The sequence below is a fragment of the Odontomachus brunneus genome, unplaced genomic scaffold (genome assembly GCF_010583005.1).
Source record: "Odontomachus brunneus isolate Ranch 3 - 2012 unplaced genomic scaffold, Obru_v1 Obru_scaffold_148, whole genome shotgun sequence".
NCBI lineage: Eukaryota > Metazoa > Arthropoda > Insecta > Hymenoptera > Formicidae > Odontomachus > Odontomachus brunneus.
In genome coordinates this window covers 9,378-81,466 of record NW_022639598.1, presented here as the reverse complement: position 1 = coordinate 81,466, position 72,089 = coordinate 9,378, and the positions used below count along the sequence as shown (strand labels likewise).

The window sequence follows — 72,089 nt, the reverse complement described above, 5'->3', positions numbered from 1 at the left end:
GCGCGCGCTACTTCGATCTCCACCGCGGCCCGAGTGAATGAAACGGACCTCGGTGCTAGCGTATTTTAGCGCTGTCAATAGCATCTCGGGGCGAAGTCGCATGTGGCGCGATACGCGCGGGAATCCAGGCCTCGGTTATCGAGGCGCGATTTGCGCGACGCGAAAGTCTCGTATCCCGCGAGGAGAGAGCGCGCAAACAGTGATCAAAAGGCAGCCGGAAAAGCACCGGGTGTTGACCTATTTTTATTATCCTTAGCGCCATTCACCCAGCTCGGGTGTGCGCCGATGCTCTTCTGCCTTTGCTATTATTGTCTCGGCACGAGAGCGCTTCATTCACCGGAACTCACCCCTCTCTTATGCATGCGCGCTCTCCCGTGCACTCGTGTATTACCCAATTTTAACAAGAAATCTCGCCGTCGACAAAGGCGAGTTCATTCGCTTCTCGAAAGACGTCTAATCGCATCGGCCTACAGATGAAACATGTTATAGTTTACAATATAATAATTCTGATTCTGAAAATATATACTACATCTGTGAACGGTATTATAATAGTGACAAGTCCTGAGTCGAAATTGTGACTTCACACTTTAGACTTAAATATTATATACCGTTTAACACCTACTCTGATACTGTGAAACCTATAGTGTCCTATTTTATTCCATTTAACCTATTAACTTTTCCGAGAGGAACTTTTTAGAACGGGTGCGCACTTCTGCCATTTATACGTTTATTATTTTGTGCGTTTCCTGCAATTTGGGCCTGTATTAATCATTGTCACCTAAAACTTGTCTCACATGAGATACGCAGATGATTGTTCAGAGTTAACTTATCCAAGTTTTGCCGGTTGAATTATGATGTATGTGACGTTCACACTTATCTGCAATCGCAATTCAACTGAAAAAGGAGCTTTCACTTGACTCTGAATCAGATCTGAGCACTTCACTTGAGACGAGTTCCAAATAATGACTATTAATGCGAGTCTTTGCACTGAGAGAAAAATGTATGATATTTGGAACTATAATGGTATAGTAAAAAGATTATAGTTAGGAATATAATTTTTATAGTAAATGTTACCATAATATTTGTAATATTTACAATATAAGCGTAGTATAACTGACCCGTGTAAAATTTTTACCAAGAATTATAATTATTTGAAATAAAAAATATAGTAAGGTAGCAAATATTGAATGGTAAGAAGAATTAACTATTTTACATAGTCAATACAATTGGAATATTTGGCAAATATAGGTACATGTAACTATATTCCCAAAAGATGCTTTACCATATATATAGAGTAATAAGATGGTGACTATAAATCTGTGTTCATTCTACTATAACTTCATGTTTAGATGAACTATAAATATATGTTTGAGGCCAAAACAAATTATAAAATATAGTGAGATTATAGTTATTCCAACTATTTTTTTCTCTCAGTGTGAGAGGCGCTAAGTAGAATTTCAGTTTTCATGTATATTAAACATATACTGATCCTTTAGAATATATGAATAGATGTTACACGATTTACAGGAGGAAAAATACATGAACATTTATTTGTGAGATAATTTATTCACAGAAATAAACTTCATATCCCACAAATAAATTTTCTAGAATCTTCTTCACAGTGAAGAAAGTTCAGGTCGAGAGCAAGTCTAAGGTTTCGACTCTTCGAATTGACTCAATGAGAATCAATGTATACACATGGCGAACGGCGTTTATTACAGTTGACGTGCGAGGAGCGCGCGCGCGCGCGCCCCTTCCTCGAGATATCGCACGCGCGGAAATAGATGATTCATCACGCGTAATTAACAGGTGATCTGTGCACGAAGTAGGTATCTAATCGTAGCTACCGACGACTGCGGCGACTAGACGCTCGAGGGCAACGACCAATTCCAATCGATACCTCGCACATACGCGAAACAGATGCGCACATATCGTGCAACCCGACGCGAAGAATAGAAATCGCGAAGAGAGAATAGTCTCTCTCTTTCTCTCTCTTTCTCTCTCTTTCTTGTGAGTTATGTACTCACCGTATGAGAATACTGAATTCCGCCGGATGGAAGTCAAAATTACGATCTATCTCACCTAACGACGTAGCGTGCGAAGGATTTCCTCCTGTAACGCGATTGCGGCAGCTGCTCGCGCACGCGCGCGCGCACATTAATATTAGACATCAACCGCGGAATCAACTTTAACGTAAACGCTGCTTTAACGTCGGCACGATCGCGCAACTTCGTACGAACATAAATTCTGCTTTTTTATTAATGATCCTATGCCATTGGCAGTCGTTTCACGCGACCAAACCTGCAGCGTTTCTTCTTCTTCTTTCTCTCTTTCTCTCTCTCCCCCTCTCTCTCATTCTTTTCCTTTTATTCGACCTCTCTATTGCTCTTCCTTTATCTTCTCATTTTCAGTATGCGCAAGTGCGCATAATGCTAAGCTCGTTAGCATAAAATAGAATAGAATTAACTCGGTAGCAATTAGTGATGATGAAAACGTTATTTCGCTCTCAACCAACGATTACTCCGTTCTCTATTAGAACGATTATTAGCGTGTTATTCCGTGGAGAGACGCTAGTTCCGCTTCTCTCTCAAAAGCATCGAATTATATCTCATTAAAAAGTACAAGATTGCGTTGGAAATTTAATTGCTTTCATTCGACGTTTCCGATTTGCGAGTTTTCTAACTAGAAATTATAACAAGACTCACAATACAGCGCAAGCGCATAAATTTTACAAGAAATGCAGAGAGAGAGAGAGAGAGAGAGAGATGACATGTTGATCCAAAGTCGCGTCATCGAAATCCCGGATGCAGAGGGCGAACTAAACTCTCCCTGAGAAAAGCCCGGAGCGAAAGCGCTCGTAATCGATATTACGACTTGACGTACTACCGGATCGTTTTGACACGCGCGACGCACCGGCCGCTTCTCAACTCTTTCAACACGTGCCAACTGCTCTATCGACATTCGATAGTCGGCCGAATATCGACATCTCGGCCGAGAAATGAGAAACATCGTCGACACGCGAACAATGAATGGCTAACGTCCCCAAGCGACAGCGGCAGCACTCCGGTGTATGTCTCTGTATCTTGACTCACATGCCTTACCGGGATGTGTCTTTACGTCGCCGATAACGTTAAAATTACCGTCGATATCCGACGCCCTGAGCTCGAGCATGGAGGAGGAGACAGCGCGATTCGCCGTTTCGCCGCACGACGCGGTGGTAAAACGTGTCGCGACTGCAGCTCGCCGCGACGAGGAGCGTAATTGAAGGGCGACCCCGTTAGAGCGAAAGCAGCGAAGAATAAATCGGGCACCGAAGTGAATCGAGCGCGGAAAATCCTCCAGATCGATTATGCGCCGTTCATATCGCGACTGGCGCTCATTGCAGTGTTACACGGCAAACAATCGGCCGCTATTGCCCACGTATCGTATGTACAGCGTCGCGCCATTCGCAAAGCTGGTGTCAGGGAGGTAGTTAGAAAGCACTGTCTGGCGGTAACTATCGACTCGTTCGCAGTTTTGCTCTCATTGTCGGCGACTCGTTATCGTCCGCGGCGCTTCAATTATAGAACTTCGTGACGTGAATGCGCGGCAACTTCGGGAAAACGTAAAATGAACGGCGCTGAGCGCGCTCAGTCCATTCGTGCATTCGTTCCTACGCGTTCGCGCTTCTGCGGCCGCCTGTCTGTCGCGTCGCGTCGGGGGATTAAGCGTGCTTTTATTACCAAATGGAGCATCCTGTCTGGATGATAATTACGCGCTCGCACGTAGACGCGCGAATGTCAATGTCACCAAGCGGCCCCACGAAGAGACCGAGACCGATGAACTAGAACGCGCGCTCTCGCTGACACGACCGCCCGCGTTACCCGTCTGAAAATCTGGAGAATGCTGATTAATTATGGATTCATCTGGCGTGTAAGACTTATGTCGTAGGAGCTCCCTCGGCGTCTCTTGCGAATCCGTCGTATTGTTGCGCGCCTCTCCGGGCTCGCGATCGCACGCGATATTTGTGCGTCGGGTCAGAGACCTTATTCTGGACGCATGGCGAACGTCACGTATGGCCTTTTCATTCCAAGTTCTCTTGTACGAGCGTCACGCACGAGCGTCAAGAATATACTTCTGTGGGATCTAACTGGAATCCAGTTTAATCTTCCAAAATAATGATGGGTTCTAGTTAGAAATATGACGTTTCATAGTTCTCCTAATATTCTTTCTGGAGTCTTTATTTTACGTTAGAATCGAACCAAATACACGTTGACATTCAAAACCATTTCATTATTCAATAAATTCCATCAAGATATTGTATTCCATCATAAAAACAATATTTGATATAAAAATGGGATTCTCTGTTTGGTGGCGCATAAGTGTGTATTGACGTTCAGCTGAAAAAAGGCACGAGTGCCCATAATACTTCTGTTTTCATTGTAGGCAGAGAACTTAAATGGAGAGAATTTTATAGTTTAGTTAAAAATTTTATAGTTTAGTTAAAAATTGCTATAGAAGTTTGCATGTGTAGGTCGACATCCTGTAGCAGTGACTATCCTTTCATTTTATATGATGTATTTATGTTTCAACTGAAATTTAAATGTGCTATTAAAAAGTTTATGTTTTCAACGAAATTTACTATGTTCCTTATCAAGATAAACCTACTGAGATACCTTACTGGCAGTGTTTCCCTGCAACTAGAAACATAGTAAAATTGAGGAAAATTTACAGAAAAAAAAACTATAATATTCTCTCCGCGCGTGTTAGGGCAAGAATGAAATTCTCAGTTGTCATAGTGGATAACCAGTTTTGGGAGAAACTTAACCATTCTAATCGGGATCCATGCTGTACTTGGGAAAATCTCGCGAAACTTCTATTCACGAGGTGTAACGTTATCTCGACTGGAAAACCGGAAAAGCATGTTTAACGTTCGTTATGCGTCCGGAATGGGAACCACGAGTTTACGGCCTGCTCTCGTAAAACGCTCGATTCGATTACGGGGCTCCGTATATCATTATCGCGACGTGGGCTAAACTATAAAGAGCCAATACATTCGCGTTGCTTCGCGCCGGTTTTAATCGGCGGCCGGTGCGCGCGCCGCGGTGCACGCGCTATCAATCTACATTTCCGCCGCTATAAATGTCGCGGGGATCCTTCATTGTCCGCGCACGCGGGCGCGACGTTCGATTTTATTAATGTAGCTTCGTCTGCCGCGGGATTACTCGCCTCGAATGATGTGATTAATAGCGTGTCGCGGAGCCTGTGCGATGGACCGCGTTCGACGTTATAATTTAAAATTCGCGGATTTTACGAGTACGTAAAACGAAATTATTACACGTGATTGCCGGGACGATAGTTGAAATTGATGATTCCTGCGTATTGTGAAATGTCAGGAGACAGGAATAAATGTGTAAGTAGAGAAAGAGGGAGGGGGAGGAGAGAGAGAGACAGGTAGTTTGCATCATTATAACGGTATCGGTAATTGTCGGCATTGCCGTTGTATATTAATACAACGCATACTAAGTACTAAAACACACGCATATACGCACATACACATATGACAGATCAACACCGTGTTAATTTCTGTAGGAGAATGAGGCGCATGTACAATTAACGGCCAAACAAACCGCCGTTGCGAAGTGACACGCTCGCGGATTTGACTCCGCACAAATCCCCTGGCGCATCGGCGAACATATTTTCACGGACGTGCCGGTCACACATAATGACGCTATATATAAATGGACAATGAGGAAAACTTGGCGCGTACCGTCCTCCTCGTCCGCGTCGTGCGCGCGTCCGATATTTATTTCTAGTTTCTTGGCGCTTCGTGGTTACAGTTCGTCGTCGCTTGGGATCTATTCGCGTGTCGCGAATTCCAACACGGAACTTTAATGAAGCCTCAACGTGTCACGTGTCGGCGATACGTCGAATAAACACTCGGGGACAATCGTTTGCCGTTCTCGAAACATTCGCGCGCACCGAAGAAAATCTCCGGCTGTCTTTTTACTCCGGAACGTCTCGCCGAAATTGGTTTAAGGAACTTCCCCTCTGAACCAGCGTATCCAACATAAATAAGACACGTCGTGTAATATTTACGAGTACGTGTTGCACAGGTGGAAGCTGCACTGCCGGTACAGGATTGGAATTTCACCGGCGTGTTGTGCCGTGTCTCTATTTCCCGGTCGTCCGCTCGCTGCAGCTACGAAGACATGCGCGTTATCGCGGCGAAAATACTACCGTGGAAACGTTTCGACCTGGGAAAAGGTGAATCGTCGTTTTTCAAGGAGGTCGCGGAGCTCTCTGCTGCGTCTTGATAAAATATAAATGGGGCCACGGTCGAGAGGAGAAAAGAGAGAGACAGGGGGAGAGGGAGGAAGGGAAGGAGGGAGAGCTTAATACATGGTTATTTACGCGTGGAATTGCACCCTGCTTGCTCGTCGGTCGATGCTCGCATAGGCAGACGCGCCATTGCGACCGCTATTGCAATTTCCAAGCGAGACGACTTTAGCACGATTTACATTTATAATCGTATTTATATGTGGTAAGTGTGTATGTGCGATTATGCAGCTTAACTACAAATCCGCTTATTAGTACGTGCGATTTAATTAACATTTAATTAACGTTCTTGAACGACAATAACAATCACAATAACGGTGGAGATGGTTTGTTCGGACAGCCGCGAGTGATTAAGGAGTAATTAGAGAAATAGCGTCGCGTAAATTGCGACTTGAGTAAAAGAGAGAAAAGGATGATACGCGCGTCTGACTGACGGAAGGACTTGTGTGTAATTTCGACGCTTCCGTTCCAGCTGTTGGCTGATTCCGTGCGAAAGTACAAATTGTCCCTCGTTCCGTCGAACAACAGCGAAGTGCTCGACGCAAAATTCAATTGCCTCGCGTCGCCACTTATTCGTGATTCTGTAATGAGAGAAGGGAGACCTTGCGATGCTCCGCGAGTAATTGCGCCAGGAAAACCGAGACTACGTCCTGTGATATTCTTCCCGTTGATTTTTCTCGCGCACCGCGATTCAACGCCAGTTTTATGGGCGCTCGAGAAAATGGACGATGAAAACACACAGCGCGAGGGTAAATATTAGGAAAAGCACGCAAACAAAAGGATAAACATAAGTAATCAGGTATTCTTCAGAATGAAACACATTTAAAAAGCCGTAGACAAATCTTGCTGAATAGATTTGCCTCAGAATTAAATATAGATTAAAAAAGCAAATAAAGACTCACGCAAGAAATGTATATCACATCTTGCGTTGGCTCTTATTGGCGTTTTCGATCTATAATACACCAATTTTATTTTGTGATAAATGCCTGTAAACAATTGGATGCACTTTCTCGAGTCGAAATTTTAACCCTACTTTCAGTCTTAGCATTCCATTCAACAGTTATTTTGATACTCTGTAAACTACATCAATGTTTTTTGGTTCTATTTAATCTATCCAAAATTTTTATCCTACTTTCAGCCTTACTGTTCCATTTAATTATTTTATTTTGTTATTTTGATATTCTGAAACCTGTAATATAATCTAAAGAAAGCGAAAAGAGAAATTTCGGTTAACATCGTTAGAGTGAAGGTAGGAGTAAATTGTATCGTTAGAATTAAACCCACTCTGCTAACTAAACTCCTACTGAGTTGTAGAATTCAAGGTTTAATAGGGCCAAAATTTCAACTCGGGTTATGCATACAAATGACAGCCTAGGAAAATACTGTTTGTACGCTGCAAAGCTCAAGAAGAAACCAGCAAGAATAAGAGTGTTGTAAATATTTGAGCACTTACAGGTGCTTTCAAAATAATCCGTTATCTAAATCAGCGAAAACCTTATTATCTGCGAAAATCTTATTATCTGCGGACAATGTTGAAAATACGACCGATCCTGACGATACCGCGCTCTGCTTTGGAGTTTGCGACACGTAAGTTTCTTCGGGAGCGCAGCTGCTCGCTGATATATCAAGCGCGGCCGACGACGATCGGTTTTACGTGCTGGTGTTGCTTCGAGCAACGCGCGGTCCCCTAACTTCCCGCGAGATATGTGAATGTTCGTGTCTACATACGACAAGGCGTGAATTTACAACAACAGTCCCCGACCTTTTTTGACCTGGAATCCTCTCTCTTAGTGCGAAACTGTCGTTACGGAGCTGTTACGGCTTCACTGAGTAAATCCCCTTTACCGAAACACATGTACTTTCCGCGGTAACGACGACAAGATCAAACATTGTCGCAGGGAACGAGATTCCCAGCGCGATCCTCACGAGCTCGTGAATCATCAATTGGCGCATGACGTATTCAACGTGTAACGATTAGGAGTCGGGCAAACTTTTTCTTCTTAGTTTTATATTCTTATTTTCAAAAGAGAAAGAATTCTTCTTTTGAGTACACGACAATAAGCTTCCTTCTCTAATTTGTGCTGAGTATATTTGAAGGATTATTATCAAGAAAATATTCTTTGCTAAAGGTAACTATTACTTAAAAAAAGGAAAGAAACTAAACAATTGCTTTTCTTAGCAGTAGGATGATACATTGAGCAAAAAATATTTCAGTTGAAAATTTATTAAAATAAACTATATTTCACAAGAATAAACTTTATATTCCACAGATAAATTTCCAAGTATTTTTTCTCAGTTTATCTTTCTGTGTGCAGCTTCAATAAATGCAAAAAATCAGTTATTCATTAAAAAAGAAAGATTAACGACGTAGTGAAGCAATAAACAGTAATTGAGTAGCGTAATAAAATATAACACATGTTATTGTGGCAACTTCAAGAGTAACTGGAACAAAAAGAAACATGCGGTTTCTCCTTCGTTGCTTTTCCGTGCGGGGATTACGTAAATCGCATGCAAATCAGTTTCTTCGTACGTATGCATATCCTTCCGGTGCGTGTGCATTCCGAAATAAATATTTGATGCATGCTCGTGTGTTACACGAGCCTTTGTTCCTGTGAAGCGACGTGCAACGAAGCTTCGGCAAAGACGAGCGAACAGACGAAATGAGCACATCGTGCGTACGTTAAGCCATTTATACACGTATACATTATGACTCTGCTATGTATAATTCTTTAAGTACACGCGCTCTAGCAGTTCTAATTGCCGCGAAAAGTTTGCGTTGCAGCAACCGTGAGGTTGCAACTCTCTCCCTCTGCTCTCTTTGCGGCGCCACTGTATCGCCTAGCGGGATTTAGGATACTTTATGTATGTAAGATGAAAGGTACATCTTCGCGCGGCTCATATTGAACGTAAAAGTCAAGTAAAAACTGTTATTTACGGAATGTAAATAACAGCTTTGAGTGATAATTCAATCGTTGCGCGTATAACTTCCATTCGAGATCAAACATCGTCGCCATCGGAAAATAAGAATTGCGATGAGTGTGTAATTGAGAAAGGGAAAAATACATCGTAAAATAGTATCACGCGCTCGTCTGCTCGCCGTTTGCGTGCACGTGTAAATCGCCGTTTCGATCTGATTTCGAATGCCGACTATTTTCAAAAACAGAACTCAACGAAGAAAAGGAACGCACGCTCGTTTCAATGAAGATCGCAGTGACTACCGAGAGGTTACATCCGTCGAGATCCGTTGTTCACGAGACCTCGGAAACGAGCGTAATTTGCATTAAGTTTAAAGTTACATAGATGTTGGCGTGAAGCGGGTGTTGACGTGAAGCGGATGAAAGCGAATATGAAAGCCGCGTTAATCACGATAACTCCGAAAATAACGGAGATATCTACTATCTCTTTAAAAAGATGTGTTATCTTATTTTGTCTTTTTTCCCGCGATGTCGACTGGCTATCTCGATCTTGATGCGATTTGCTTGCTTTTCACTGGCCTTGCAAATGTATACGAATGTCTGACGCACCAACGGTTGTGCGCGTTTGTACAGCTCATGAAATTGAAGAAGTCCGCTATCGTTTCGCAAATAATTGTAATAATCATTCCTTCACTTAGATCCACATTAGCAATATTAATTTCGTCATTGTTACAACAAACGAGACGAAGAGAGAAATCTGAACAATTGGAAAGGAAGATGTTGCATGTTGCTTATCTAAGCGTGTACGCCATGCTTTAATCGATCACGACACTGGACTCTTCGAAATGGGCGTTAAAAGGGCATGCGGAAACGCGTGCCAAAGAGATCGCTTTTTATTCATGTCGCTACGTCAATTCATAATTGAATTGGAGCCACCTAAAGCCGCGGTATCGACGTCAGGAACGACGCTCGGTTCGGCTCGGCGTTTAGAGACCCTATAATAAGAGTCTGGCCATCAGAGGAATTCTGGCAAAATCCTTCGAGAGAGAAAGATATACATGTATGTATGTTTCCTAGAGAGATAGGAAATATATATCTTTCTCTCTCGAAGAATTTTGCCAGAATTCCTCTGATGGCCAGACTCTTATTATAGAGTCTCTACTCGGCGTTGCACCGAGTGTGCCATCTGCTGTCGCGTCGGCACACTAATGTTCTAAAGTGAGATGAACGACCACGTGGCCTGAACGGCGACGCTTGTTTGACCTGCCGGTTGGGAATAACGAGTCGCATTGACTATCGCGCTTAAGAATCATCGAAAAATAAAATTTCATTGACGAATTCAATGAAACTTTTCACGAGTTTACGCAAAGAGTATAAGCACTGATCGATTCACAAACTAGTTCTGCGACTTCAAAACACAACTGCGACTGCACTGTGGACAATCCCTTATCCCCATGACTATCAGCTTCAAAAGACCTGCGCGACTATCCCTGATTTCTGCGAGAAGCTCTTACTGAAATTAATGTTCTATCGTTGTAATTGTAATAATATAAATGTGTTGGGATAGAAACATAACATGTTATGTACAGGGTGCGACGCCAAAATCCGGACAAAATTCAATTTGAAATTCTCGCTGTTCTATATCACTGGTAGATGTCGCGTTCAAATAGCTTGACGCATGTACTAAACCATCACAACCTCGAAACAGTCGCAATGTTGAAACCAAGTGCGGAGTATAACCGAAGAGCCGCGATTATCGAAAGTGTTTGCGCTGGGCGCTCGGCGACAGAAATCATTCGGTTCTTTGGGTACCCGAGATCGACTGTGTGATATCATCGCAAAGTACAATGAGTCGGAGAAGTCCAACGAAGGTTTTGCAACATTATCCAGTGAGGGTGATGTCATGCCACCGCATTTCTTTAACAAAGGGGAAAATGTCACAAAAGAAGTTTATTTGCGTGTTCTGACAAATGTAGTGAAGCCGTGGATGGAAACTGTGTCGTCTGGAAAGCCGTATGTTTTCCAGCAGAACGGTGCGCCCGCCCACACAAGTCATTTGGTGCAAAATTGGTTGTCGGACAACGTCGACATGTTTTGGTCGAAAGAATTCTGGCCTCCCAACAGCCCAGATTTGAATCCTTTGGACTTCTATGTATGGAGCGTAGTTGAAAGGGTCACGAACAAGTCCAGATATCCAAACGTCGCATCATTGAGAGCCGCTATTGAAGCGACATTCACCGATATGGACCGTGACACATTAAAGCGCGCCTGCGCACACTTCAGACCGAGAATGGAGGCGGTCATTCAAGCAAGCGGGGGATATATTGAGTAAATGTGTTCTTTATGACCTTACAAACAATGTGGTTAAAAAAATTTTGTAAACCTTTTCGTTTTTGCAATAAAAAATATGTTTGGAAAAAATGTATAATTTGTCCGGATTTTGGCGCCGCACCCTGTATTATATTAAGATAGATATATTAAGATAGATATTGAGAATATGCCCTTCTCTCTCGTAGGATTTTGACAAAACTGTTGTGGTCAGATTCAAGGGTCTCTAGTACAGTACGAGACACTGCTTCTCCCCTCTCCTTCCCTCCCCCCAATGATATTGCGGCTATTGTTTTCTCTCACGCGTCGCATCGTAATCTACCCAGACAGCACAAATGTCCAAAATCGAGTCATAAAACATCTTTAGGACGTCTTTAAGACATTTTTAAGACAATACCTTATAAACTTGTCTTAAAGATGTCTTAAACATGTCTTAAAGATGTCTTAAAGATGTCTTAAAAACGTCTTATGACCCGATTTTGGACATTGTGCTGTCTGGATACCTTATCCCAGCGAAGCAAAGGGATAGCGCCGGCCTATTTAGCGCGCGGATCGATACAAACGTCAATAACCCCACTTGTAGACGTCGTAGCGACTTGACATGAAAACCGTTGAAAAGGGAAAATTACCGCGCTTCCGATGGACGTGATATCGTTCTGTGAAATAAGGATCAAACGGCGCAATTGTGTAAGTATGAAAGACACCGGTGGTTATGTTTACATTGAAATAGACATTAATTCATGTTGAAAACTAGTAGAAAAATTGGGTTTGGATTTGTAAAGCAAAGTGTCTGTTGCTTCCGCAGTTTACTGCTTCTGATGGATATTAAAGTGCAATTTGGAAGAAAAAGATAAAATAATAATAACGGGAATTTTATTTTTTTTCATTCAAATATACAGAGTAGAACTCGTTCACTGAATAGAAAAATTTTCTATCCATTTGCAAACAACTACGATAATTATTGGGATTTTGATTAAAGGAAATTGGTCAATCAACGTACGCGATATATGATAGGACGAATTCAAATTTTTCATAGTTATACAGATAACTAATCGGAAAACTTGTTTTGTATTCTAGATCTAGTGATGAAGTTCGGGAGGTGCAGTTTGAGCGAATGCGATGCGGAGGATTCTGTTCGAACAGGATCGGTTCGAAGGTAGGTTTATCTTATTCCATACTCTCATTGAAATCTTTACAATCGAAAACTGCGACATGGTTGTTCAAAGTAGAAATCGTTGAGTTTTACAATTATTGTAAAAATTTAACACGCTCCTAATATATATTTTTCTCGTTATGCTTTTATATCTAATCGAGACAGTGTTGCATTTTTTTGTTTCCAGAATTGTAGGAGAACACGGCCGATCCTGATTTCCAAGTTATTGGTGAGTTAAAAATAAAGATTTTAGATGATGGGCTATTGTGGTGATTTGAAGGTGTGAAAAATCAATGTGATTTACTTAGCTTGTATATTTTTGCATAAACACTGAGAGAAAAGGAAACAGTTAATTTTATTGCAAACTATAGTCATTTTCGACATCAACCATATATTTCCTGTTATTCTAGCGAAAAAATAGTAATATCCACTATTATTATTATATATAACACCTGTAAAATCTGTTATATCAATTTATTGCAAAAAATAACTTTTTTGACTATTATTATTTTATACTCTATGATTACAGTTACAAATAACCAAACACATTTCGCTCAGTGTAGGATTTTTCGTGTTCGTCCACTGAAATGCACTGCTAGAAACAATTGAGGATTCGTTTTTAATAAGTGTCTTTTATTTATCAGATATCTAAATTATTGAATATTTTTTTCTTAAAAATACCTTAATAAAAATATTCTTAATAAAAATATTCTCAATATTTTTATTAATTTATTTAATAAAATCCCCAATTATTTCGAGTGGTAGGTAAAGTATTCATCAGATTGGTGCACCGGAATTGTGCACTCAAATTGTGCAGTTAAATTATATACACAAATTATGCATTTAAATTGTGCACCAGACTTGCGCGACCACATGCGGAATTCGCGATTATTCATTTTGCTCACGGTAAATTTTACAGCGATCGCTAATTTCCTACATTTTTCACGAGTAATTTATTACTGCATTATCTCAGTCGAAATCAGAGTTAAAGTTCAAAGTTGAATCTCAAGTTATAATTATAACGAAACAAGAGTCTTGTTTTCTTTTTTGCGACAAAATATACACGTCCGCGAAACAAGATTTCTTCCTTCTCTTTCTCTCAATCTCGTAGAAAGCACTGCAATTTCCGTTTGCAATTTCGCCCGCGTGATTCGCGATTCGCGAGTGCGTTTCAGTAAAGTGAAGGGAACCGCGGCCGACACAGAACGACGACGACGAACGCTACTGGAGCTGGATGTTAAGGAATGGAACTAACCAAGTTCGACATCGCAGGATATCAACGCGAAATGGTGAGAGTTTAATCTCGATGCTCACAAAGCATCATGTTACGTAGTGCATGTTGTGTGTAGACAGATCGCATTGATTACCGGTGAGAAAAGTCACCGTAGGGCATATGGCAGAGTGCGACATTATTTCAAAAAGATTCAGGGATCAGCGCGGTAGCGCGCATTCGTCACATAAATATCACGGTGAAACATATTACACGACACATAGCTTCGTAAACGGCGATGTAAACGGCGACAATGACGATATTTCTATCGGCATAAATCTGTGAAAAAGTGTCATACGATAATGCACGGTGAAGTTCGTTATTATCACGCTTTACCGCGCCGCTGTTTACGAGACATCGTATGAATAATAATCATTTATTGCGCCCGCGCCGCGCTGGTACACACTTTTATTCACTCGGCTTGTACGGAGCATAAATAGCTCAGGGCATATTTGAAAGTCCTCGCGGGGAGAAAAGGACGGGTCGGAAAGAATTACCGTGAATTTCCCGAGAAATCGCGCCGATTACGTGAGATAAACGCACTCGCCATCGTGCAGTGGCACGGTGCAATTTGCGAATTCCGGGCGAAACGGATATTTTCGTTCGAGAAGACGCGCTGTGCGCGGCGCCCTGTCGGCTCGAAATAGGATAACGTAGTGGGATAAGCGCGCGCGGAGAAACGGCGAACGATAAACTGCTTTACGGTATCTCCGGTAATTCGCGCGAGCGCGTGCGCGCTCGTCGCTTTGTGCTTTAATCGAACGAGCGCGCGCCGAATTATCCCTTGTAATTCGCGAAGAATTTCACGAGCGTTATGAGAAAACGCAGCCGCCAAGTTACGGTCGGCCATTGGCATACTTTATGATATCGAATTCTCGCGTTTATTCGTTAGAATAAACGCGAGGAGGAAGGCGAGAGAGACGATGCACGATGTACATTTCTGCTCGTCCCTGTCGTGATTCTCAGACGCGCGTGCACCTCTCTGCACCCGGTCTCTGCCCTGAAGCTTGCCTCCTGTATTTTCCTTATTTTCTGTGAAAACGTTATCTTATTCGGACACTTCAAATGTCTATACCATCGAACAAACTTAGCCCCGCATTCCGATTGCCGCAAGTCGCGATTCCAATGGAATTCCGCGGCGATCTTTGTTTTCAGTGACGACCGCTCTCTCTCTTCGACTGCTTCTCTCTCTACTTTACGCGCAAACTTTTCTCCAGAATATTATATCGTAGATAAACACAGTTACGCTGTTATTTCGCGTGAAGATTCCCCGGTTGAGATTCCCCGGCACGCTAACCGCACCCTTTTGTCTCCGATCACGCCGAGGGTATATTTTCGTGCGCGCGGGAAGAAGAACGATGAAGACTCGGACGTTGAATTTCGATCTCTGATGAAAACGCGGGATCGGTATTCCTCTTCCTCCGCACCAGCAGGCTCTGTCTGCGCGCAATAAAGGATTCAGTCCGATTGATTGAAAATAGTCGCGCGTCCTTTCGAGGTAAGACGAATTTCCTTGAGATTTGAACTCGTAACTCGCAAAAGTGTCGCAGTTGCGCGCTGATTTATACCCGCAAAATATAATTTTAATAGAAGTGGAATTCTCTAAATCTTAAAGGATTTTACTCTTATATATGGACTCAAGAGGATTGCTTTTAAATCAAGAGAAAAATAATCTTAAACACAATTCTTAAAGGTAGAGGAATTTCATATTGAATGTACAGTACAAATCTATTTGTTCTTAATCTAAATTTTCTCTTATATATTACTTCAACTCAAAAATATTTCTTCGGATTTAATAAATTTTATGGCACCCACACGAAAGAAAGATCAGAAAACTTTGACCGGGGTGCTTGTGTGTATCTATAGGTGTCCACTTTTAATGTCATATGAGATGAAAAACATCAGACTCGATTCTTCCCCGCTTGTCAGGCAACCGTTCTTCCCACTGAGCTATTTAAGACTTCATGTTTGTGACATCTATATACCTAGTGAAAAATAACTCGTTGATTAACGTGAAAATGATATCAAATTGACGTCGGTTTGACGATTTCAACATCGATTTGATTGAAACGTCGTCAATGAATTGACGGTGGAAGCTCTAAGCGTGGCGCTTGGTTTCAACCAATCGTACACGACAGTACGCAGCGAAACAACAGTTCTTTGCGTCTTATACTGCACGTAAGATGACATTGTGCTTCAAATTAACACATTCCTCTTGATATAGAGGAACACAATTAGAATAATATCTCATAAATGCACGATGAGTTATCTAGGGAGAGGAGAGTGTCGTAGGCGTGGAGCGTCAGGTAGTTCAGTAGTTTAGAGCAGTCGCCCGGCAAGCGAAAGACCCGAGTTCGAGTCCCGGCCTAGCAAAACCGTGCTCTCGATATTTTTCTCTCTCTGGAACGAAAAGATATGCAGATCTCGAACGCACGGCGTCCCGCCGCCACCTAGTATGGCCTCCTTCTTCTACGGTTCCCTTTAATGAAAGATGAATATGCTTTCTGTAAGATATTTCTTTTAAAACATGGGGTTAGAAGAAAATTCACTTTGTACGTAGAATACTTTTTCTGGGTGCAGAGTCTCCGTGGTTACTCGCTCAAGATTAAAATTAATACTGTCAATTTCAACTACCCGCGTGCCCGGATCTTTCGGATGTCACTCGAATATATTAATTCGAAGGATTCACGTCTATTTGGATTGAGAGAGAAGGCAACTTCATTGCCTTTGTTTGTGTCTTTTTTCACATGAGCAACTCGCGACTAAAATGAATTTAATGAATATTAAAATAACTCGATATTTCCAGAATATTCATTTCTTTCAACAATAACAAATAACGAATGAATGCATTGCGAAAAGAATATTGTAGTAAAAATACAATTTTAGTACTCCGGGAATAGATTATGACTAAAATTATAATAAAACATAATAAAAGAGACTATGAACATAGTAAAATTATAATAAGACATAATAAAAGAGACCATGAATATAGTAAAAATTAAGTGTAATAAAAATGATCATGTTTGTGATAATTTTTACTATGTTTTATTACAATTTTCATAATAGTGCCAGTCTATTCCCGGGCTACTAAAATTGTATGTTGTAATTTTTACTACAATATTCTCTCCGTGTATTTGTGATTTACTATCTAATTGCCCGGATAATACCCGCGCAGAGAAAAATGTCATTCAACTATGAGAGAAGCGATCACTCAGTTCACTTTTTTCCTTTTAAATAATGATTATCTTCAACAGAGAATATTTTTATGATAATAATTTTAGAATATACTCATAGCGAATTTTAGAAAAGCTCATTATCATATACTCAAAAGAAGACACTATTCTCCTTACTAGAGTATCATAAAATGTTACCCAAGAAATGTTGGCTTGACTCTATGCAAGCCAAATTTTTGTCTTAACTCAATATTCTTTATTTAAATGCTAAAAGCTTACTAAGATTCAGAACGTATCTGAATAAATTCGATGCTTATGAACTTATGAACTTATGCTTATGAACTTACGATAGATTTGTAGATATACAAATTTGTGAGACATTTGAAACAAGTAACATTTACTTCAGCGCAGTATGTATTTTTTCGTGTGCGCGAGGGTGGACGCCCGTGTTACACTGACATTAATTAAAAGCAAGACCACGTTGCATCGGTATCCCTCTGTTCGGGCAGCGCGAGCACGAGAAGTCTCGCTCTCGCTCGTTACGGGAAATTTTCACGACACGCGTTGCACCGGAAAGCTCCCGCGCCGATTCGAATTTCAATGCAAAACGTGAATCCAACGCGGAGGAACTTTAGTAAACCCGGCATATTATGCACATCGCGAGGCCACAGTAGATGTACTCTGCGGATTTTGCGCGAAGTGGAAAATTGCAATAGCTATTCGTGCTCGACGACGACGGCTTCGTCAAATCCCTCGTGACTTTCGCGTTCGCGGGACGACGCCCGCGACTATTCGCGGAGAGATTTTACGCGATGTTTTACGAGCGTGTGCGTATTGGATTTTTGTACGTGCGTAGCACGGCGGATGAGGTATTCGTACACAGCCGCGCGGAAAGGGGGGAAGGATAAATAAAAGTGCGCGGCCGTTAATTACGAGATAAGCTCACGCTACGCCGATCAAAGCTGCGACGATCTTTGAAGTGACTGAGTACGCGATAACGCGGGCCGTACTTTTTCCGCAAGCGGGAACATTGGCGATTTTATGAAAACGTACGAGAGAAAAATATGTGGCCGTACTCACCACATACGTAGCGTCTTGTCGCGACATTCCGCCCCGTTTCTGCACAGGCTCTGCGTTCCCTGAAAGCCAGTAAAATTATGCGCATTATACATGCTGTCTCACTTATCATCATCATCGTCGTCATCTCAAGTATCTCTTTCATAATCTATTTCTCGAATATCTCTTCTTGGCCGACGACGTTTCGCGTGACTGGTATTAAACGCCGTAAATTTCAGCTGCTCCGCGAATTTTCCCGCGAATTTCCATCGCGGCGGCAACTTTCACGATCGCGTTTAATTTTGCGAACTTTAACTTTGCGCGGAATTGCGTGGAACAGCGGAAACTTTTTTGGCACACCGATTGTGAACGAATAAATATTTATTCAGGGAGAGAGAGAGAAAGAGAAAGAGAATCAATTTTCAATATAATATTTTCGCGACGATTAGACTACGCGTGTGGTTATTTTGTCGCGGCAGCAACAGTGAAAAAGAACTATCGATGCAACGCGTCGTTTTGCATGTACAGCGATACGCACACACAAAAGCGACTATTTTGTAACGGCGGTTCTAAAAACACGCACGGCGAGCTTTTCCCCGGCATACGGTCGCGCGAGCAAGTGAAACGATCGTGGAATTTGAAAATCAAATCGAGAGAAATTGTTCGATTTCAGCGAAGAAGTGGTTGTCGTGTATAATCAACGCGAGTCGAAATTTTGATCCCACTTTCAGTCTTACTATTCCATTCAACAACTATATTTTGATACTCTGAAATCATCAACCTCTTTGATTCAACCTCACAAAACATCAACCTCTTTTGATTCTACTTAACCTGCTCGAGTCATTCAACACCAATCTTGATAATAAAACCTATAATACAGTGGCGTAGCCAGGGGGGAGACGGAAGAGGCTACAGCCCCTCCCCCCTCCCGAAATTAATTTTCTGAGTCACGCTAAGAGTGAGACAAATTTTTTCGAATGATCTTTTTTTTGCTCGTCAAAAATAAAAAAATACAGCCCCCCGAAACTTGTTTCTGACTACGCCACTGCTATAATACAACTTGTTTTAATATTAGAGAAAACGGAAAGGGAAATTTCGAACATCATCAGAGTCAAGGTAAGAATAAATTGTATCATTAGAACCTACTTTGCTAACTTAGCTCCTACCGCGTTGTAGAATTCAAGATTTAATATAAAGCGAGAATTTCGACTCGGAAAACACGAAAATCAATCGAAAAACACGAAAATCAATCCGAATAAGGAAGATGTAATACAAGCAAGCAGTCCAAATCGTCGCATCATTTTGTAATATTTTTGTTACTCGCTCGTTACTCGATAAATGCGATATCCCTGGCACACGCAAAAAACGAACTAGCTTCCAAAGCTAAAAAATAGCTGTGGCAGATAAGATGTGTCACTGAAATAAAGACAGCTAATGTCGATTCTACCGAAGCTAAATTTATTCGCTGTTAAACTTATGCGCTACAGCGAGAAATATTAGCTGCTAGAAATGACTGTGATAAATGATTGTAGCTGTACGGCAAACTTCTATAATATATGCATACGATAAGAAATTTAAGAATAACTGCCATTTTCTTAGCTACTTGAAATAATGCAATTTTAATGTCACTTAATATATTTATATTTCATAGCGAATGCATCTTAGCTATCATAGCCAATTCTTAACAGTGACGATTAGCCTTTTGACTAAGTTTGAATCAGCTACTGCGGTTTAGCTGATATTACTAAATCATTTTTTTACGTGCAGAACGGCGGGTAGAAGTAGAACTTTTTTTAGAAGTAGCGTTTTGTTCGTCGGCGATATATTTTGAGGGCTTTGAGATACAAATCCTAAGGGCCCCACGCGCCTGATTGAAAAGCAGGCTTTTCTACCGATCGATGTTGTCCGGAAGAACATCACTCGACAGCGGGGAGCTCCGTGATGAATTATCTCGCGAGGCTGTACAATGGTCCTCTGATTGATTGTACAGCGATCCAAACCACACCTCGGCGAGGTTCTGATGAAGAGCCAGAGCGAGGATGGGGAATAATTAAGGGTTTGTTGCGTCAAGGACCAGTCGATAGTTCTAATCGGAATGCTCTTTGTCCCGTGCATCGCAAGCCGGGCCGATTTGCAGTGCGTCGTATCGGCAAACAATCGGCATCCATGTCGGCCGAAGTAATCGGATTTATCCCGTTTCGTACGAGACGCACTGAATCGCGGGGCGGATCACGAGTCATTCGACAAATTGAACGTGCCCACTACGTACCGCGCCACTCGTTGTCAACTCAAGTCCGGCTTTGCCAAATGCTCCACGTCGAGGTGGCATAACTGCGCATGAGCGATATTGATGAGCGAGAGATGATTCTTTATTTCCTCCATCTTCAAATTAACTTCAACTATCCATTAAAATCGGATCAAAGAGGCTGCGTTGTGTTGAGAAAAAGAAGTAATTGAGAGATCCACAGAGAGGATGTAGATTTTTCATATAAATTCTTCACCATTTTATACTATATTTTTAGTGATACAGGAATAGATTTTATGAATAGAGTCTATCTCGTTAAAGAACGTACACTGAGAGAAAAAATATTTGAGAAAAGATATTTTTTGTGGCGAATATTAATGACGTATTTACTTGTACTAATATATATATATATATATATATATATATATATATATATATATATATATATATAATATTTTTCAAGAAAATATACATTTCTTTTAATGGAATTTTCTCTCATAGAAGCAATTATTTATTTCAGTTAAATAAAAAAATTTAGATGTAAGAGTATGTTATATCCCACACAACATAATGTCTAAAATCGGGACATAAGACATCTTAGAGATCATCTTTAAGATGTCTTTCAGACGATTTACGTATAACTATCTTTAAGACGTCTTAAAGATTATCTTTAAGATATCTTATGTCCCGATTTTAGACATTATGTTGTCTGAGTATATTAGTATTCAATAAATATTTATTGTTTACAAATATTTTTTCTCAGTATATTTTGCTGGGAACATAGCAAATTTTTTGACATAGCAAATGACGCTGTTGCTAAAATATAATTCGGGCCGTGAAATATAAATAGCACATATGAAATAAAAGGATAGAGTCAAACTACGGAACATCGATCTATTCCTCGGCTGTAAAATTGCAATTTTTACTGAAAAATTCTGTCCGTATATTAAGAGATCGCTCTATCAAAGTTTCAAGATTTTATCGATGGTATTCCTAGATTTTTCTAAGCGTAACAGAAAGTTCTGCATTCATACATTCAATTAGACGTAACAAAAGTTTTACATTCGCAAATTTATTCGTGCTTAACGAACGGCAAAAGGCATTAATTATTCGATATCTGAAAATTTAATTGTCTCGAGAACAATGCCTCGTTCCAGCAAATTTACGTTACATTTTTACTTCTGCGCGAACGGCGATCCGGTGAATGCCGGGATTGAGTCGCATATTTCTGACGTGCGGCGTATATGTACGTTCGCGGTAACTCGCGAATCGAGGCAAAACAACGCACAGTTTGTGCCAAACACACGGCTAAACGCGAAGTCGATACGTTCATATCGAAACGGAGGAGAGGGAGGGCCGCCCGTGCGATCAGTCATGCGACTGAATTCTCTCGGATCGGCTCGCGTAGTGTATATCGGTGCTTGACAGTTGGTGAACATCGTTTACTGGTGACAACGCTTAGACGCGTTTAGGTGTTGCTCATCATGTCCGTTGCGGAAACGACGTCGCCTACCGAAGACGACGACGGGGCTAAGATCCAACGGTCGAATCAGCACGTCGCCGCGCTCGTAGGTAAATTCGGTAAACGCCGCTCGTATCTGTCGCTTTTCGAGTCGTGGGACGACACTGTGACTTCAATGAGCGTATCAAACGACATGACACAAATCGTGACTCTTTCTCTCTTCCTCTCCTCACTTCTTTCTTTCTCTTTTTTTCTCTCTCTCTCTCTCTCTCTCTCTCTCTCTCTTCCTTTCTCTCTCTCTCTTTCTCTTCCTCGCAATTCTACGAGAGAAGAGAATTTAGATTTCACGTCGCGTGCGCTCGCGAAATAATTGCGCGCTGCGTTATTTTCTTCAACAGTCGCTTAGTTTTAACCCGTTTTTTACCCACGCGAACGCTCCGCCGTTTATTTCGGGGAAAGCTCACAACGGACAACCACGAGCACGAAGAAATGTCTGAGTGTCGGTAAATAGGGTGAGCTCTCGGGTGCTTAAGTAAAATTAATTAACGGCCTCGTGACTGCCGGTTACCAATTAGCGAGTTGACCAGCGTGACGGCATTGACCCCGGGAGAAGGATAAATAAAGAAAATGTCGGCGGGCAGCCACGACAGCCCGGAAAATGCACAGCAAACAATAGCGTTGTGAAAATGCGCGCGCGCGCGCAGGTGGTTGAGCGAGAGCGAAATAATTACGCAAACCCGGCCCGCACAATCGAGAAGCCGGAGTATGATGATGAAGAAATGATTAAATTGCGAGGGAAGAGCAGCCCGGCTCGCATGCTTTTGCCTCGCCAGTCTTCTCGAATTCTCCGTGTTTTGCACGAACTCCAGTATTTTCTTCCATTCATTGTGTAGAGAGTTCGCTGTCGCGAAGCAGAGCGAGAGATGATTCGCGAATTTATTCGCGGATTTAGCTAGAAGTTAACCAATTAACCGGAAGTCTTGACAATTTCGGCTTTTGATAACTTCAATTAGAATTTCTGACCAGTTTTCGTATTTCATCGGGAATTGTCTCGTCCAACTAAACTTTCTTTTCCCTGTGTTATATTTTTAATATATGCATCCTTCTCCCTCCCTCCCTCTTTCTCTTTCTCTCTTTCTCTCTTGAAAGGGACGCCCGTGTCTTCGTAATATCTGTAAATCTATTGATCACACGTGGCGGTTAACTCCCAATATACATTACCGTAAAATTCAGTCTTCCTAGTTCTCCGAAAAAGCAGTATTCTCTACGCGTTATTACGTATTCAAGAGGTATGCTCAGGTTCTCGATATTTGTTGCTCATGAAGCGGAGCATGCAAACTCAGTCTTGAATATGCAAGAAGTATCGATCCACATTTTTTTGATTACGCTACGAAACATTAAAAACACCCTCAACCCAAAATATATGCACAGTCATGATTCTTCACTCTTTTTGCTCTCCCTTTTGTGCTATCCCTATCTGAAAAGCCCAATTATTTTCATGCAAACAAAAAGGGCACACCACATATGCAATATGAAGCGCAACTCTACCGATAAATACAGAATCGCGTAATCTCAATGGGGTATTCGATCTCGATGACGATGCAACTGCAAGTCTCAAAAGAGAAATCTGTTCGCTTGGAATCGCTCGAAGAGCGATGCAACAATTTTAACGACACACGTCACGATCGATTAGAGCACTCCGCGCGCCCAATAACAAATCACGCGCTGATAAACAATGCTTTGGAGTAATTCCGGCGAGACATGTCCTCCGATCATCGGCCCCGCGCAATGCGGTGCGCGCGTAACAAGTTACGCGGAATGAATGTTAAATTGACATCCCTCTCTTGTGTGTCTCGTAAATCCAGCTTCCCTCGGCGGCTTCGCCCTCGGCGTCACGCTCGGCTGGAACTCCAGCGCCGGCAAGGTCCTGCGAGACGTCCTGTACGCGAGCGGCACGGAGATCGGCCTAGTCGGCGGCATCCTGAACGCCGGCGCCTGCGTCGGCGTGATACTCGCCCCTTTCTTTACCAAGTACCTCAGCCGTGGCGCAACCCTGCTCCTGACCACGCTGGGATTTATCGTCGGGTGGTCGTTCATCTGCTTCGCCGACCAGAAAGTATGCTCTCGCGCCGTTGAGTCCCAAGTCACGCCAAAATGTCGAAATTGCGTACGACAGACCGCGCGAAATTAAAATCAGGGTAATTAAATTAGTTCTTCATCGCCGAATGAATCTCGGTCGTAAGCCTGATGTCACGAATTCCGTTGTCTCATCGTGGAATTTCACTTTGAAGCCAGCTGAGATAACGACGAGTTCGCTACACGGAGAGAATGTCGTAGTGAAAATACAATTTTAGTGATCCGGGAATAGATTGGCAATATTACGAAAATTATAACAAAACGTAAAATTCTAAAATATTTCTGTCGTTTTTAATATTAGAAAAAAAATATATGTAAGGGAAAGATTATACTATAAATATAATAATTTTTACTGCATTTATAGTAATTTTTATTATATCCATGATCACTTTTACTATGTCTTATTATAATTTTTACCACAACGCCAGTCTATTTTCGGAGTACTAAAATTGTATTGTAATTTGTACTATAATATTATCTCCGTGTACGACGCTTGGCGATGCGCCAATCTTCAATAAGGAACCGACGTCGTGAATAGTAGCAAGGATCAATGAAAATTTTTTTTGCTCAGAATAATCGGCAAATCGATGATCAAAATTGATCAGTCGTCGTGTATATAATCACAAATCACAAATAATCTTGCCGATCAGTGAAACTAATAATTAATCGAATTCTGATGTGATCGATTATACATTGATTAATAGTTAATTTCGCCAGTTGATTGAATTAATCGTGATTTTACACAGGGTGAGTCACCTAACGTCAGATTCTAAAATATCTCTATTGTTTTTTGTATTAGAGAAAAATGTGTAAGAGGAATAAACTGTGCAGTTGGAAGAAATGAATGTATAGTGGCCAGAGAGCGGAAACATTTTCACCACGTAAAATCTTTACATATATTTCCCTCTGACACTAAAGACGATAGATAGATATTTTAGACGATATTTTAGACGATAGATATTTTAGAATTTAACGTTATAATTGACTCATTCTGCATTTGACAACTGATTAATTTTGATGATTGATTAGATGATTATTTTAATCAAAGGAAACCTTCATTGATTATTCAATGTAACAATGGATTCAACTCAACACTGGTTATACACACGTGTGACAGCTATAATTTAAACAAATTTTGTTTCACTATATTACATAAAAGGAAGCAAGAAATATAGGGTAGTTTGTGACGAACGGTTTTCCAAGTGAATGGCGGTCGTTGTTAGACATCAACGCGTTTATCATGAGAATCGGATATATTTTACTAGAAACCGGATTTGAGAAGAGTTGGGACGGTGCAGTAACGAATTGCAAAAGGCACGGTAAATTTGTCGAATGCGATTTACCCCTGCTGGGTATTTTCGTAGGTTTCGCTGTTCATAATCGGTCGCTTCGTATGCGGCGCGAGCGGTGGCGTATTTTGCATTCTGACGCCGTTTTACATCGCCGAGATCGCGGACAGGAATTCGCGAGAACGTCTTCTTATGTATTTCCATCTGCTGATCAATTGCGGCATCATGTACGCCTTCGTGGTCGCTCATGTGCTGGATGAGACGGACGCTGTGTGGAGGTAATACTTGCAAAGTTAACAGAAAAAATATTGCAGTAAAAATTACAACAAAATTCTGAACCGTACAAAATTATGATCGAAATCATATTATATATTTAATTAATAGTCATACTATCTTATTGTAATTACTTAAATGGTTTTCACATCATGTATTAGGCAAATCGTAAAATTTATTATTTCTTTAGTAATTTATACTGCAATTTCAGTATAATCCGGTTTCACGAGCAAAATTTTGAAATTTTGATTATTTTGAAAAGATATAATTTTAACGTAATTTTCACTACGATGTTTTCTGCGTGTAGACTCCTGTAGAATCTCTCATGATAGTAATAATTATTAGGTGTACAACTTTGCTTCCGCCGTTTTCCTATAGATGGCTTTAGCGGTAAGTCAAAATAAATAGATCATAGACGTCATATAATAAAGTTGGGCAACTGTCAACATAACCCCATAGAAACATTAGTCGATTTGTGTCTGCATCATAAAGTTATTCTCGATTGAAAATGTCAGTTTACGAGCCAAATTCTCGTCATTTGCGGGAGGTTTTAATTTTCTGCTTCAATATGAAGAAATCTGCGGCTGAGGCTCATCGAATGCTCTCAAATACTTATGGTGAGGCCGCTATTAGTGAAAGAACGTGTCGTGAGTGGTTTCAACGCTTCAAGAACGGTGATTTTGACGTCGAAGACCGGCATAACGGTGGAAGAGAGAAGGTTTTCGAAGATGCAGAATTGGAGGCATTACTTGATCAAGACTCGTGTCAAAATCAAGAAGAATTGGCACGATCATTGGGAGTGACTCAACAAGGAATGATTCAGAAGCAAGGAAATTAGATGCTGTACGAATTGAAGCCGAGAGATGTTGAACGGCGTTTGTTTGCTTGTGAACAGCTGCTTGAAAGGCAAAGACGGAAGGGATTTCTGCATCGCATTGTGACTGGGGACGAAAAATTGCTTCATTACGATAACCCCAAGCGCAGAAAATCATGGGGAGTTCCCGGCCATGCTTCCACGTCGACGGCCAAACCGAATATTCACGGCTCCAAGGTCATGCTCTGTATTTGGTGGGACTAGCTCGGCGTAGTGTATTATAAGCTGTTAAAACCGACTGAAACAATCACAGGCGATCGATATCGAACGCAATTGATGCGTTTGAGCCGAGTATTGAAAGACAAACGGCCGCAATACAACGAGAGACACGATAAAGTGATTTTGCAGCATGACAATGCTCGACCCCATGTTGCGAAAGTGGTCAAGTCATACTTGGAAACGTTGAAATGGGAAGTCCTACCCCACCCGCCGTATTCTCCAGACGTTGCTCCCTCTGACTATCACTTGTTTCGATCAATGGCACACGGCCTGGCTGACCAGCACTTCCGGTCTTGTGAAGAAGTAAAAAATTGGATTAATTCGTGGATCGCCTCAAAAGATGACCAGTTTTTCCGACGTGGGATTCGTACGCTGCCCAAAAAATGAGAGAAAGTAGTGACTAGCGATGGACAATACTTTGGATCATAAATGTATAACAGTTTTTTACAATAAAGCCTCGAATTTCGGAAAAGAAACGGCGGAAGCAAAGTTGTACACCTAATATATCTTTATAAGGGCCTCCACTGTTAATCTTTGCTGATAATACAATGATAACACAATGATTACTACGTAAAATTCAGGAAAGAATATTTGAAAAAGAATATTCGTATTTCAAAATTACAATAACATCATTGTGCCTCCGGCTGATAACGTTGTTACACGCTTGTGTTCGAGTCATTTTCAAGACATCAGTTTGTTAACAAGGAACGTAGGACTGCGACGTTGACAAGTAAATCGGCAAAAGTTTCTTTACGCGAGATTAATAGGGCTCTTGGGACTTAACATCCGCGTCGTTTGTGGCGAATAATATTTCCGATCGAGAACTCGAGCTATACACTGACTTGAACGAGTGTTCCGAGCTAACAAATCGCACAAATCGCGAGGGTCACTCGAATCGAGAGCAGTAAATCACGCCGAGGCTCGTGGCGCCATTAATAACGTATAGGATGATTAGGTACAGTCTTACCTGCGCCGTCACGTGCCTCATGATCCCGCTGATATATCTACTGCCCGAGAGTCCCCTCCGTTATCTCGCGAAGGACGACGAGACTAATGCGAGGACTTCTCTAAAATGGTTTCGCGGCCACGCTTACAAGGACGACGCCGAGATGGAGGAGCTGAAGCGTCTCGCTGATACGGTTCGATTGGGAAAGGTAAAGTCTACTTTTTCGTGTCGCGTTAATCGCTGATAATTAAGGCGAACGTCGAAAGTTGGAGGTTGGAGTCGAAAAGTGACGGAATTATTTTTTAGAATATCAGTTCGTCGACAAAGAATATATTAGATTGGTACGAAAGAAATTTGTCTACTCAAAAGGGATATAACTTTATATTTGGCAGAATCCTTTGAATCTTTTAGAGAATTTTACTCAAACACAAGGTGAATCGCCTAACATTAGATTCCAAGATATCTCTGTTATTTTTTATGCTAGAGGCAATTGTGTAAGGAATAAATTGTGCAGCTGGAAAGGTTGACCACGAGATTTATCCCATATTATTTATAATTTATTTCATACACATTTTCCTCTAACATAAAAAAATAAGCGACTCATTCTGTATGTAACAAAAGGATTATTCTGAAATCAAGGGGAAAATATTCTAAGCGTGATATTTTTCACCTCAAAAGGATTATTCTGAAATCAAGGGGAAAATACTCTAAGCGTAACTGATTCACCGATCCGATAGAAGAAGGCCTCCTGCCGAGATGATTGGGTAATTAGTGGAGGTTTCTTGACGCGTGAATACGGCGAAATTATCGAGCTTTAAAAGACCTTTGCGCACACGCAAACTGCCTAAATCCGCAGAAACTGCATGTACAACAGCTCGACCCATTAAACCTTTACGTCTCCGGTGGATGCGGAATTAATGCTCCATCGCGTTCGGCTTTACTACTACTAGCGCGTCGTACAAGCCCATAAAGACCTCGCAAATACGGATTGCGAACGTTATAAAATAACGCGAGTCGGGGAGATCTCATTTCGGGGTTGTAACCGCTGTGAAGTAACGCGCGAGCTAGGGGAAAGACTTTGCTCGGGATTGCACGTACGCGGTCCCCCTCTAAATAGGACTCTCCGACGGAGATCCTCGCTGCGAGGCACGACACTATCCCCGCCGTGTGGAGATCTATAAAAGTGTTGCCGCGCGTGTCTATAAAAATAGAAAGAGTCGGGAAAAATAGGACACGTTCCGTCGCGGGGGATCACTCCGAGATGTGGAAGGATCTTAAAGATCCAGTCGTTCTCCCAGAGCTGTTCTTGTCGCGAGATGAGAGTCTGAAAACGCGAGACGCTTTCTTCCGCAGATCACAAGGGACGTTCTGTGCAACCGGCGCATCGTCCGGCCCTGCCTCGCCTGCGTGTTCGCGTTCCTCACCCAACAATTGAGCGGCGTCAACATCATGCTCTTCTATTCGCTGACGCTGTTCGACATCGGCGGTTCGGGCTACTTGACCGCGAGCGAGCTGACCGTCATCCTCGGCGCCGTGCAAATACTCTCCTGCCTCGTGGCTACCGGTCTAATAGATGTGCTTGGACGCAGGGCACTACTGGCTGTATCCTCAGTGCTTATGGGATTGTTCCTAGTACTGTTAGGTAAACGACTCCCCGTCGCGCGATGTTCAGCGGTCGTATTTGGCCGCCGCTGCGGCCAACGCATCCGGGATAGCTTATAGTAATGCGCGTCTAGATTCCCTGGAAAATAGAGTTTGGCCATTCTTCGAGTCCTGTTTTACTGCTTCAACTCAAGCAGGTCTCTCAAAGTGGCGGGATCAATTACTGTGCAAAGGGATCGTATAATAATTCATCTTACGATCAACGTTACCATCATAAAAATGAGGTCGCAAAGCAACTCACTCATGTATTTCGGTCGTTTTACAACAAATCTAATTCTTCTCACTTCTATTCTGCAAACACGAAATTTTTCATGGTCATGGTAAAGAATAATAAAAGAAATAACTTGGAGCACGTTTCACTTGATACTCGCAACGCGCTTAACCGACACGAGTCATCCCTGCTGCGCAAGTACGCCATTTTGAGAGGTAAGTAGCCAGACCGTATCTCCTGGGGACTCTAGGCGCGTCCTTACGCGAGCCATGCTCGGAAACGAAGTGCCGAGTCAATGAATATTTCACTCGTATCACTTGCCGATCAATCGACAAACTCATCGCGACTTTAATGGAAAAAAATCCCTTCCACGATCTTCTTGCTAATTTTCTTTTTATTCACGAGTTTCGGAGGAGAGGGGGAGGCGACGTGCTTCCTCGACTCCATGGGTTATTCCTCTTCCATGGGTATTTCCTCAAAGTTGGTAACTTGTCCCGCGACGAGATAGTCGGAAGTGTTTGCAGTTAGGAAGATTTGCATTTTTCTTACCTCGTGGGAGCAGCTTAACGTGCTCAACGCGCTTTCTTTTTGCTTTATCTGGTTTCCTTATATTCTTTTCTCTTTCTCCCCAGTGCATCTTACGTCGGGAAACGAGCGATACGGAGTGTCTAAAGCGGCGTTTAATCGTGTCCCGTTTACAGATCGCTCGTAAACGACGCGAAAATCGCCCGCTATTATTCCGCTCGTAAAGGGGACCGATACGTGAACGCGATGATCTACCCGTATCCGAACACGCGCAATTTTTCAAAGAACGAGTCGCGCCGTCACATCTACAACGTGCTCCTATAGCTTTGGCCGCGCTCCAGCACAGAACACACTACTTCCGCTTAATAGTACTCGACGCTGCTTCGACACTACGCGCACTACACTAATACACATATCGGAGCCATTCACATGTTCGCAGCTCGTAAAAAATAGAGAAATCTTCTCTCTCTCTCTCTCTTTCTCTTTCATTCGCACACACAAACACATACACCCTCTGGGGAAGTTACATTCGTCTTGATTCGCGAGAATTCACGGCGTGTTGTGACTTCCCGAGAAACATCATTTATCAACCGAGAAACAATTCGCGCAACGTGCATTATTTCATGTTTCCTCGTATATAAGTGCAAAGGAAGATTTCTGCTCCTTACGCGCAGAAGATTCATACGATAAATCAAACCTGTGCCACTTTGTTTCGCGGTGTACGTGTGCGATATTAATCGGGGCGAATCGAGACGGAGAATTGCGCGCGATTGAACATTGCGATGCGGATTATTCGCCTCGTCGCGAAAGTAACTCGGTAAGTAGGAAGGAAGCGACAGGTGCGAGCCAAAGTGTAGGTAGCTTAGTAGAACAAGACAGAACCGGTCCAACCCAAGGGACCAGCGTGGGCGGCACGAACGGGTCTCGGTCTCTATTGCGGTCAAAGTTTCGTATTCTATGGTTTATTGATTTTCACATATATATTAGAGAACACGGAGGGACCTCGAATAAAGATCGCCCGTGTCTGCCGCACACATCGTCCACTCGACATCTTCTCCGCTTTACTACTTGCGGCGCGAATCTCTCTCGTAAAGCTGCAGAATTTTTCAATTTTAATCTGCGAATCTTCTACACAGACTGGTTGACGTTGACGTGATGTAAATGAGTGAACCAAGCGCCTTTTGATTTGAAGAATTCCTGCTTCTTATGAATCTAATTCGGTCCTAAAAAACAGAAATTCTGTTTTGTTTGAAGGGAACAGAAATCCTGGTTGTTTTTCTGATTTCTATGAACTAAATTCGAGGTTCTAACCAGGAAGTCTATTTTGTTCGAAGGGAACCGAATTTCTGGTTCTTATAAATTAAATTTGGCTTTTATGAACTAAATTAGTTTCTAAGTACCAGGAATTCTATCCCCTTTAAACAAAACGGAATTTCTGATTCTTATGAACCAAACTCGATTCTTACGAAGAGAATTCTGTTGCAAGAACCAGAAATTCTGGCTTCCTTCAAGCAAAATACATTTAGTTAGTTAATTGTCACGTCAACTCAACCAAGCTTGCTCTCCGTGTCGAGTCTCTCTTTCACTCTTTCGCTCATGAATATCACCAAATCGCACGACGATCGTCGCGAAGCCGGATCAGATCTCTCTCTCCCTGAAGCGTGCGTCCGCAGGGTGGTTCTACAAACTGCGGGAGCAGGACCCGGAATACGACGACATCTACTACTGGATGCCGCCCACGTGGACGACGCTGTTCTTCGCCGCTTACAACGTCGGCTTCGGGCCGATCTCGTGGTCGCTGTTGGGCGACAGCTTCCCCATGGAGATGAGGACGACCGCTGCGAGCTGCGCGGCCGCCTTCACCTGGCTGCTGTCTCTGACCGCGACGATGACCTTCGGCGAGATGCTGGACGGCCTGGGCGTGCTGCGGACCATGTGGCTCTTCGCCAGCTTCTGCTGGCTGGCCGGCGCCGTTACCGTCCCCCTCGTGAAGGACACCCGCGGTCACAGTCTGGCCAAGATACAAGAGAGCCTCGCCACCGGAGAAGCACGAGCAGCGGAGAGAAACATCCCCGAGCGGACGTGAAACGTCGTCGGCCGGACGACGTTCCGCTATCACGCGCGGCGACAAGCGACAGCGTTCTCCACCCTCGTCGATCGTTGAGAAACGACCTCGGACGCTGTGGGAAGACGAATGTCTTCGGATACGACGGGCGATACGGCGGGGCCGGTGGCGATGATTTAATAGCTCTCTAGATCATTCTCCGCGCTCAGCCCGGCGACTCGGCCGTTTTATCTCGCGTTTTGACGTAATCTGCAGCGCGCTAGAGCTGTCGGAAGGGACCGTTGCGCGGCCTGAAAATTACGACCTCGTAAATCATGCGAATAAACGCACGCCTGTGTGCCGCGAGCGTGACGGCGGCGCAACAACACGGATTCGCAGCACGTGCCACGGTGCGGCTGCGGCGACCGGGTAATCAGCTGTGAAACACCGTCTCTCGAGTCCGACAAATCGGCCGTGCCGTTCGTACGCGACGACGATGGTCGTCGCAGCCGTGGGATAACATGGCGAACACGTTGACACTCGGCGAGCGAGCGCTCAATAAATGCGTCGATCCCGCTGTAAGTCACCGAACGAAAATACGACGATCCAGCGGGAGAACGTATTACCTCATTCCGCAATCGCGATATTGGACGCGGCGTCCGCGTCAGCTGGAGTCGCGCCAGAATGCGGAGATCCGCCCGTCGTATTTTGTTTCGGGCTGAAATATCGCTAACAGATGTACCAGCGCGACGATTCCGCCGCGTTCTCTTGACAAAAATAACAGGACGGCTGCGACAGCCATCATCGCGGCTGAGATCGAAGGGTAATTTAAGGCGTTCGTCGGCGTCGAGCTCGATTGATGAGTTGATCGCGAGAGTCGGACGGGCGATTCGACCGAATTGCGGGCTTGCACCGCGAGCAATTGCTGAATCTCCCGGTGGAGTTCCTCAGGAGCTTGGCGAACAATTCCAGGCCAACGAGAGAAGCGTTAGAGAGAATTCACACCTTAGCAGGAAGGCAGAAGACAATCAGAACTCGCGCTGGTAGAACAGCAGAAACTAGTCGACTACTGCATCTGATCACCAATTCTGATTGGCTTCTGCTTTTCTGCCAAGGTGTGAATGCACTCTTATATCTCGCTTCTCGAGTCGTAATTATTCTTCGTAATTATTCTTGAGTCGCGTGACAAGATTTTGGAATATGTCTCTTCTTCTTCGTCTCGTATCGCGCAACACGATGCAATCTGCGCAGCTTGTGAAAAAAGCATCGTTATTAACTCCTACAATCCGGGAAGCTACTATAGTCGCGCGACAGGGATTTCATATTTTTTACTAATCTACTGTTTAGTATGTACAAAAAAGTTCTAGTTTAAAGGTGATGGTTAATTTGGGATAAAAGAGCAATTAGTATATCCGAGTTTTGATTCTGATTGAAGTCTTTCGACCTCGATATTTCGTTTAACAGCTTCAATACTTTGGATCCTAAATAGAATCTTTTAGTTCTATTTAGGATTTAACTTATATCTTTGCAGAGAAGCTCTCTTTAAAACCTACATTTTACATTTATGTTTCTTGCCATTTAGAGGTGCACAGTAGGGCTTCAATTTCCATGTGTATTAAACATAAACTGATCCTTCAGTATATACAGATGTTAGAAAGTTCAGTTCCGAAAATAGAATTGAAATTCCGACTCTAGTATTTGTCACTGCGTTAGAAATACGTAAAATTTTGCGAAACATCCAGGTCGACTTCTTCTGAAGCGCAATACGACAATCAAGACGTTTCAAAGCAAAAGTTAAAATGCAATGGAAAATAAAGCTTCTGAAAAATTTTCGCCCTGAAAAAATCCGCTGTGAATGTATGAATATAAAGAAACACGATGCAGTATAATATCATAATGCGCTGTAAACGAGATAGTGAACAAAAACATCGAAACAATGTTTCCGAGCGAAAATGGGGACGGAATTATAAACGACGCCGCGATACCGTCTGTATTACAAAGTTGAGCGCGGTTGTCAAAGAGGAGAAATCGCGTTCGCTCTTGACGCGAAAAGTTCTGCTTAGGCTTTCTTTCGTGGATAGTTTGACCTCGAGGGCACTCTATTTGCAGTAGTGTGCACAGATACGCTCATCCGCAAGCAGATCAAAAGCGCATTTTTGAGAGGTCAAAGAGTGTGCCGACTTCGCCCTTAGGGGCTTAAAAATTGCTTGGCGCATAACTTTCACGTGAAGGGCTTCCCGTCGCCACCGAATGAAGATTCATTGACGCGCGTTGCAATTCGAAGGACTGAAATTGCACGCTTTGATCTCGCAGTCATCGTCGTCGTTGTCGTCGTCGATATTTCAGCGCAGCGTGGAAATAGCGGAGTTATAAAGCGTACTTTGTGCTCCGATATGAAGTCAGTATAACGTCGAATTGGAACGCGGCGCGCACGAGTTGCGCGTTTAATTGAAAAATCAAGTCCTCGCGTATAGTGTTGCCAGTGCCGAATCTCGAGTTCAGTAATCAATATGTCGGCTTGTCGACAGTTTTGTAGATTCCGCTGCCTATGTCACGTTTTTAAAATTCGTTGAAATTTTTATCAACAGAAGCATGTAAACGATAAAATGTCGCGTGTTACAATGAAATTGAATCATATTGCTACTACATGCACTACATGCATGCGAAATTTACGTCGCTGGATTACGTCAGCGATCCCCATGACGCCGTTAAAAAATCTAATGACCCACTTGACAGTCAATGTATTAAAAGGGAAGAAGGTAGGCATATGGATCACTTTTTTGAACGAAAAATCTAATGCATAATCATTAGGAAAGAAAAGTTTATCTTTATTTAAGAAATCAATCTCGTTTCGCATTACCACTTTCTTCCCGCGCTTCTCGATAAGATATACACGCTTACATATTGATATATAATACATATAGCTTATTCCACATAAATATAATAATCTGAAATATATTTAAGAATTTATTAGCCGCCTTTCGCGTTTTTATACCGTGTCGGACGAGGTGGACTTTCACGTAATTTCCTCAGCTGCGAGTCTACATATCTCTGAAATATGATCAAGAAACGAACGCGGAGAGTACTTGACGGTAAAATAACGGCATATTACGGAGAAGAAGAAGTACGAGAGGAGAACTTCATGTTCTCTTTTTTCCTCCCCCGTCGGAAGTACCGCGAGATGTTAAAAAGTGAAGGAGCAAAAATACGCGCCAGTTCCATCGTTATTTATTATTTTAAACGCGGACAATGTACGTCTCGCGGAACCGTTATAAAAAGATAAAGAAACGCTCGAGCCGCGCGGCGAGAGAAATCATCACGATGAGTCTTGCTGAGACGGAGCCTCCGCGCATAAAATTTCTAAAGACGACGACGCCTACCCCACGACGGCAGCAGCCGTACCAAGAGCAAGCGCGGGGGCGCGCAAACAAACGCGCTTTGAGAGAAGGAAGAAAAATACAAACAGGGATAAAGGCGCGTCCGTAAACCGAGGCAGGCGAGGAGAGCTCGGCGAGACGGAACTGCAAACGAATTTTATCACGCGCCTTCATACCATCCGCGTTGCGTCGAAACGATCCTCCATAAACGCAATCCCCGCCATTAATCTTCCCCGCCGCATTTCTTCCGTGCACTACCGTGAAACTTGCATTTACAACCGCGAGTACATTTATCTCGAGCGCGCGCCCCCGCGATCCCCGGAATTCCAGAGTGACGTCGCGCATTACCATCTGACGCATTTCATAATTCCCCTCGAACATTATGAACTCGGAGTTAAAGTCCGAAAGTTAAAAGCCAAAGTTAAAAGCCCGGGCGGGAGAGAGACGCGCGTGCGCGCACGTATTTGTCGTCGACTCGTCTCTCGTTTTCTCGCGCGGTTAACGAAAAATGTATATGCAAGTGTCGCCGCGCATATTTATTCCGCGCTCTGTGGGAGTTTCACGAGAAACGTCACTTTCCAAACTTGCGCGTAGCACCCGTCGTGTATTAAAGAACGCGCGCCCGCGCGCTTACGTACACAGCCGCTCTCGTGTGTCATTAATTTTGCCATCAAAGTTACTGGCGGATCCTCGAGGAAACTTGGGTCGTGTTGCGCACGCGGTGCTGTAATTTAGCGCGAGTCGATACCGTAATCTACGCGCGAAGTGGCGAATCAAGAACGTCCGATTCAAATTTCAGCTCTAAATCTCTCCGCTGCTTAAACAGCAGCAGCGCCGGCCATCGTGATATCGTCGATCGCCGATTCGCAACGATACCCTCGCGCGAACGCGCGAATCAACGTAATAAGAATCCTTCGCTCGAGCGACGGAGTTAGCTTTATCGCACATTTCGCACATTAGCCGATGAATATGACCGCTTTCTTCTTTATTGGCAGTTTGGCTCCCATACTTTCGAAGATAATGGCCAGGAAATTTCCGCAACTGCGCCCCGGGGAGCTACTCGCGTGTCGACGATGGACTCCGCGATTCATGAATTCTTCCGCGCGAAGAATTTGCACGTTTTCGTGATCTTCGCGCTATGAGCCACTCCGAGGCTCGCGTTACAGCCAACAACTACGGACTCGCGCTTTTATCCTTTTGTGCAAAAGGTAAAGTTATCTATTGTATTATTATCGGTCGTAAAGCCACAAACGTGAATAAAATTCATCCAGATCAATCCTCCAAACGTTACCGTTCTTAAAAACATATGTTCTGTTTTTTTATGTAGCTCTTCAATTTTATTGGATTACAAAAATATTAATAGAATCATATTTCTCGACGATTCAGATTTTGCGATTTCTAGATCGTCGAGAAATACTGACTAAAAAAAGAAAAATATATTAAATTTCTATAATTTTTCCGGGAGTTGTGTGGAAAAAAAGGTACTAAAATTTACCCATTTTCAAATTTACCCATATTACACGTAACTTTTTAGTGTTTATGTTTCTGAGATTAAAGATAATTCTTTATTATTTATATAAAAAATACTCACGTAACACATATGTCTCAAAGATATCTTGAGATATCCAAGACATCCTAAAGACTTCCTACTTGTTTTAGATGTTTTTTGGACGTCTTTGAGATATGCGTGTTACGTGAGTATCCTGTATACAAATAATGAAGAATTATTTTTAACTCTAGAAACATAACTTCTAAACATTAGAAAGTTGCGTGCACTCTAAACGTACTCAACACATTTTCTTTCTCTCTCTAGTTAAAGAAGATTTGTGCATTATCGCGCATAATTATGTGACAATTTTCTTTCATTAATAACTAAAAATCTATGTGATTATTTGCAAAATGATAAAGGGATTTTTTGTTTAATTTAACTTAATATACAAGCACATAACAGCACACATCACCACTACAGCTCATCCATCATATCGCGCATGATCATTCACCAATTTTCTTTAATTAATATCTCGAGATTTATTGCGAATATCGCAAAACGATATTTTATATTCACCTCAATTCGTTGTACGTTCCCGCAAAAATTGCGGAGGAGAGTTTGGGATATCCTGTATACATATTCTGTTCTAACCTAACGAGAAAAAGAATGTACTGCGCCCGCTGTGCAAGAGAGACAGTACGAAAGGACGAAAACTGCGGGGAAATGACAATTTGTCACGAAATATCCGTTGCATTCGCGAGTACACGATATACACAAAGTTAAATTACCGAAGCGACCCGCCGGCTACGCGCTATCTTCGGGAGCGCGGCTCAGTAATTAGTTGCCAAACGCAGATTAAATTTGTTCCGGAAATTAATCCGATCAGCGCGAGCTATAAGTTGCAAAGTTTCTCGAAACGTATCGTTCGTGCCTCGCCACGAAGCTCGATCCCCGATCCGGGGATCCCAGAACTGTTTCCGATGTTAACCCTCGTCTCGCTCTGCGAAACTTCATGGCAACAGCGGCGGTAACGTACCGGTTAACCGATCCAAATCGTAGATCCGACATGAACGCACTTGTATGACGTTTCATCGGTTCGCCGATGTGTAGATTAGCTTAGATGAGTTAAGTTCTGCGCTGCAATTTCCAACGAAACAGCCGACCGGTCGACTTACGTAAACAGCGTCGGTTTACATCTTGCTTCCCGCGGCGGCTACATTCGCTCGCGAATATGCGTATTTCGCTCACTCGCGTAACGCAATATTTGACGTCGGGAAACTTTAGGGAACCAATAAAACTGAAATTGAAATGAGCAGTGGAAGCGCCCAACGTTCCATTGGACGTTTAATATTTCATTATACGTCGATAACGCGAATTTTCGCGATAACTCTCTCTCTCTCTCCCTGCCTCCCTCCCTCCCTCTCCCTCCCTCTCCCTCTCCCTCTCTCTGCCTCTCGTTCTTGCAGACGTTCGTCTCGTTCTCGAAATTCGCCACTGGAATATTGCATAAATTTTCTTAACAGCACGTACCGCGTGCTGCGTTTTACTTACGTCTCTAAGAGTAGTTTCGTATACGTTTTTGCGACGCACAAAAGATCATCATTGTGATCGAGGTTTGCGTCAATATTTGTATCGACGTATCGTTGCGTACACGGAGAGAATGTTACAGCGAAAATTATTGTAGAATTTTGTGACTGAGGAGCGAATCGGCATTCCGTAGTGATCAACTATCTTTTCATTTTATTGCGTTATTTCTCTCTACTTTAGCAACTGAAGTACCTATTAAAAAATATGCCATCTTAAAGAAATTTACCGAGTTTCCTAGCATGACACAAATCTTACTAACAGCTGATTCCTGCACTAGAAACACAATAAAATTGAAGAGAATATATATGAAGGAAATCGTAATTATTCTAACCGTATAAATTCTTCCTGTGTGTGGATATTGCTATCTTTCTCTCGGAAAGAAAGGGGAAGAACATTACGTCGATGTTAATTGGTGCAGAATGTACCGTATGTATTCAAAACTCTGCGCTGCGTTAACCATTAATAAGACCTTATAGGATTGTATTTCCCGATCTGCGGGCTTTAAAACAGCCGTCGAGCGAATTGACGGGAATCCGACTGACCGATTAGCTGAGAGATACGAGCGAAACGGCGAGATCGAAAACCATTCGGTTCTGTTTTATTGTAATTACAGGAGAATCAAAAATAACTCTCTCTCTCACTCTCCTTTTTCTCTTCATTTTATTAATTGGATTTGTTTTCCAAATGCACGTCACTGCGGTGCGCGACGTAACAGTTTATAATTTGCAAATTATTACACGAGTGAGTTCGATCGGAATTGCGAACGAGTGGCCGGAAAGGGAATGATCAAAAGCGGACTCGAGCGACACTTGAATGCGTCGCATTTGTTATGTTGCGTATATATACGTGCACCGGATGTCCCTCTTGTCATTCCGATGGTGTTCCTTCATGAGTATACTCTCGTACGTACGAACGCGCGTGAACAGCAAGATTATTAGCAATTCCATTTCGCTGATGCTCGGTGCACTTGCGATTATTAATGTTCTCATGGAGAAGCGGTGTGAACGCGCGGAAAGGATCGTGAAACGCGCTTTGGACATCAGTTCTGCTGTCGGGAAGACGTGCAAACACTAGCAACGGCGCTGCAATTTTCTCGGCCGGCCAAGCCGAGGAATCCGAGTGTTGCATTGATGTTCGCAATTACAATCACTAAAAAATGAGATGTAACTCGCTTCTAATGTTTAGGAATTATGTTTCTAGGGTTAAAAATAATTCTTGATTATTTGTGAAAAGGATACTTACACAACACGCATGTTTCAAAGACATTCAAAAGACATTTAAAACAATATCTTTTGGATGTCTTTAAGAATAGTCTTTAAGATGTGCGTGTTGCGTGAGTATTCTTTGCACAAATAGTAGAGAATTATCTTTAATCTTAGAAATATAAACCCTAAAAAGTTACGTGTACCTTAAACATGGGTAAATTTTACTCAACGCATTTTCTTTTCCATCTTCTCGTGGAAAGCGACATGGTTTTCGCTCGATGTTTATGAGCGAAGGGACGAAAACTATGGGCTTGTGTGATAAGCATTGCTCGGATCAAGATAAAACGATTGTATTTTTATGCTGTTGTAATTTTATAAAACAACGTGTACGTGACATGATAGAAAATCGTCAGTCACGAAACAACGCGTGCATTGTATCATGAAATTGTAACGACATGAAAATACGGACGTTTCCTCTTATCTGGGAGATCCGAAAAACTATTTGTCACACAATTCAATACTTTCGCTCAGAGTGGCAAGAAAGGACGCCTTTGACTATTCGTTCGAAAAACATTTCTCGTGTGAGTGAGAAATGGCAGATACACGCTTGCGCCAAAGCCGACCTAATTATTTTCCACTTAGGTAGATACGCGCATCAGTAACTCGTATCAGTAATTACAGACCGGGGTACGCAAGTAGACCAAGTTGAAACACTTACTCGCGACAAGTAGCCTCGAATATCGCGACATCTGCCCCATGTAAGTATGTGCAGCGGTAGGAATGCCAGCTGGTTAAGCTCACAAAAGCTCATACGAATAAAAAATACGTATGAACTTTCATTCTGTCTTCCGTCCTGTTCTCTCCTCAGCACGTGTATTTAAAGCCATGGCGTTTACATTTGTTGCCTGAAATATTTATTGCTCCACGAGAATTCTCCTGCAAAAATCGTCCGTTTTACAAGTCGATACCGTCGACAGTCGCGCGTGTCGCTCGCAATCGAGATTACGTGAATTGCATTCGGCGCGTAATGGATGCATTCTCCGACGTTCGTGCGTTTCCTACAAATTTGCCGAACGCGCTGTCCTTCTTTTATCGTCACCTCTCCGTTTCTGTCCCGACCGCGATAATATCTTTATCGTTATCGCGTTTTATTTATTCCACGATATAATGAAGATTTAGCTTGTCCCAGATCGGTGGAAGTCTTCTTTGTTTTGCCTTATTATCATATCACTCTCCCATAATCGTTTGTTCATTCATTCATTCGTTTGTTTGTTCAAGAGGAGAAGGAGAAAGAGAGAGAGAGAGAGAGAGAGAGAGAGAGAGAGAGAGAGAGAACTTTCCAAAGAGGCCGTGAAAAAAGAAGTATGGATATCCATTCGGGTGAATTATCCCGGACGCAAAAAGTGAAGGGCAGTGTCGTGAGGAGGATGTGGCGGAAAAAGTATGTGTAACGGTGTCATTCGTCATACTTATGTCACTTCTGAAATATATTGTTTTTCTCCAGAGTATAAACGTCGACGACTGAAACGTCATATGCACTGTGAAAAAAAATCCAACTATAAATCATATTAAAGACCATAATAATAGAAATCGTTGTAATAATGAGATATTAAAGCTTAACTCTTTGAAGTAAGGACCTTCAAAATTGGAATTCTAGTAAAATATTCATGTCACATATCTAGAATGACAACCCATGATATTACTCTTTTTTAAATAAATTTTTTTCTATTTTCTTATTTGTACAGGTGAATAGGGGTGGTTTCACCGTGCAATCACATATTTCCAATATTATGTACAAGATGAGTGATGATTGCGAGATCACTACGCCTAAAGCTATGATTTGGTTCTAATAAGTGATCTCACTAGTGAAACCACTGTGCTCCAAAGGGCCTCGAGAGTGACGTAATGTCTCAATTTCGAAACAGCATGTATATGAATTGTAGTACACGAGTAGTTGTGCAGTATGTGCACTCGGTTGCTGAACGGTTTGCACACCAATTTTCCCAATGAAGTCGCACTCCAGATTGTCACAGTTGAGAGACACTGCTGATGTGTTTGCGTGGTAATGGAAGTGACAGTACACGATGCAAACACAGATCTTTTATCATACTCTCTTATCTGACGAACAGGAATATAATAAAGAGTTTTTGTAAGAACTTAATAAGCATTTAAAAAGAATTTTGAGAAGAATTTAATAAGAATACAAAACACATTCTTACTAATATATTTCATTTATGTATATATAATTTCTTTTACTTAAATATATTTTTGTTGATATATTTATATAAGGTTATAGAGAATTTAAAAAATGAGAATATAAAAAAGGATACAATAAAGATACGCTTACGCTTTTCCTGAATGTTTCCCGTTGCGATTGTGACGTCAGGCATCTCATGTATTGTCACTTTACTTTCTCTCGTGACCAATTAAGCTGTGCAAACGCGTCAGTAATGTCGACTGTGAGGACTTCAAGCGTCGCAACTTTATTCAAAGAAATATGTGCAAGCTGTTTCGTAACCGAGCGCACATACATCCGTGCGAAATTTTCGAGAGCGAGTTTCTTTCGGTCACTTCCGAAAAACAATGAGCGATCGATCGCTCGTATCCGCTCGTGTAGACTAAAGATAAATCCCGCGTGCGTTACGCGCGCGTAACCATTTTTAACGAGTTGCAATCGCCCTTCCGCCTAAATTTGCTACACTAAAGTACTCGAAACCTTCAAACGCCTTCCGTTCATCAATCCATCAAACTTCCCATTGCTGTCCTTGTTATTTTCCGTAAAGCCTATCCCATATGAAATGACATAGCTGCATGTGCATAAGACTGTATGAACCAATGAACATCGAGTATTGAGCATCAAGCATCAATATGGCGGCTTAACACTCAATGTTCATTGGTCAATACGATCTTATGCTATGCATATGCAGCTGTGTCATTTCAAGTGTGGTGGGTTTAACTCGTCTCGGATATGGTTTCGATGGGAAGCTTCTAAATTAGGTCACGAGCTTCTGCAATCGACTATGTCATAATCTCGCTATTATTATCGTTTAATTATAATACGCTCGCTTAACTCTCCGTAAACTCCAAATTTTATAGCCACGCATTGGAAGACCTCGAAGTTCAATTGGCACCGAACGACCGAGCTCGTAATCAGCGCGCGGCCGGATTACGCGAGATAAATCTGTCCCGTAAATTATTAATTCCCGACAAATCGTGTACCCATACGACGACAAAACTCACGATTTTAAAACTCGCTGTTCGCAACACGCGGAAAGCAAACGTTCAATTTTAATAAACGCTCCGCGCGCAACCTAATATAGGGGGACCTAATATATCTTCAGCGGGCAACGCAAGTTACTGCTTTGAAAGTCAAATATCGGGCGTAACGATTTTATTAGTATTCGCGCGCGACCAAGTGGAGCGTGTGACCGCAGCCCTCAGTTTTTTCAAGAACCCGCTCGAGAAACCTTGTATCCCGCGAAGGAAGCTTTCATGTGAAGCTCACACACTGAGATAAACACTGCGAGATACGTCGCGAGAGAAATTTTCGTTTTTACAAACAACCATTTGTACACAGTTAGAAATCTTGCGTACAAATGTTCAAATTTTCAAGTGTTACTTATTTTTGACTGTTATTTCAATGTAAAATTATATATTATTTTTGTGATATTTTAATGTCTTACATTAACGTCAATTTAATAACTTAACGTTTCCTGTATGCTACTTAAAGAGAGAAATGGAATATATTATTTTGAAAAAATTCAGGTAAAAAACACAAGAATTCACTTGCGGAAGTCACTCGATCGTGAAAATAAAATACAATAAAGGACGCCAAACGGCTGGTTTAATAGCATAACACGAATAATTCCATCTCTGACTGGAAGTTTCGATTAAAATAAACTATATAATAAATTAGGTCGGCTTACGATCGTGTCGTCGAACTAAATTTTGTGCTTGTTTCATGCAAACAAGGGATTAAAAGAACATGAGAATTTTTCCGAAAAAATTTGGGACAGTGCGGCCGCCATGTGCAGCCCTGAAATTGAGTCCGTTTAGCTCGACTTGAGCCGTTCCGACGGGTCTTTCTTCCTTTTCTAGCGCATATACGTTCAAACAGTCGCGCATTTTTTCTATCTCCGTGTTCTAATTAGCGAAAGGCCGGGAGCACGCTCGGGGAAGGCAAGGACGATCGATTTCCTCGCCGTCGCGAGTCGCCCGTCCCGGTCAGTTCGCTCGCTTGCGATTTTGCCGAGACAATGGCCACTGCTACGCGCGGTTTTCACGGATACGCGATATGCCGGACATGATGTACGGCCGCGCTTCGGTTTAGATAAAGACCGCGACGAGTTTTATTCGTACGTTCCCGGGAGAAAGCGCGCTCCCTCTGCTCGGTGTGCTCCAGTTCTCACGAAGCTCCCCTCGCGATCTTCGTTTCCGCCTCGTAGACGGCAGAATCTCGATGGAAATTGAAGCGTCCAGGTAGTAGGAGCGAGGAACGTTGGATCGTTGGAGGGACAAGCGATTCAAGGAAAACACTACTCTCTTAAAGTGAATCAGTGAATAGTCACTGATATCAGTTATAAATATAGCACTGAGCGGTTTCAGTGCTGTACTTACAGCTGCAAATCAATAGTATAGTTACTGCTTTCAATGATGTTTCACTGATTCACTTTAAGAGAGTAGAAACCAACTCTCTTGGTTCAAACAGAAAGGAATATAATTCGTCGTCGTTGCTATACGATTAAAAATTGACACATCGTTAATATTTTCCACGCGTGTCCCTTAAAATACACGTCGATCTCGCAAAAACGCGGCAAACCCAACACCAGAATGCGTAGTAGACCCATCAGCCACGGCCAAGACAATGAACCCTCGCCGTTTCACTCCTTCATAACCGTACGACGATCACTCAACTTTACAGTATTGCGCGTCTGCCGGAAAAAAAAGAAGGAGTGAGAGATACGCCGGCGATCTTGTTGTTGCGATAAAATTATCGAGTTTCTAACTAGGCCGCGCTTGCTGTACTTCTTGCCAGGTAAATCAACTGAACGATCATTTGCATCATCAAGCTGCGTCATCTCTAACGCACAATTAAGAAGAAAAAAAAGCCAAAGAGAAACAACGTAAGATCTCGTTTGCAAAACCCATTGAATCGTGGAAGTAAATTAAAATAAAGGCTGGAGCATCAAATAAACTCCTACAAAGGCAACGCTTGCATTTTATTATATTATATTTTATTTCTCTATCAATTGAATAGGCCACATAAGTAAGATCTTGCGCTAGCTCTTATTGGCTTTTCTCGTCTTGTCGATTCTTACCAGGTGTTACAGATTCTATCCAATCCATATAGTACCCAACACGCGTATTAATAGTGGGCATCTCCGAAGCGCAACCTACACCGGAAGATGTAATGCCGACTAGTACAATATTGTTCGTAAAATAACTTTGCCACAAGACTGGTCCGCCACTGTCCATCTGCAAAAGGTTCAGAAATTAGAAAATGCCGCGATTATTCGATGTCTTGGTTATTACAGTGCTGGAATGACGTCGATTTTGCGCTTGTCCAGTACATTAAACGCTATGCTTATTTATATTGACCGTACGAGACCTTGAATCGCTACGGATGCAGTAAAACAAATTTAATTCGAGACGCATATATTCTTCAACTAGATACACTCGTTCTCTATTGGTCATATAAATAATTTTTTGGACGGAAATAATTGTACTTCATATTTGAGGGGACACGGCAGTATCGTTGGTGATCATCACGAGATCATACGTCCCTTTGCAGATAATTCCACGATGTCAAAAGAATCCTGTTCTCTTACCTGACAAGAGTCCTTTCCCTCGGCGTAAGTACACATCTGAGAACATGCTATCTGTAGGCTAGAATTATACATGTTCGCGCATTGTTGAGAGCTCATTACGCCCACATTCACTCCCTGCAACTTAGTCGATCTGGCACCGCCAAAATCCATCATACCCCAGCCTGATTATCAAGAAGGATTAAAGCGGACAGTTGTGCGACAAGGAAAATGATCGGGTGATACTAACCCAACAGCGTCACACGATCACCGATAAACGAGTCGTATCGATGCTGAAATGGCAGACAGGCCGGACCGACTTTGGCACTAAATTTTATCGACTCTTTAGTTTTACAAATAGCTATATCGTGGTAATTTTTATCTCCACTTTTGCAGTACTGAGGATGTATTGTGCATTTCTCTATAAGATATATCTTAGTGGCGTCAGTTTCTTTACCTATTTACAAAATAATGCGAGATACCGTATATTGAATCAATTATAATAATGATTTATGCCGTTTCTCTCCTTTTTTCAATTTATCTTTGTAGAAAGTATTTTACATGCAAAACATATTCTTAAAAAATTAGGAATATTACGTTAGGCTCTACAAAACTCAATTTAATATGCATTTATCGTTATTAATAATAGCTTATGTCATCAACTAAAAAATTTTATATCTGTCAATTCTTTCCGCGAATGTTAAAATCAATCAATACGCGCGCTATCTTTGTCAAGAATTATTTTCTCAGCTAGATTCTTCCTCTACACGAAAAATTTCGTTTTTATATTCTGTAACACTTGGCATAGTTATAAAAAATTGGTGTGGAACTGAACCTATTAAAGAACAATTTTTTCGCGTATAGTGAATGTGAGATATAGCTGCACGGCATGATTCGAACCTACCAAGATTGTAAATTTAAACTTGATTTTACCTGTATTAATATCATGCTCGCCGACAAGCGCTCCGATTGTACTTATATCTTTCCTATCCACACAGTGAGCCGCTGTTAATATGTAATGATAATATATTATAGTCGCACCACAATACAATTCTTTCATTTTAAAGTCGATAAGACCAGCCATCATAGGATATTCGTTTACACATGTTTCACTGCCGCCAACTATCCTAGTCTAAACAAACAACGAAAAGTAACGATCAAATCCTTCGCATAAATTTTGTCCGGTTCCTAACCGCGTTAATATCTCTAGATAATTTTGCGTCGTATAAAAGATCTCAAAGTGGGGCTTCAAATTATTAAGGAAGGTAGTGACAAAAACCGACGTCCTTATTATTGTAGTACATTCGTACTTACTGGATTCTTCCAGCCGCATCGACAATTGCTGTCAGCCTTTGCAAAACGCATGCAATCTGATGATTGCGCTTTGCTCAGCGCCAAAAAAGGTAGCAGTAGACCGAACGTTATCACTTTGACTAAAACGAAATAATGTTCTCATAATACTTCGCTTGTTTACCAGAATTGGACCGCATCTTCCTTATATTTGGTTCCGACATTTCGTAAACATTTCAGTTCATTTCTTCAGAGAACAAGGCGACCTGAAACTTTTCCGCGCTTATTGTCATTTTGTCACAACGCCTTCCCCCTATCATTGCCCTGACCCCTTTGCCTCCCATCATTTCAAATCACCAAACCCCCTTCTCTTATAAAAGAAGACACCTCGCAGAAAAGCAATAGTTTCAGGTCGCCCTGCTTCCTAAAGTGAACTGAAACGTTCATGAAACGTCAGAACCAAATACAAGGAAGACGCGGTCCAAAGCCGGAAAACAAGCGAAGTATTAGACAACACCGTGAAAGCCTAAAATACTTATTGTTCTTATAATTATATCTCGGTGTAGATATAGATCTACTTAAAATGTAAGATTATTTTTGTTGAAAAAACAACTTTGCTGTTGTGACGCCTAATTATCAAAGTTTTGCATCAGATTATTCAAACCAATACTAAGATCTACTCGGCGAACTTTGCTCATTTCTATCTACATCCAAGACTGCGGAAAAATAAGTAGACAAACGTACTGAAGTTAAACTTTACGCGTAAACCACCGATGTTATTCTTTTACTAAATTTTTTAAATTTGTTGAGAGACGTTCAATAGACAATTAGTTACTTCATATGATTTTAACGATTTAACAATTCAAACAATTCATCCAATGATGGAATGACGATATCGATCACCGATGACCGGCACGACGTGTGGGACAGTTTAATTATTATAAGATACAATCTTGTAGAATAAAGTATGGTAACGAAAAAATAGAATATGAACGATAACAATTCTTTGAAGAAAAACGTGAACTTGAATTCAGTCGAAAAGTATATCTACAAACGCAAATGTTTCTTCCTTCGTACAACAGGTGATACCATGTAAATTGCAATAATTTTCTTATCTCGCCAAATTGCTTTGCTCTTGTAAGGTCAGTTTCGATAAAAAACGTTGTTATTAGAGTTACGCAAGACTCGACAATATCGTCTTATTTTGCAAATGCATTGTAAAAAAGGAACACATTATCTCTCTTTTTTCTCTCTCGCACACACTCTCTCTCTCTCTTTCTCTCTCTCTCTCTCTCTCACGAATATATGATCATGACGATTAATATTTTGGTCGCGCAATTTTTCCACGCGCAATTTCGCAAATATATTCGATGCAAAACGCCACCGTATATCTCTCAAAAATCCAAAATAATCAAACAACTGATCGATGTATAAAAATAGCTAAAAAATTCACTTTTCATGGATAAACATAGGTTTCGATATTCTACTGAATTAACTTCGCGCGTCGCACATATAATTGCCTCCTAATAATTTTATGGGAGAGAATTCACTCTGCGAAGCTTTCAGTTTATCGAGCTTTGCGGATCGTCAAACTTTGGTATATAATAATGTTAAACAAGAGCAGACGCAACATTTAACATAATTTGTTCAACATAATTTATAATCGCCACTATTACATTTCTAAGCATTCTACAAGAAAGTTGAAAAGAATACGAGCACGTTCTAACTATCTTCAACATTAACTAAATCCATGACAGATTGTTGATTCTTTTCTTTTGATTAGTTGTACCGAGTGAAACATATAAATAAATATGCATGAATGTATGAAAGATTGAATCGGAATACGCATGAGATGCATTAATGCAAAAGGCGCAAAATTATTTTAAATTATTCCTTATTAATTCATTCATTTAAATCGGAAGTGTGGAATATATTAACGCGCGCCGCACGACACATTATCGATGCAAAATTCGATGCACGGAGCGCAAAAAAGAAATGTACCGCAAAAGACGCGCAAACAGAATTTAAATACTTGATACACTGATTAATTTTTTATGAGAAAGTCTTAATTACGAAATAAATATTCTTATCAAACTAATCGCGTTTCCTCTCCCCCTACCAAGACTAAAATTATCGGGAACTATCGCAATATTTCGTGATTTTGAAATATTGAGTTTTTTAAATATTAAACACTTTCTTGTAAATGATCGATTTAATTGGCTTTGAACGTTGAGCTCTCACGCACAATTCATCTTCTCGGGAAACTTCCAACAAGACTGCGTCGTCGGACCACTCTCACAAGTAACTTTTGCAGACGATCAAACAAGTAGCTCGCACTATAATGAAATGTATCGCGCTGAGCGGTCGCCTAAGGAAATGCACAAAAATGCATATTGTTTTCCAATACTGTTCCACCATTTGGCATTCCTGATAACGTGCCACCACGTTTGTTTCCGCTATCGAAAAATACCTACACTAAGACCTAAAATTTTCTTGTCATTCTTATTTTTGCGTGTAATGACAGTAAATAGCTTCTTAATAACAAATAATAGAAGCAGTAAATTGGTGGACGGTTATCGCAGTGACGACTTCTTATTCCAAAACGTCGAACATATGGTTCAGATCGACGTTCGGGACTAATTAAATTGCTTATTTTATTGTTACTTCAGGAACACACTCGGCGAAGGAAATCATGATGATCGATTTCCCCGCTGTGGTGAATCGCCGCGGTATGTTCGTGCTGTCGCGATTTTACCATAGCAATAGCCACTGATGCACTTCTCACGGATACACAATACGTTGGACGTAATGAACAGTCGCGCTCAATTTAAATAAAGGCCACAACGAATTTTAATCGAATATTCCGGGGAGAAAATGCATTTCCTCCTTCGCGTATGGCCGGTGTCCTCCAGTTTTCACGAAGGGCGCGCTTCGCAAGACCTTCGTTTCTGCTCCAGAATCGGTAAAATCTCAATGAAACTTGAAGCATTCGGGTAGCAGGGGCGAGGGATGTCAAATCGCCCGAATGATGAGCGACTCAAAGAAAACATTAACTTGTTGGTTCAAACGGAAACAAATATAATTCACTGTCGTCGTGTACGGTTAAAATTCGATGCGTCGTTGATATTTTCTGCTCGTATATACACATCGCGAAAACGTGACGTCTACGCGAACGCGCCACCAGCGTGTATCTACCCCAGCTTCGTACAACGATTCCTTACAGTTTTATTTCTCCATAGCGATCACTCCATTTTGCAATATTGCATGCCTGCCGAAAAAGAAGAAAAAAGGAAAATGAGAGATATATCAATATATCTTATTGCGGTGTTAAAATTCTCACGTCTCTAATCAGATCGTGCCTGCCAAACTCCTTGTTTTGTAAATCAACTAAACGATTTATGTATAGTTGACAAGAAGAGAAAAACCAATAAGAATCAATGTAAAGATTTCACTTGCAAAACTAACTGAATCATGAAGATAAAATACAATATTATAAAAAAAAGTGAGGCATCAAATGGACTTTTGCAAACATTTATGTTACGCTTATATTTGATTATACATATATATATACAGGGTGTCTCACACTCTTCTCCGGGCATTTTGTGAGAACGTAGAACAGATTGCGGTGAACATAAAAGTCTTATACCGTTTTGCAATAATTCTCGCAATAATTTTCGAGATATTCGCAATAATTATCGAGATATTAATTGTAGAAAATTTATGAATGATCATGCAGAATATGGTAAATGAGTTATAGTAGCGATGACTGCCGTCATGTACTTATACTTCAGGTCAAATTGAACAAAAATGTCCTCTACCATTTTCCAAATAATCGCATAGATTTTTAATTATTAATTAAAGAAGATTATTGCACGATTCTGCGTGATAATGCACTCATCTTCTTTAATTAATAATTAAAAATCTATGTGATTATTTGCAAAATAGAGGACTTTTTTGTTCAATTTGACCTAAAGTATAAGTAGACGGCAGTCGTCTACTATAACTCATTTACCATATACTGCATGATGATTCACAAATTTTCTACAATTAATATCTCGATAATTATTGCGAATATCGCAAAATGGTATAGGACTTTTATGTTCACCGCAATCTGTTCTACGTTCCCACAAAATGCCCGAAGGAGAGTGTGAGACACACTATATATATATATATATATATATATATATATATATATATATATATATATATATATATATATATGGATTATATGTATATATATGTTTAACGTTTTGAGTGGATTTCGCAAATGAGATCTCGCTTTATTGACTTTTCTCGTCTTGTCTATTCTTACCAGGTGTTACAGACACTATCCAGTCTATATAGTCCCCAACACGTGTATAAATACTGGGTGCGCCCGAATCGCAACCTATACCGGCAGATATAATGCTGGTTAATACCATTTTATATGTGGTAGGATTTTCCCACAAGGCTGGTCCGCCGCTGTCCATCTGCGAAAGGTTCGGAAATTAGAAAATGCCGCGATTGCTCGGTGCCTCGTGTATTACGGTGCCGGAACAATGTCGGTCTCGCACTTGTCCAACGCGTTAAACACCGTGCTGATTTATATTGATCGTACAAGACATGGATCCGGTACGGATACAGTGAGACAAATGTAATTAGAGTCGCGTGTGTCCTGCAACTGGGTTCGAACACTCGTTCTTTGTTGTTGATCGCATAAATGATTTTTTAGACGGAAATAATTGTACTTTGTACTTGAGAGGACACGGTATCATCGGTGATCATCACAAAATTACGTTAATCTACGAACAATTCCACGATACCAAAAGAATCTCGTTCCCTTACCTGACAAGAATCCTTTCCTGAAGTGTAAGTACACATATGACTGCGTGTTATCTGTTTATTAGGATAGTAGTATTTCGCGCATTGTTGATTGGTAATTACACTCACGTCCACTTCGCGCAGCACGTTCGATTTGGCACCGCCAAAATCCATCAGACCCCAGCCTGATTATCAAGAAGAATTAAAGCGGACAGTCGTGTGTAATAACGATGAGAATGATCGAGAGATACTAACCCAACAACGTCACGTAAGAACCGCTAAACGAGTCGTATCGATGCTGAAATGGCAGACAGGCCGGACCGATTTTGATACTATAATCTATCGTGCCGACAATTTCACAAACAGCTATGTCGTTGTAAATATCTCGATACTGCGGATGTATTATCCATTTATTTATAGGATACATTTTAGCGGCCGGGGTGTCAGTACCTATTTAATATAATGCGAGATACTGTATATTGAGTCGATCGTAATATTGCACGGAAAAAAAGATTTTGTGAATTAACCAAATATCTAGTTGAATATAAACGATCCAGAAATTCTGATTGAAGTAACCTAAATTCTGTTTAAGTTAACAAAATTTTTGGTAGACTAACCAAACATGTTTGATTAAATAACCAAACATGTTTGGTTAGTCTACCAAAAATTCGGTTAACTTAAACAAAATTCAGGTTACTTCAATCAGAATTTCTGGATCGTTTATATTCGACCAGATATTTGGTTAATTCAACCAAATCTTTTTTTCTGTGTGGTTCATACCGCTTATCTCCTTTTTTTCGATTTGTCTTTATAAAAAATATTTTACGTGTAAGATATTTTCCTAAAGAATTAGGAATATATATTACATTAGGCTGTATGAAACTCAATCGCACTTGTTATTGATAATAATGGCTCATATCCTCAACTAAAAAAATTTTTATTTATCGACTCCTTTCGCGAATGTTAAAATCAGTACGCGCTATCTTTGTCAAGAATTGTTTCCTCAGCAGGTGTTTCCTCTACATGAGAAATCCCGCTTTTATATTCTGTAACATTTGGACGTAGTTATAAAAAATCTGGAAAGATTGGACTCATTGAAGGACAATTTTCTCGTGCGCATTTATATTTTATGTAAGAGTGAGATAAGATATAGCTGCACGGCATAATTCGAGCCTACCAGGATTGTAAATTTAAACTTGATTTTACCTGTAGTAATATCATGCTCGCCGACAAGCACTCCGATTTCTTTAATATTTCTCCCATCCACACAGTGAGCCGCTGTCAGTACGTGCTTAGGACTTATTATGGTCGCGCCGCAGAACAATTCCGCTCGCACGCCGTCGACGAGACCAGCCATCATAGGATATTCGTTTATGCCGGTTTCCTTGCCGCCAACTATCTTGCTCTAAACACACAACGAAAAGTAACGACGAACCCTTCGCGTGAACTAGACTCGTTCAACATTTACCCGCGTTAATATGTCTAGATAACTTTTGCCATACATAAGATATATAAGTCTCAGAGTGAGGTTTCGTATCATTGATGAAAGTAAGACAAACAAGGACTGACATCCTTACTGTCATAGTACATTCGTACTTACCGGGTTCTTCCAACCGCATTGACAATTGTATTCATCAAACGGTTTCTCCGCTCGTGCCTCACACAGAAATGTGCCTCCCTTCGTGGTATACGGAGAAATAAAATTCATAGTCACGTCCATCCCCTCACTTGTGAACGTGCCATAGCCACAGTATTTATCAATGCTTTTTCCAGCAAACTGAACCGAAAAGTACTCTTCCATGCAATTTTTGTTCTATAAAATAACGTGACAAGTCATTTATTCTCCTCGCGTTTAATTTCTAATGACTTGATTGTTAATATAAACACTGGACTTTAGTTGGACTAAAGTCCAGTGTTTATATCAACAATCAAGTTAGATACCGTTAGATGTATCCAGATAGCTGTATTCATGCCTTTTATTACTCTTACGAATATAAAATATTTTGCAACGTATATATATATATATATAAAACAACTTACCGCAGGCATGCTGATATTACAGTTGATTTTTATGGGATAAGAACTCGTCATTCGCCATGTGCATTGGTTCTGGCCTCGGTACGGATTAGGATACTCGTTATTAAATACATAGTAGTATTGTCCAGGAACCAAGTTTTGAAAATAGTCGCACTTTGATTGCGCTTCGCTCAGCGTCAAAAGAGACAACAGTAGACCAAACGTTATCACGTTGACTAAGGCGAAATAATGTTCTCATAATTATACCGCCGTATAGATCCTCTTAAAATGTAAGCTTAATTATTTTTTTTAGAACAACAATCTAACTTTGCCGTTGTAACGAGTGCCCAGTTATCAAAGCTTTGCGCGAAGTTTATTGAGTTCGATACAGAACTAAGATCTACTTGGCGAACTTCGCGCAGCTCGATTATACTTACGTTCAAGATTACGGAAAAATGAATATACAGGCATACTGAAGTAAAACTTTAGACGTAAAGTGCCCATGTTATTTTTTCATTAATGAGTCTTTCATATCTGTCGGAGTTTGTCAAAGTTGAATTACTTTATGGCGTTTCAATGATTTAAGCTCGTATTATTAGTCGTTATTTGCCTCCACATAAGATAATGAGGTCTGAATTTAGAATTAGATTAAAAATTTTTTTTTTTTATTTGAGTCGTAATATTTGCGACATTGCATGTAAATCGATTCAGCTAAAAAATTCACATCTAACTCGAAATTCGAATCTAATTATCTCACTTGAAGCAAATTTCAAGTAACTACTAATACGACTCTTAAGGTTGTATTAATAGTTGTCATTTGAAAAACTTATGTTATATGAGATTCTCAAATTTCTATTCTAAGTTAGATTCAAGTTTTCCAATTAAATAATGATATTTTCTAATTAAATAATAATAAATTTATATCTGTAGTTGCGATTTAACTGAAAAAACTTTCATCCAACTCTGAATTCAAATCTGAGTATCTCACTTGAGATTTAAGTTAATAACTATTAAGACGGACCTTAGGTTCGTGATAATTGATAATTGTCATCTGAAACTTGTCCCATGTGAGATGCTGAGATTTTTATACACAGTTTAATCCAAGCTTTTCAACTGGACTTATGATACGCGTGACACTTATAACTGTAATCACAATTCAGCTGAAAAACTCGCATCTAATTCTGAATTCAAATCTGAGTATATTACTTGAGACGAGTTTCAAGCGGAAACTATCAGCTTTTGCGATTCAACGATTCATTCAAGTTGAGAAGTTTGCGAAATTTCTTCGTTGAATGCATTGGAAGCCGTGCTACTTGCCAAAGCTTACAGAGCAGATACTGATCGACCGAACATCGATGCGCCGTCTAGTCTAGCACCCGCCTGTATAGTCACTTTTACGTAATCACGAAGTACACTCGCGCGTGTATCTCCTTTTGTCCGTGTTGCGAGGAATACCTGTTCGCATTGTGCACCCGTCGATTAATCCCCGGCGAAACGACTTGTTCTAGACCGGGCGCTTTAAGAAGTTGACTTATATTGTCCCGCACAAACAAACGCGCGCGGTAGAAGAAGCGCCTGCTTTTATCCTGACATGGAGATAAAACGAAGCGGAAACTGATAATACGCGAGCTGCCTTATCTCGCGGTTACAGCTCGCGAGCGGATTTATTATCTTCGAAATAGCATAAATGCGAAGTTTCACGAGACACGCACGTCGCGAATATCTCAGGTGTGAGAAGCGCGGAGACGTCCGCCGTTGTCGGCGTAACCATGAACGAGATTCTAACAAAAGACGCAGTTCTTGCTCGAGATACTGTCGGTTCGGCGTTGCGAGATTCGCGGACGCTTACTCCGGCCGACTATCGAGTCCAGGTGTCATCTTGACAGGAGGAGGATCTAGGCGCCCGTTATTCTTCGGTCGATAAGCAGTCGAAAGCGAAAGGCCCCGCATACGCAAATAACGCTTCTAAATGCGAAAGCACGTTCTTCATTCGATTTTCCACAAACTTCGCTTCTCTTCTTTTTAAGGCTGTACTTCACTTGATAGCAATTTCGATCGTCTGAGATTCGACACGTTGACCGCCGCCCTAATTTCTATCGATCGTACGGAAAACTTCACTGATTGAGTTACTAAAGATACGATGGATAATCTCATTCGAGATGCGTTTAACTTTTAATTAATTTAATTAATTTGTTCGGTGATGTGAAGTGTGCTTTATGGGCGACTCAATGAGACGCGGTAGAATATCATAGCGCCGATCACGGCGCGTTCGGTCGGGAAGTGTGTCCACGAATGTAAACGTCCTCCTTCATTAATTCGTGAAACAGTAATACCATGTAAGTTGCAATAATGTTCTTATTTCGCCAAATTGCTTTACCCTTGTAAGCTCGTGGTTGACAATACATTATTATTAGAGCAATTTACACAAGACTTGTCTTATCTTGTCGTAAAAATGGAATACATACTATATCTTTTGTGTGTGTCTGTGATGTGTCTGTGTATGTGTCTGACGATGTGTCTGTGTGTGCGACGAATAATTATAATGATTAATATTTTTTTTTTTCTCCGCATGACGTCTTCGTACCATTTCGCAGATATACCCGACGCAAAACGCCGTCGCGTATCTCTCAAAAATGTAAAAGTCGAACAATTAATTGACGTACGAAAACAGCTGAATAAACAGATCTTTCACGGATAAATGCTCCTGTTTTGATATTTTATCAAATAAACTTCGCACGTCACGCCACGTATATTTGCCTTCTGATAATTTTGTCATTGCTGTGAAAAGTCGTCGGGCTGTACTTCCAGAAGTCGCAGCTGCAGAGGCAACTGAATCCTTCTCTGATTCGAAAATTATATTTTTCGTTGTCGTGCTGAGAAAAAAATGTTTGATACTCTTAACTATATAATTATATAGAGAAATAATTCCCATAAACCATAAATTTCGTGATCAATAAAATAATTTTTTTCTCAAATTCGACTATAATAATAGTGATAATAATCTTACGTGCATATTACTACTACTATTATGGCTTGGGCCAAAAGTAATTATAATTTTAGTTAGGTCAACCATTTTTTTCTTTTGCGGAAAATATCGCGCTTCAATCATAGCTTTGACTGTAACCGATGGCTGTAACTGTCTCTCTTGGTGAAACAAACTTGACGAGACAAGCTGTAGAAAAACTAGAAAAAAAGGCGCGTGTCTCATTTGTTTCGAGAAATCAGTCCTTCAAACTTGCCTCTTTGTTGGCTCGGAATTTCAGTCAACATTTTTCGCGCATTCCGCGAATTGAGCGAATTCTAATCGAAGCTGTCGTTCGTTCTTTCAGAAATCTTCGTCGCCCGAGACCATATTTTAAGAGACGTTACAGTTTACTACGTCTCCCCCCCTCCCGACAGAATTCAAGGTGAAAACGCTCTGAGATATGTTCGCGTCGCGACATATAAATTACGGATTAGTTACTACATTATTCACTATAGCACTCCCGCGCGCGCGCGTCTTCCCCCGTTAAATCCCACTGTAATAAAATTTATCACCGCCGGATTTCAAAGAGATTTCTCTCTCGCTCTCTTTCTCTCTTTGCGATTGTAATTTCAACATTTTTCTCGTGTCCTGAGAAAACAAAAGGAAAACATTTCTCAGGATCGATATTACGAAGAAGCGTTAATAAACAGCACCTGTTTGCGCTTGATATGGAGAAATCTAGTTTATCACTCGAAGCAAACACGTCTTTTCAATTATTTCGCGCGACAACCAAATATAATCGCAATTAAAAGGAAAGAGAGAGAAAGAGAGGTAAAACGTGACAGAGCATGTATAAAGCTACATACTCGATATTCAGGAAGTAAATCGGTTACATGTACATAATTCAACGATCTATTGAGTTCCGCATGTATACATGGGGGGAAGTTTGCTCCGTGGACGAAGTTTTCGGTTTATCGAGCTTCGCGGACCGTCAAACTTTGATAAATGATGATGTTAGGCAAAAGCAGGCACAATGTACAACGTAACTTGGTTATAATTGTCATTATTAGGCTTCTAAACACTCTGCAAGGAATTGAGGGGAAGACGAACGTGTTCATGCTATTTCCGATAGATTGTCGATTATCTCTTCTTTTGGTTGTACACGGAGAGAATATTATAATTCTTTTTCGGCATAAATTCCTCTCAATTTTATTATGCCTAGTAGTGTAGAAATAGACCGTCAGCAAGATCTATCGTATTAAGAAACATGGTAAATTTCACCTAAAATTTTTCTGTTTTGTTTGACGTGGCAAACTTTTTTATTGCATATATGAAATGAAAGGATAGTCAATTACTGCAAAATGTCGATCTATTTGATTACAAAATAGTTTTTATTATGAAATTCTAAAATCAGATAAATTTCAGTTGAAAAATCTCTGATGACATCCAGTCAAGGTAATGTTTAAGGACCGATAAAAGTCTATATAGGTGTAGTGGTGTAATCAGAAAAGTAAAAACTTGCAACTATGACTTACATAGTCAAAAGTATAAAATTTATTAGTCAAAACAAACATTCCTGGCCTCAATCGGGCCCTCTTTAGTGATGGATAAAAAATACACAAACTTACATAATATAACATGTCAAATTATATAAGTCACAGTTGTAAGTTTTCACTTATCTGATTACGCCGCTACGCCTGCGTATAAGTTTTTCTTGAGCCTTAAATGTTTCCTATAAAATTCTCTTTGTATGACGAAAAAAGTATGGACATGAAAGTATATACATGGATATGTGAGAGACTGGTTCGGAATATGCATGAGACACATTAATCCAAAAAACAAAATATTATTTTAAATTATTCGTCGCTTATCTCATTCATTAAAATCGAAAATGTGGAATATATTAGTGTGGATATATATCCGCATGACCTGTTATGATATTTTGTCGCAAAATCCGATACGTATGCAGAGTGCACGAGAAAAGCAACGCGACAAATGGACACTGAACGCACTTAATACGCTAAATGATATTTGGTGAAAAGATAAAATATGAAATAACGGTTTGGTAAATGGTCAATTTAATTAGCTTTGAACGTTGAGTTTTTACGTACACTTCATCCTCCCGGGAAACTTCCAACGAAAGCTGCAACGACGGGACACACTCGCAGCGTTGCAATGTGCAGTAACGAGTAGCGTTTGCGAACGATCAAGTAAGTGACGCGCCGTGGGCTTCCTTGATAAAATGCACAATAAAAAGCGCAAGTGTTTCCCGATACTGTTTCGCCATTCGTGATAACGACTCGCCATTTGTTTCTAATGTTACCTTGAGAATATCTACACTTACGCTTCGTTGTTATTTTCACGTGCGTAATAACATTAAATAGCGTTCCTGGAATTAATAAATGGATGGATAGCTTGTTTGACGACAGACGTCGAGCATGTGTGCGACCAATGTGTTCGGAACAAATTGAATTACTTTAAATAAATAATTATAACAAAGCAAATGAGAATGCATCGCCGTTAATTTAGCGCAAAATATCATATATTCAATATATTATTGTTTGTATCAATAAATTATTGTTGTTGTATGTGTAAATATTACGGTCTCAGTTTAAATATTACATTATTATTGCCTACGTTTATGTAGCGCAAATACGCGATATAAATGCATGTAGGGAGGTACCGAAAAAAAAAAAATTATCATGCAAAAGCAGAAAATACACATATGTACGATCGGACACATCAATGTTATCCTGCGACTCCTCGAGTCGTTTCGTTTTTCATGAATATGAAGAGATGAGAGCGATTACGAACTAACAACTTGCTATTTTTCAACAATTAGCTAAAAGCGGGAAGATATACTACTTAAATATTACAGAACAATTCGATCATTGAATTTATTTGCATGCGTTTTGTCGCGATATCTATATCGCGTTGTTATACATGTTGGTACCAATATTTATAGTAATGTGCACGACGTTGCAACCTAAAATACATCACGTGTGTGTGTATGTATGCGAGAATAAACACGATGCAGCATTTTTATATTTTAGGAACGTAAAACGACTGCGCGCTTGCCGCAAATTGATTTAATTCGCTCTCGCGGCTCTCGTGGCTCTCGTTTTACGAATTAATAATTTTTCTTGTGTTACACGCGCGCACTGTTAACTTCATGTTAGCGTCATTTTTAATCTTGTTCGCTCCTCAAATCGACAATCCCGGCGGAATGAATCGGTGTGGGGAAACTCACGTTGTAAAAAAGTAACAGCAAGAGGCAGACGTAATAAGTAATTATTATTTATTATTCTTCTTATATTTTTCTTTATTCTCTCCTTACTTCAATTATTATATATAATTTATTTTCTTATTTTAACCATGTCATCAATTCTTTCCTGTCGCGAGTATATTATAAACTATTAACAAACTTAATTAAAATGTAATAAAAGGTTCGCTTACAAAAAGAAGCTACTAGGACAACTGAAGAGAGATATAGGCCTAGTTTAGATCGTGCACTTGATACGCGTACTAAATAGTTTAGTACGCGTACTAAATAGTTTATAAACTTTCTATTAAATAATCTTAATATCGATAATGCATATCAACAGCAACGCATTCTATCAATACAATATGTTTTGTTGATGAGTATTATACCAGCTTAATATACCATTGTTTATATATATCGATATTAAGATTATCTAATAGAAAGTTATTATTTAATACGCGTATCAAGTGCACGATGTAAACCCAGCCATAAAGCTCATCCCCTCCCATCACCATCAGTCGTTATTCATCAACAAACGCCGGGCTATCACACAGTCAAAACATTCAGAACCTTGAAGGCGGTCAAATTTATATTCGCGCCTCGCCGGCTTTTCCGAATGTTTCCATTCAGTTCCGGGTCGGCGAGCGACGCGGACTACGTGTCGGTACGTTATCTGTTGCTCTTCTACACGACCAAAACATTCGGGACCTTCAAGACGGTTAAACTTACCTTTGCGCCTCGCGGACTTTTCCGGATCTTCCATTTAGTTCCGGACCGGCGACACGGACCACGTGTGTGTTATCTATCATTTCTTTCGATCAAATTATTCTGTCGGTCAAATTATTCAAATTATTTCGATCAAATTATTCTGTCAAATTATTATATCGAGGTTTAATTAGTCTCTCGTCGGCATCGTGATATTTAATACATATCTTTGACTGAATCGTATTCACGCGAGTGTCAGTGTTAGTGCCACAAAGGAGCAGCCTGACAGACGGAATGCTGGATGCTGGAAGCCAGGATGGAGAACACAGGATATTGGAACGCGGGCAACGATACATCATACATTTGAAGGTATGTGAAATCATTTATTACGGAAGATTCCATTTAACGAACGTTCGACGAGTTTATCGGGAACTAACACATATCCGAGTCGAAATTTAGACCGACATTCACAGTCTGTCATAATTTGACAAATAAATCAAGTAAGTAATTATAGCTTCATAATTAAATAATTATAATTTCATAAATCTTCGATTCCTCGTTAATCTGTCCAACTTGTTGCATTATTTCATGCAAGAAACACATTGATCGAAACAGTTGGATAATGACATAAGAACTTGTAATTGTGCTTTCAATTGAAGATCATATAAGTTACAATTATGAATGCCTTTGAATTTAATATAATTCTTGCAAATGCTGATACTTATATCTAATAATGCTTTTTGGGCCGCTGGTCCGATCTTGTTTACATCTATCAATTCTTTGTCTTCACATGTCTGTTTAGCTTTGTTTTTATACGGAATTCAAATTAAAATTTCTTTGTTTAGCAAATTATTGCTAAACAGCATTATTGGACACATAACTGTTATTTTTTCCTTCACAGCTTTATATCAGCTCTTTTAAGAGCTATAAATCTCATCAAAACTTTCATAAAAAAAAGAAAAATTCGAAAGAGATGAGATTAAAACTTGTGTTATTTTACTTACCTACTTACGCACATATTGATCCTTATTAAATAATTTAACATCTACTTATTTACATGAAAAAAGAATATAGTTATGTTAACCAGAAAATAGTAAAATATGATATAGCTTTTATTTCCGGTTTCAGTAACCAATTCTTAATTCTTACGTTGACTTTTGCAACAACATATATTAGCATTACGATTCGTTGCCTAAAAAATGCATTTTTGAGGCAACGAATCGGCAGGTCAGCGCAACCAAGAATTAATTCTTGAAGCTAGAAAGAAAAGCTATGCTATATTTTACTATTTTTCTAGTTGACACAACCATTCTTTTTTTTCTTGTATATAAATATCGTTCAAATATATTAATCGTAAAATATGATAATTCGCAATCCTTAATTCGGATTCTGCATTTTCATCATTGAATCGTGGCTGTTGCGAGCTGTCAGCAGTCTAAACACGAAATTCTATTAAAATGTATTGGAACAATTGAATATTAAATTATTAAGAAATAGTAGAAGTAAAAATAGTAGAAGTAAAAAAGTCAAAATAAAAGATTATTCCAAGTAAAAATAAAGAAGTTCTATTATTAAATAATTCCTGAACGAGTGCTTCCTCGAGCAAACGGCAGTGAATAACTATCTACAGGATCAAGGTAAGCCAATAGTTTGTGTATCTCGAGATTCTTCATTGACCTTTCAAGTTCGACGCAAGTTGCAGGGTCAAAGTTGAATGAAAATTTCGACTCGGGTAAGAACGTTCTCAACAATTCCTTCTTTAAATCTCCACGCGGAGAAAGCGGCAATAAGTCACGATTTATAGCACCAAAGAAACACAATGTTGCGTATACACGCTGTATCTCGAGATTTTTTACTGGGCGACATTACCAGGGTTAACGTAGAATCTCAATTCGGGAGATGTCACGTAAAATTAATTCGCGACGAAACATGTTAACGAGACGAAGGGCAGGAAGACAAATAGATCAGTGCGAATTTACGGGTGATGGAGAACGACGTGAATCCCGGGATAGTCCGTTATCGTGCCATTTACAGCTTCCTGACAGATGTTACTTCTCCAAAGTGCGTTAAGACGCACACATCGGCCGCTTACGATGAATAATGCATGCGCCGAGATCCCGCGTGCGTACGTATGCATTTACACGCGTATATACATTTCGAGCGCACCGGGCCGGCACCGCTTGTAGTTGCAGCTACATGGATGCTGGACGCACGTCCCCCGGGTGAATCGATGGAGCACCCCCTCACCACCCACTCACCTTCAGTCTCCTGCCTACCGTCCGTGGCCTCCCCATTGGCATACTTCTCGCATCCCTCTCGCTCTCTGTCTTCGTGGCATTCATTCCGTTTCCTCCACCCTCCCTTTCTGTCTTCTTCTCTCTCTGTTTTCATCCCTCTGCCTGTCAATCTTTCTCTTTCCTTTCTCTCTGGCTTTCTTTCTACCCCCGTGTGCCGTCTTCGACCTCATCCCGAAACTTCCCACCTTGGATCTTTCTCTTTTCAAAGAATCTCAACCCCTCCTCCTCCCTTTCTCTTCTCCTGTGCTTACCAATTTCATCCATCTTTCTTCACCTGTCCTTTCCTCGCGCGACTCATGCGCGTTGCCGACTCGACCCTTCGTGTAATCTCCGCAACGTATCGTTCACTCTCCGTCGCTACTACCAGCCTCGTTTCTCTTCTTTGAAAGAGAGAAAGAGAGAGAGAAACTGCTGTATCCTCATATCTTCTTCCATCTCCACCGCGATCCCTCCTGCTACCGATGCTCAACTTTACGCTATCTCTTTATGTTAGTTCTCAATCCGTTCGACCTGACAGGGTACAGATCCGCGGCGGCAGATAACCGTCCCTCGATTAATGCCAGCGATAACCCCCGGCCTTTTCCGCGTTATCTTACGTAGGACGATACGTTCAATTATTAGATTTAAATGATTGATAGATATCCGAATATGTCGAGTAACGTACGTATGCTTAGTTTGTGTCAATCTTTCGAATGTATCTGAAATGCACCCGTGAACAATATATTTACTTGTTTTCCATTAATCAAAACGAAGACGTACGCGCGTCCAATGTAGGTCAAAGCAACGTGAAATATTAAAATTGCGCGACATCGACACAATGCGAGACTTCGTCTTCGGGGATAACTCGTGGGAAATCTTCGCGATTTGAATTTCGTCGGAGGAATTCCGCGCACCTCTCGATAAAGCGCGGCTCGAAGTCAGCGCGACGGACTTGCCCGAGCAAAATTAAATCGCGTGCATTCCCCGGGTGAGCCTGGGTCAACCGGCGCATTTCTGTCGCATCAAAATGCAACATGTCATACTTGCGGCTGTCGTGTGAGAAGCGCAGGAACGCTATTTCGACGGTATAATTTACATACGAAAGTAGTTTACGCATCGCCACGTTATGCAAATACCTTTAATAAACAAAATAAACACGCACGGTATATAATATTATAGTATAGCGCGCGATATACGCAAACAGAACTGACGAGACCCAAATGTCATCCCGTTTGCATGATACCTAAGTACACATCGTGTCTCGCGATAAGTGTCGTTAGCATCTAAATAACCGGGTAAAGTAGGTAGCTAAATATGGGCAGATATATCTAAAACAGTCCCCAGACAAGTCATTACGAACGGCACCGTTTGCTGTAACGCACAATCGTTATGATCATTTTAACGAGAAGTAAGAATTGTAATTGAGGGAAAAAGTCCAGATAATTTTCGCGTTCATAAATCATTTTATATAATCGCTTGTGTTATTTTGCAACGTCCGGCAACATTCTGTATTTACCGAAGCGCGTCTTGCGAAGCACGGCTAATGCATTCGTGGAAGACCCGATTTTTACGGCGCTGTCGATATTTATTAAATAAATTCGAACATTCGTTTCTCTTCTTCACTCTCCCTCTCTCCCTCTCTCTCTCTCTCTCTCTCTCTCTCTCTCTCTCTCTTTCTCTCTGCTCGCGTTACGCACGTACTGCAGAATACTCTACGCTACATAAGAGATTCCTCGTTGAGAATCCTTTAGTTAACAAAGGGCAACTCGGACTCTGCTGAAGAAGTTTCCGATTGCGAACGAATGCCGCGTTCCGCAAATGCGACTGCATTGTCCCATTGAACCTCTACTAAGCCTTCCGTGGGATTCCCCGGGTTATTACGGATCCTTCCCTATTGAATCGCCGTCTGCAGTGAAAGTAGAATCCTTTCCTGGCGGTTCTTTCCGCGCTGGGCGATCAGTTCTTCAATGCGATCAGTAACGGTATCGACGTACGACATATATATATATAGATTGGTAGGCTTTATCCGTAAGTCTCGAAAGAGAGAAGGCGAAACAGAGGAAGATCGCTCGACTGCTCCGCTCCAATTATCCTTTCTACGGTTACAATTTAATCGTTCTACGCAGGACACGTGGCAAAACCATCGTGTAGTAATTTAACGGAATGTCTCTTGGAACGCTTGATTGATATCGAAGCTCCTGCTGCAAAAACGAGATCGCGACAGTCTAATAGCGAAACAATCGAAATTAGCCGATGATATCGCATCGATTTTTCAGACGGTTAAATATGTAAATACGCAACAATTATGCGTAATAATTTACTCATGATTTCAATATAATTAAGATAATATTTTGGCTCAAAGATACTTTTCCAGAATTTCTCATAAAAAAACGAAAAAATCGAATAAAAATTGCATATTCTATAAAGTTTATTTTCAAAATAAATTTTATTCTTCAAGTGACAAAAACACTCTTCTTTCATATGTTATATTCTAATTATTGGGAGTTCGCAAAAAAACGTATACGGTGTAAATGATTTTGACTTTCCTAGATGTCTGAAACGCAAAAATTTTTTTATTTAAGAGAAGTATAGCTACCGTCTGAACTGGAATTAAAACAATATTATCGTTCTAGATAAAATGGCTGCCTTTTTATTAAAAAATTTAATGTTTTACTTTAAAAAATTTAACAAACATGTTTGTTCTAATTTAAGCAATATATAACTTGAACTTAGACAATAAAAATTGTCTAATCTATTCTTAAAGTAAGGTTAAAAGAATATGCAAAGTTTGACATTGCTCGATTTTTTCATTTCCTTATAAAAAAAACACCTTTTTTACGATCTTTTAAAACAGAATACTGCCTCAATGATTAGCAATTTTTTCGATTCAGTCGATATTAATTCTTACCGCTTGTTAATTTAAAAAAAAAAACACGCGAAACACTAGCACAGAATAAGTTCGGATTTCTGTATTCTTATCTTGACCAAATTAATTTCTCGACCAAATTAATTTCTAGACCAAATTAATTTCTCGTGTTGTCGCTATACAACTAATTGGAAAAATTATTCCTGATTCTAAATCCGTGGGAATTTGCACCGCCGGGGCGAACGCAGTACCAGCGGATGCGGATTGCCTTGAAGGGTCCGGCATGATCGGATTGGAGACTAATTCATAGACTCTCTCTATTTCTGCCCTTAATCCCTCACTGCCGAAAGTTGAGATATAGTCGTCAAAATGGTTCATGTTACGCGACCGCAAAGTGTTAAATCCGTGCGCGCCTATACGCGCGCTTGTTCATTAAATCTCCGAATCTAATTAACCACTTTCTCAAAGTGAATCAGTGAATAGTCACTGATATCAGTTATAACTATAACACTGAGCAGTTTCAGTGCTATACTTATAATTGTAAATCAGTGTATATTCACTTTCAATGATGTTTCACTAATTCAAGAAAGCAAATGTCGTTCTGTTTCAAATCAAGATTTGTATAATATATTAAGCGAAAGATTTGTTATTTTTCTGTCAAAATATCGTAGGAAGTTTGGCCATTGGAAAAAAAAAAAGAAATCCTCGTCAGATGTCTAAAAAAGATATCGAGTCGACGTTGTTCGTTTTATTCGTAATAGTCATTCGACGTTGCTTTCGTCTCCTATTCGATTTGACAAGCACGACAGACCTTTTGCACCAACCTAATACAACGTAATTCCTTGTATTGTCCGTTCCCATCGATTTTTAACGTGATGTACGTGCTTCAAGAATATAACGACTGGAAATAAAAGTGTGGCTTCGATTTCGATATGATGCCCGATTGAGGCACCACGTGGAGTCCTCATATCTTCCTTAAAAGGTTTAAAACAGATCTCTCGTCTATATGCGTCCGGATTTCAAGCAGAATCGTTCGAAGCACGAGGGTCTGGCAGAACAATTTCCTTTAAATTAATGACGTACGTCTTATATGAGATACAATCGAATATTTCTCCTCCGCTCCCCCGGAGATTCGCGAATAAAAGAGCCATGAATTATTCAAGGATATATTCGCATCGGGATTCGTGTTGTGCGTCTAAAACGTTTCAATTATTATATTACTTATTATATTTAGCGCGTTTTTTAATTTAGTGTGGTGTTGGCGAATTTAAGCTATTATTTCACGAATTAAATTTGTCTGAATTTTCGTGAATGCAATTTCTTCATACTTCAGCTTATTAGAAATTTATTAGAAAAATGGATCATTTCGATATATTCTGTACAAGGGAAAATATTTTCCAAATTATTATTATTATTGATGTTATTATCACAACCATCACATGTCGCGGTTACATTCGCCCGGCGAAATTCGATAAATGTCGCGGTGCCAAAGCCAAAACGGAGAGAGTCATCCGTCGAAACGCTTTTACGAGCGGCGATATCTGGAGAGAATTCTCCCGTCGTGTCGCAAACCACGACGTCGCGACGTCTCGTTTCAATTTCGCGCCGGTCCCTGGAGGTGGTCCAAATGGGCGAGGCTGGTTCGTACGTTTGTCACCCGGGTCAGTTCGTCCCCGTGTCTTACCGGGAAGCACTTGTCGCCCGCGCGGATTGTCGAGATCGCGCAAAGCAGAATGAGCACTCGCAAGAAAAAGAGAAAGAGTGAAAGACAAGTCGGCCGATTTTTTAGGGAGCGCTTTTCCATTACATCCGTCGCGTTTTTGCTTGTTTCACCTGTCGTCGTCGACGTCTTCGTCGGCCCACAGTTAAAAAAGACGCCACCACAGTGTTGCGCGATGCCCGTTCTTATGGACAAGAATCGAAATCTATTCAAGGTATCGATCTAAAATTTTACAAATGTGTATAAATTATATACGAAAAACAGTGTTTTTCGTATCAACCTTACAATCTCTATCCAAATTTTAAACAATTAAAACAAAGGAAGAAGGAAGTATATCAATTGCGAAAAGACTATTACACTATTTACTCTTATTATTAATATCAGTAATTTATAATATTATGTATATATAATTATATATATAATATGTAATTATATATATATTATATTATATATATATATATATATATATATATATATATATATATATATATATATATATATATATATATAATATTTTATATTACTTAAAACGAAAACTATACTAAAATGAATATATACTATATTAAAATAAAAGCTATATAAATAGGTAAAACAAAAAGATTATTAATAAGAAACAATTAATAGAACAATTTTAATAGTAATTATATATCTGTTTAAAATATATTTTGTCCACTAATTTCTGGTGAATTTAATTAAAAGACTAATGTGTAGTTATTCTTAAACTTTGAATTTAACTTTCTACTAATTTATTGCGAATTTATGAGCTTTTAATACAAATACGATTTTACTCGACAGTTATTTTGATTCGCTCCAATTTCTGGAACTGCTAGGTCAATATGTGATAAAAAATTTATGTTGTATATACGAGAAAGCAATCCTACGGGTCCAGTTTGCGTATCTCGCAGAGTTAATATCGCCGGAAGCACACTTTGAGAGAATGTTTTTCTGTTCCCTCAATACTTCTTTCCAAAGATTTTTAAAATAATTTTCGAGTTTTCACGAATCGGTCTTCGAAAGTAGATATCTCGTCGCGTACTGTCGGCTAGAGTACACTTGGAGTGAAAACAAATTCTTTGCAACACTATATGCCATGCCATCCGCGCGAAATTCACAGTGCAATAAAGCGCGACACGAATATGTCCAAAGACGCAGGCATGAAGACGTCAATAATTTTACGTTTTATTTCTGCGAGAGAAAATAGCGGATATCTCGAGACGTATGGCGATACACTTTTATATACATAAGCGAGACAGAAACAATAAAAAGGAGAAAACGTGAGACAAATGTCCCAATAATTGAACAATGTTCCAATGATTGAAACACTAATGATACGTTTTCAATATTTCGATATTTTTAAAAAAGAACTTATGTTTTTCAAAGATATTTCCAATTTGTAATATTATTTAATGAACACTCAATCATTGAGTCTGTATTATTCACTACTTAGAACACGATTCATTTTTCTAATATCTCACTGAAATTATAATTCATATTTCTTGATTATTTTATTTCGTATAATCTTTTTCGATTGCTGACAAACTAAAGTCTCATATGTAAATGTTACTTTTGTTAGTAATTCCACAAATTATTAATAAAAATGTAAAATTGGTCGCGCTTTCTTATCAGTTCAATTATGAAGACATTTGCCTTACACGAATACCTTTCGCGGTCTCGGATAGAAAATTCGATTTGCTGCACACGGAAAAAAAGATTTGATTGAATTAACCAAACATCTGGTCGAATATGAACGATCCAGAAATTCCAATTGAAGTTACCCGAATTCTGTTTAAGTTAACAAGATTATTAGTTGACTTAAATAGAACTCGAGTTACTTCAATCGGAATTTCTGGATCGTTCATATTCGACCAGATGTTTGGTTAATTCAACCAAATCTTTTTTCTGTGCAGCATGCGATTTTTGATGAACTACACACATCTCGACACCAAAAGCGCATATGTTCTCCCTTCAACAAAACTCAATCTTTTTACTGGCATAAAAATAGTGAGTACGAACGAGCAGGAGAAATGGATCGAGAAACTCGGCGTTCCTGTTCTCGGTGTTTGAATCGGCAAACGCGAAAGTATCACCACGGCAACTTCTGAAGAAGCAATTATGAAGGAAATAACGGCGCTTTATTGATTATTTGCCGCATCAGATTTCCGCGCTGAAACTGCGAAACTTTCATTGCGAAACATTTCCCTATAACTGCACGTACAATTGAGATAATCTAGGTCGCAAAGTTAAATGCCCCACCCGGTACTGCGCTTTAACGTTTCTCCACTTTTATTCGCGCGATGTGCAACGGGAGTGCGAACTGTTGCTACGTCCACCTTGATCTTAACGTAAAAGCGCCGTGTGTTTGGTAAAGGGAGGAAGGGAGCTTTAGCAAAAGACACCGTGGGGATAAGCCATTACAATTAACATATTGTTCGTAACCGTTCTCATCGCGCTAACACCGTTTCCGTTATTCCGCGTGAATATCACCTCGTTACATACGAATGCATGCTCCCTTGCTGTGTGTTAAATCATCGTGATATATGATTATCGCTGCTCATCGATTCAGTCAGTGAATTACGATTACTAACGCGCAAACGTACGCGCGTACGTCAGAATACTAGGTCTATTTGTCCACAATCTGTCAAAGAGACTTCCGGCAAATATACCTCGTTCATCACGCAGTCATCCCTCCGAGCTTTCATATGAACTATTCCTTGAGCATCGGATGACACTTCAATGAAATTTAAACGTAAACTGAAGCTAGCAAACGGACGAACGCGATCATGAAGTGGCTCATCGCCGGGGAGAGTGAAAATATATGGGAGAATAAATAAATTTAAAAGGAGAGAATAAATAAATTTTAAGAGAAATTAGAGAGCGCGGAACAGAGAATGAAAAACAGAGAGGGGAGTGAGAGGGACAAAGAGGTGAAGCAAAAATCACAATCAGGATGATAGTGATCAGTACCCTTGAAAACAACTCGCCTGGAAATGCTAATTCTCGCGAGTAGAAAAGACAGCACGGCAGTTAATACTCGATGGCAGAAAGAGAAACCGGAGCTTAATTGATTTTGTCGCTTTGTTGTAACCGACAAACGTAAATTACATTCATGCTCGAGTACAGAGTCGTATTTACATAGCTTAGGTACACCCGGCTACTAGGTAGGTATCTACCGGCGATGTACATAAACTCGCAAACGAATGACGCAGGGGTGAAATTGAGAAGAAAAGAAACAAGAAGGGAAAAGGAAACAAAAAGACAGGAATGAAAACTGATAGGAGTACGGAGAAGATGGGAAAGACAGAGAAAAAGAGAAGGAAAGAGAGTAAAATAAGAGTAACGTTACTCGGCGGAGAGAGAGAACCGCAGATAGGAGTAAAAGGTGACGCGACGTCTAAACTCCAGCCGAAACTTGCTGCATCCGCGCAAGGACGAGCAGATAAGGCAGGATGTACTTTTCGCGTGGACAGCCGCTTTGTCTTTCGAGTGCCATCGTTATGACCTGAATTGTGTATGCATGCTGCACCCGGCTCGGGCACGTACATGCGCTGGGTGGCGCGGCCACGGTCGACTGACAGCAAGTGCAGGCGTGCGGGGCAAAATAAAGCGGAAGATGTATTAGGATGTGTATTTGTCTCCTCGTCACTTCGTCACGCAGCAAGAGGGATGAGCGATTAAACGCGTCGCTCTGTATATTTTCGCGGGGGAAGGGACGTACTTATCCATCATGTCTCGCGCGTCACGAGAAAGAGAGAGAGAGAATAATTTCAAATTAACATTTTACATTTTATATTCGTATATCACCCGTAACTTTGTTCACAATCAACAAAATTTGATACATCGTGATAGTAACATTCTATACTTTTGTTTTATATAATAATTTTATATACAGGGTGGTAATTATTCAGTTAATTTTTCTCTTTTTGAGTTATCTTCAACAAAAAATAATTTCTTTGTCCATAGTCTTAAAATATACTCCCAAATTTTACAAAAGCTCGCTGTCGTGTACTCAAGAGAAAAATTCATTCTCTTTGCGAAAATATTACGAAATCTTATTAAAGAAAAAGTTAATTCAACTTTATACAGTAAGTAAGCCGAGTTTCATTTTTGTTTCAATCTAATATTGTATTGAAATGCTGAACTTACTAGGATTCAGATTTATGTATTTGGAATGAATTTGATGTCTATGATGAATCTATGTTGGATTGCAGACACACAAACTCATGAAACATTTATATAATAATTAACATTTGCTCGAATACAGTATGTATTTTTCTGTATATAGTTATAATTATATTCAACCGCGACATGTTTTCGAACATCGGAGAAATCCCGAAGATTCCACTCGAATAAAGCTGAAGTTGCCGCGACTCAGAGGAGAAATACCGTCTCTGATTATGCAGTACGATGCGCTGTAATATTTGTATAATATATGTCCGGTTTTGACTGCTTTCATTGCTCGCTGCATCATTATAATACCGTATACAGCTAGCACCGGCGTATAACGGAGCACGTGAATACAATACATTGCGGTCCACCGTAGTCGCGTTACGTCCCAGCGCAGAAACAGAAGTCCCGCGTTCAATAGTATCCGTATAATATTAATCAAGCAATCGTTCGTTTGCAATAAT

General features: G+C 40.6%; 2 protein-coding genes across 2 annotated transcripts; one reads left to right on the top strand and one right to left on the bottom strand.

The window, feature by feature from the left end:
• Positions 1-21,269: 21,269 nt before the first annotated feature.
• On the top strand, positions 21,270-37,332 carry LOC116850548 (facilitated trehalose transporter Tret1-like). Its single transcript, XM_032828959.1, has 6 exons — positions 21,270-22,030; positions 23,786-24,036; positions 25,421-25,623; positions 27,667-27,865; positions 29,011-29,299; positions 31,729-37,332. The coding sequence occupies exons 1-6, from the start codon at positions 21,943-21,945 to the stop codon at positions 32,139-32,141; spliced, it is 1,443 nt and encodes a 480-aa protein (XP_032684850.1). The 5' UTR covers positions 21,270-21,942; the 3' UTR covers positions 32,142-37,332.
• A 7,120-nt stretch (positions 37,333-44,452) lies between these two features.
• Positions 44,453-58,894, bottom strand: LOC116850529 (venom serine protease 34-like). Its single transcript, XM_032828926.1, has 14 exons — positions 58,744-58,894; positions 53,692-53,903; positions 53,252-53,464; positions 52,858-53,056; positions 51,907-52,101; positions 51,676-51,836; positions 51,164-51,320; positions 49,097-49,156; positions 46,876-46,994; positions 46,495-46,693; positions 45,812-46,018; positions 45,586-45,746; positions 45,076-45,232; positions 44,453-44,688 (listed from the first exon to the last, which is right to left on the bottom strand). Exons 1-14 carry the CDS (start codon positions 58,748-58,750, stop codon positions 44,663-44,665), a joined length of 2,073 nt encoding a protein of 690 aa, XP_032684817.1. The 5' UTR covers positions 58,751-58,894; the 3' UTR covers positions 44,453-44,662.
• Between the last annotated feature and the right edge of the window lie 13,195 nt (positions 58,895-72,089).

Coding starts and splice junctions, on each gene's coding strand:
- LOC116850548 (XM_032828959.1), top strand. CDS start 21,943: ATGTCCGTTGCGGAAACGACGTCGCCTACCGAAGACGACGACGGGGCT. Junction 22,031..23,785: donor GCACGTCGCCGCGCTCGTAG/GTAAATTCGGTA, acceptor TCGTAAATCCAG/CTTCCCTCGGCGGCTTCGCC. Junction 27,866..29,010: donor ATACGGTTCGATTGGGAAAG/GTAAAGTCTACT, acceptor TTTCTTCCGCAG/ATCACAAGGGACGTTCTGTG.
- LOC116850529 (XM_032828926.1), bottom strand. Junction 53,057..53,251: donor AATGCGGTTGGAAGAACCCG/GTAAGTACGAAT, acceptor TTGTGTGTTTAG/AGCAAGATAGTTGGCGGCAA. Junction 52,102..52,857: donor CGAGCATGATATTACTACAG/GTAAAATCAAGT, acceptor TATATTAAATAG/GTACTGACACCCCGGCCGCT.